This window comes from Pongo abelii, chromosome 11 (assembly GCF_028885655.2).
Source record: "Pongo abelii isolate AG06213 chromosome 11, NHGRI_mPonAbe1-v2.0_pri, whole genome shotgun sequence".
In the NCBI taxonomy this organism is placed as follows: domain Eukaryota; kingdom Metazoa; phylum Chordata; class Mammalia; order Primates; family Hominidae; genus Pongo; species Pongo abelii.
In genome coordinates this window covers 113,761,344-113,833,432 of record NC_071996.2, presented here as the reverse complement: position 1 = coordinate 113,833,432, position 72,089 = coordinate 113,761,344, and the positions used below count along the sequence as shown (strand labels likewise).

General features: G+C 38.5%; 1 protein-coding gene across 3 annotated transcripts; it reads left to right on the top strand.

Moving 5' to 3' along the window:
- The first annotated feature begins 14,551 nt into the window (after positions 1-14,551).
- Positions 14,552-62,410, top strand: LANCL1 (LanC like glutathione S-transferase 1). Of its 3 annotated transcripts, none has more exons than XM_024242899.3 (10): positions 14,552-14,607; positions 14,918-15,014; positions 19,237-19,354; positions 38,269-38,476; positions 52,227-52,362; positions 52,925-53,071; positions 55,781-55,963; positions 57,291-57,467; positions 58,220-58,292; positions 59,113-62,410. In XM_024242899.3, the coding sequence occupies exons 2-10, from the start codon at positions 14,934-14,936 to the stop codon at positions 59,187-59,189; spliced, it is 1,200 nt and encodes a 399-aa protein (XP_024098667.2). In that variant the 5' UTR covers positions 14,552-14,607; positions 14,918-14,933; the 3' UTR covers positions 59,190-62,410.
- Positions 62,411-72,089: the final 9,679 nt, after the last annotated feature.

Below are 72,089 nucleotides of genomic sequence, written 5' to 3'. Positions count from 1 at the left end.
TCCTAGTCTGGAACATCATAGTCCTCAAGGGGATTTTCCAACTTTGCCCCTAGAACATTCTATATTTTATAGATGAGAGATCCTAGGGACCACAGAGTTTTAAGGGTCTTCTCTGAGACAAGAGGCTTCTGAAGCAGAAACAGAACTAGACTCCCAACCTAGGATTCTGTAGATAATATTATCTTACACACAAAAAGCATAAACTGAGATTTTCAAGAATTACAATAACAGACCAGCAGTTTCATTGTGTACATGTGTATCATTGGGCTCATATTTTAGATCCCAGTTTGATGGTACAAAAAATGAATTGATTCATTTCCCAAGAAATCCACCTTTTGTTACTTATAGTCCTGGCTCACCAATGAATTAAGACAGCCTCTCTTTTATTTCCACTTTGGATATATCCTATTACCATTAACTAGACCAATAAATGTCCTTCACTGTCCCCCCACAAACTTCCACAAGTATTTTGGACTCCTCTCTTTATAGGTGCAATGCACTTTACAACGAGAAGAGGAGCTCAAGGATAAATTCAGATGTTGTTAATATGGATCATTTTAAAAATTTTGGTTCTGCAGCCAAATCACTTGGTACATATTTATGGATTTATTAAGTAATATTCATGTACTAGATGCAAGATTATTTCAGACAACCTAGGAAGGTCACATAAGCCTACATAGAAAAACCTCCCATGGCTATGCAGAAGAGGAAAAAAGGGATTGTGCACAATTATAGTCTCTATTAGAGACAATTTGTAGGTCAGAGGTAAGCCTATAAGCATATATATCTCCCCATAATTTTCCAGAATATTACTACTAGCAATAGGCTCTAGCTCTACAAGAACGTTTTTCTAAATGGTATTCCTGAGTGGTTACAGAGAAAGCTGAGAGTAGTTGAATCACTCTCCAACTGAAGCAAGGCTATGTATAAAGTGAAATATGTTTACTTCTTTCTTCATCCTTCCTTCCTTCTTCCTTCCATCCTTTCTTCCTTTCTTCCTGCCTGCCTGCTTTCCTTCCTTCCTTTTTTTTTTTTTTTTTTTTTTTTTTTTTGAGACAGAGTCTCGCTCTGTCGCCCAGGCTGGAGTGCAGTGGCAGGATCTCGGCTCACTGCAAGCTCCGCCTCCCGGGTTCACGCCATTCTCCTGCCTCAGCCTCCCAAGTAGCTGGGACTACAGGCGCCCACCACGACGCCCGGCTAATTTTTTGTATTTTCAGCAGAGATGGGGTTTCACCATGTTAGCCAGGATGGTCTTGATCTCCTGACCTCATGATCTGCCCGCCTTGGCCTCCCCCTTCCTTCCTTTTTTATTTTATTCTTATAATAGTATGGAAGAAAGCAAGTATGATTGAAGTCCCACAGCTCGTTTGTAGCTCTGTCTCCCCATTTTATCATTTTTTTGGTTTAAACCAAATTTTCTTCTTTTAATGCTCCTTAAATAGTATTTATTTACTTGTTCCTGTGACCTCCAAATTAGAAGTGTCAGAGTGCTAGCAGGTGTATGTGCCAGGGAAGAAAACTTTCCTTCATACTTACATATAAAACTAGACCAGCTCTGTTTCTGGGTCACTCTATTAGAGTAAGGTCAATGTGCAAGGAAGAAAATATTCATTCCTGGGATGTGCCAGTGAATGAACCAGCACCAGCATGCATCCACCTATGTGACACCCAACAGAAGATTTGCTCTGTCCTCTGAAATGCTCTGTAGCCAGAAATTCAAAGCAAGGTCAGCAGCAGTTAAATACCTCACCCACCAAGTCAGACTGACCCTAGGTACAAAGAGTATCCATTAGGAGATAGGAAAGAAGATCCTTTTCTCTTTAAATTCTGCAATATATATTCTTCAGTACTGAAAGGTAAATTAAACTCGAGATTTCCTTTTTCAGGGCTGTTTGCACTGATCCAGGCCTTAAAGATAAGCTTTCCCATCATCTATAAGTTTGCAGTGCAGGTAGACCAAATAGTTTTTCAAATGTTAAAATAAGCAATTTTCTTGCTAAGCTCTCCAACGAATAAATTTTCATAATTCTTAATAATCTATTGTACCTCTAATTTCCAAGATTTGTATAAAAGTAAGAATTAAAAGAATATTCATGAGTTTGAATCTGAAGCCCACTAAGACTTCTAGTTTTGCTAGAAAAATCTCAGTAAACTTACTTAGGATTTTTTTTTTTACTTTTTTTACTGTATAATATAAAAAATTAACCTCTTTAGCATTTTTCTGGCTATGAAATACAATTATAAATCAAAAAGTAGAAGGAATGAAGGAATGAGGAAGAGGTGATAGGCATAACTGTAAACATAGTTTTTTAACCCACAATTCCCAAAGAAAAACATTACTTTCCCAAGAGAGATCTTTCAGTTATTGTCCAAAAGATAGGTGGAATTTGGACAGTCACTGATAAATCCATTGTTTATTTCTGCTCACGATGTGCGCTCTTAATCTCTGAAGGCAATGGTACCTATATACACAAAACAATCACTATCACAGCAGGTGCAGCAAAAGTAGATAGAGGAAACAGGCAGCATGTTAATAAGGAGACAGTTGGAAAACTACAATCTGTCAAACCTGGAAAAGAAATGTGGTCATGAACAAATTCAGGCAGAGTTTTCACTGTATGGGTCTGAATGATAATCACGGGCCCAGTCATATGTTGTCACACTTCCTCGCTTTTCAAATGAAAACTATGACTTTGGAGATGTTGTAATAGAACTTTGCATTGACAACTGACTCTTCTTCCCTCTAAACCAGAGGAGGTGAGTTCTTTCCACCACCACAAAAGGGAATATTATACACATGATCTAACAAAAAGTATGATTCGGTTCTGATTTTTTCTCTTCTTTTTTTTTCTTCTAACCTTGAAGAATATATGATTTCTGCAGTTTAAAAAAAAAAAAAAAAAAAAAAAAGGATAATGCAAGCGAGCCAAAGAAAAAGGTGGTAGAGCAAATCAGTTTTTTAATAAAGAAAGGAAAAGGCCATTTCAATGCAGATTCAATTAGTCTCAAATCCAGAGGTTTCTCACAGGTCCCCAGCACAGACCTGTAAGTTGTACTGAGAGAGGTTTAGATGCCCTTTTTTTAAAAGAACTAGGACACATCCCCATGGTCCATGACACAGGCAAGAAAACTGATTTAGTGGCCTAATTCCATTCTCAAAATTTGAAACTCTAGTATTGTGTTGGTGCCTTCTGGGCATTTTCCTGACATTTCACTGATGCTAAACTGTTCTCCATTTGGCTTTTTACAAATTGATATGTACGGCTGGGAGCACAAACATGTGCAAAGGTAAATTTACTATCCGAACACTTGAATGAGAAAAGCCAAACTGTGGGGAAAAGAATTCTAAAAAATAAGAAATCAGATTTAGCTTTAAAAAAAAAAAAAAAGCATCACAATGTTCTAAACAACTCCTAAAATAAACTTAAACATAAGGACATCAAGTCATCGGAAGAATACCAATGTCAAGTCGTGGCTTGGAGGAAGATCTGTGTAATTTCCACCAAAGTCCTCACCCTTCATTCCTTAATATGCACAACTGATGCTTTTCTATCTTATGTAAAGTGTTTTGCAAATGCAAGCTTATACAAGCCCACTGTGTGTTCCAACGCACAAGACAGCCGCCTAAGCCACTTCTTTTACAAATTATGGAGCTGCCACAAACCTCAGGTGGCTCATATTGAATCTGTTGTATATCAAGATCCATCTATCATTTGTACTAGCGAGATGTAAGACAACAGAGAGCAAGTCCTCCAACTGAATATCTAAATGACTGAGGTCAGAGGGCAGAGAGAAGTGACAGTAAGCCAACAGGGAAGAAGCGGGGTGGGGTGAGCACTCCAGCTGAAGCCACGTGAAAAGACAAAAGAGTGACATGTTGTTCAATAGGTCCTTCTGAAAAAGTTAAGAATAGCTTATTTAAGGAAATGAGAATGTAGATTAAGAATATTCTTGAGTTATACTTCATTTCCAAAAAATGTAACTAGGAATAAACAAAGACATGCTTCAATGTATATTTTTCTGTGTGTAGACAGCACAATTCATTTACAGAGTAAGAATTCAAAGCAAGCAAAAAATAAATAAATAAAAGCCATGGGTCCTGTTTTTAGGCTTGGTTCCTGGAAACAAACTCAAGGTAGGAATTGGCATGTAAGAGGTTATGGTGGAGTGCCCTCTGGAATAAGAGCTGGGAAAAGCCAGAGTGTGAGGAAGGCATATTGAGCAAAGGAGAAGTTGACCTACAATGCATTTGAAAAGAGTTGGCCGGGCGCAGTGGCTCACGCCTGTAATCCTGGCACTTTGGGAGGGCAAGGCGGGCAGATCACCTGAGGTCAAGAGTTCAAGACCAGCCTGACCAACATGGAGAAACCCCGTCTCTACTGGAAATACAAAATTAGCTGGGTGTGGTGGCGCATGCCTGTAATCCCAGCTACTCAGGAGGCTGAGGCAGGAGAATCGCTTGAACCCAGGAGGTGGAGGTTGCAGTAAGCCGAGATCGCACCATTGCACTCCAGCCTGGACAACAGGAGTGAAACTCCATCTCAAAAAAAGAAAAGAGGCTTCAGCCCATCCTATGGGCAGCTCTGGATATAAAATGTAAGATGATAGATAATATAAGGACATAAGATGGTCCTAGATTGAAGCAAGGGTGTTGGGCACGTGTACTTCTGTGAGTGACCAGTCATTAGATGCTCTTCAAAGACATTTAAGAGAACGAAAAGACAAGCTGAAGCCAAGGAGAAAACATCGACAAATGTTTTTACATATATCTCATAAATGACTTATATATAAAGATCTCTCAAAGCTATTATGAATAATATTAAGTAAACAAACATCCCAATTTAAAAGTTGGGAATGGAGGGAGGGACTAAGGACTTGAACAAACACATTACCATATATATATATATATACAGGGTGTGTGTGTGTGTGTGTGTGTGTGTGTGTGTGTGTGTGTGTGTATATATATTTGGCTGGCAAATAAGCATTAAAAAATGTAAGAGCATTAGTAATTAGGGACATGAAAGTTAAAATTACAATGCGATACTACTACAAATCCACCAGAATGCTAAAATTAGAAGGACAGAATATACCAAATATTGACAAGTAAGTATGTGGAGGAACTAGTAATCTCATAAACTGCTAGTGGGAATGTGAAATGGTAAAATCATTTTGGGAAACAAATTATTAGTTTCTTAAAGTACATTTAAAATACTGTCCAGCCATTACACTCCTAGATATCTACACAAGAGAAATGAAAGACTATATCCATACAAAGTATGAACATGTTACTTGTAGCTTTATTTGTAATAGCCAATGGCTGGATACAACTCAACCATTCATCAACAGATGAATGGATAAATACACCTTGATAAGCAAATTCATACAATGGAATAAAACTGACAAATAGAAAGAAATTGACTATTAATACCTGCAATATAGATAAATCTAAAAATAATTATACTGAGTGAAAAAAGTCAGAATTACTTACTATAAAATTCTATTTATTCAAAATTCTAGAAAATGCAGAAATTCTTTATTGACAGACAGCAGATCAGTGATCGTCCATGTGATGGTCCATGGCTAGGAAACAGAGATTGTCAGTGAAAAACAGGAAGGAGGAATTATAAATGGTATGAGGGAATTTGGGGGTGATAAATAATGATCATTATCTCAATTTTGGTGATGATTTATGGGTATATACCTAAGTCAAAACTTATCAAATGGTATACTTTAGATACTGTTTACTTATGTCCATTATGTCTCATAAGATCTATTTTTATTTATTTATTCATTTTTTTTTTTTTTTGAGATGCAGTCTCGCTCTGTCTTCCAGGCTGGAGTGCCGTGGCAACATCTCAGCTCACTGCAAGCTCTGCCTCCCGGGTTCACGTCATTCTCCTGCCTCAGCCTCCCAAGTAGTTGGGACTACAGGCGCCCGCCACCATGCCTGGCTAATTTTTGTTTGTATTTTTAGTAGAGACAGGGTTTCACCATGTTAGCCAGGATGGTCTCGATCTCCTGACCTCGTGATCTGCCCATCTCGGCCTCCCAAAGTGCTGGGATTACAGGCGTGAGCCACCATGCCTGGCCAAGATCTATTTTTAAAAACTGTTACTGAAACACTAGGGGTTCTAGATTCTGCTGCATGCCACGCAGAAAACCAATCACTGAGACAATCAGTATTGCCAGGGAAGAAGGCTTCGATCAGGTGCCAAGGAGATGGGAAATCAGTCTGAAGTCTATCTCCTACACCTACTAAAATTAGGGGGGTTTATAGCAGGAAAGAAATGTAATCATATATGAGAATACAGAATTTAGGGAGGGGTAAGGAAGAGCAGTTCATCAACAGAAAGCAGGTAGTCAGTTAGGTAGTCATGATAGGTGAGTGTTCTGGCATCTCATCATCCAGATGTGGTGATCTGGTAAGTTACAGTCCCTTGATACTATCTGGGAGGACTGATGGATGGTTTCCTGAGAAAGGAACTCAGATAAGACAAATGTAAATGTCTCGTTTTAAAACCAGGAGGGTCAATTTCCATGTTTATTCAAAAGAAATCATAAACATCTGTTCTATGGGACAATTGGCCAGTTTCAAAATCATTCCATGGCTCTCTATTGTTTTTAGGATAAAGTGTAAGCTCCTTGTCATGTCTTATAAGAAGTTCCAAGACCACTGTCTCTCTGCAACCTCTTTTCTTTCTGGGCCTTGACCCCTCTCTGTGCTCCAGCTGGGCTCCTGGCATTTATGTGAAAGTGCTGTGACTTTGCCTGACTCATCTTTGCACAGGTTGACCCTTCCATCTTGGATGTTCCCCTGGATCATCTTCACTTGGCTTATTGCTATGCTTCCTTCCAAACTCAACTCAGATGTCACCTTCCATGAAACCTCCCTGACTGCCTCAGGTCAGGTAAGCTGACTCTCCCACCATGAGTTCTCATGGTTTCCTCAGTATCTTAAAGCATAACATTTATGCACATTGTAGCCATTTGTTTGCATATTCAGTTTCTTATTTGTGAGATATTTTAGTTCAGAAGCGACTCCTCAAACCTAGAACATAATACGCGCTCCATAGACACTTTGCAACACCTATCTGAAGAATAAGTAAATGGATCAATGAATGAGCAAAAGAACCAACAAATAAATCAGAAAATATAATTCAGAGACATTTTAGAGGCCCAATCCTGACATATCCAGGTAAGGCCAACCTTGTGAATAAACAAGATACATGGAAACAGATACAATGTGATTTTTGCAGACAGATGTATAAGGTTTGTCTGGCAACATATATAGCTATGCCAGTTTATTTGAACTGTGTTCTTAAATATTCAGAGTGAGGGAAATACAGACTTGGTGCAGAGAGAGTAAATTAGGAATTTATAATGGAGAGTGGGAGTTACGAGAGGACCCATACAGTCAAGGCAGCATATGAGAGCCCTGATGTCCAACAGGGAGAAAAGGGGAAGGAAATGCTGGTGGCTGGAGCTACCTGGGCAGAAGGAGGAGGACAGTAGATGGTTAAGCATGTTGGCTCTCAAGTCAGAAGGTCTGGGGTCACCACTCACGTGATAGTGACCTTGGAACAGTGAGGTAACTATGTAAGTCCCTGTTTCCTCACATGTAAGAGGGATGAGCAGTAGTATTACTCATGAGACTACTTTCCAAAGATGAAAAGAAACAGTTTGAGTAAAGTACCTATCCTACAGTAAAGTCTTGTAAACAGTAGATGCTGTTATTAGGAAGGGGATGTGGATTAACCTCCCCTTCTTGGCCTTTATGTGTTCCTACCAACACCACTAATTGCTCTGGAAGGTTTATGAGTCTTTACACACAGAGCGATGGCATGCCTCCTGGTACCTTCAGTGTTACTTTGCCTACCCCTGGCTTAAAGGTATAAATCTTTATTAAAGAACTTAGGCCCCAAGATAAAAGGGTATAAAATTGAATTATTCCACCTGAAGAAGATCAAATTAAACTTTTATAACTTAAAAAGACTTATCTTGACTAGTTGTTCTTTATTCTGCCCAAAATATGTTTCAGTTTCTGGTTGATCAATATTTAGTCTAGATCTAAGAAAAAAACTCCTGGAAACATGAGGGCATTAAGAACCCTAATTGACTGCCAAAAGAAGTTATGAATGCTCTTTCTCTGAAAGTATCTAGGTGAAATAACCACCTATAAGTACACATTGGGTTAGGCTGCAGTGAAAAGATACTTCTTTTTTTCTTTTTAAACATTAGGAAATACTTTAGGAACTATGATGTAACAAATGTAAATTGATGGGCATGATAACTCACAGAATTTCAGTCTGTTAACCTTTAGAACCATGGCTTTTGTATTCAGAATTGTGCACTCTCTCTCTCTCTCTCTCTCACCAGCATATGTCAAACTCTAGTCTATAGTCTGCAAAAGAATCACATTAAGATTAAGATTCAGGCCGGGAGCAGTGGCTCACATCTGTAATTCCAGTACTTTGGGAAACTGAGGCGGGCGGATCACTTGGCCAGGCAGATCAGCCTGGGGAACATGGTGAAACCCTGTGTCTACTAAAAATACAAAAAATTAGCCAGGTGTGGTGGCACGCATCTGTAATCCCAGCTACTCAGGGGGCTGTGGTGGGAGAATTGCTGGAACCTGAGAGTGAGCTGAGTGAGCCGAGATCGCACCATTGCACTGCAGCCTGGGAGACAGAGCGAGACTCCATCTCAAAAGAAAAAAAAAAGGATTCAACGTAGTCTGCAAGAGTTTCATATGAAGATTTTTAAAATGCAGATTCAACCCAAACCTCCTGAGGTCTGGGAATCTCTGTTTTAAACAAGCTCCTGATACAATATATGAGAATTACTGCTTCCGAACTTGGAGTTACCCAGGGAAAAAAATTTTATATAACTCCTTGAATGCCAAGTCCTGTCCCTCAGGAGGCAGGAAACTAGTCCTGAGAATTTCATCCTCCATTTCTCAGCCAGTTCCAAAAACAGTCCTGGGCGCAGGCTTTGAGGCTCAGCCCAGGTGTTATGATGATGTATAAGAAGCCAGTTAAAGAAGCCAGCTCCTCTCTGCAGCTGCAGCCCTGGCTGTTGCCATAGCCACTGGCTGACCAGTAGCATGGTCAGTTCAAGATGATCCCACAAGGCAATCACAGGATGAACCAGCTGGATTCTTGAAGTGTCCTTCTAGGTCTGTAAATTCCACTGCTAAATTCCTATTGCCCTGAAGTAGCAGCTTCTCCACTTCTTATGAACTACATTCTACTTACAGTTACTCACCTATACACCTGCACTCAAGGCAAATAGAAAGGAAAAATGAAGCACAAATAACGTGGCTTCTAGGCAAGTTGGAAAATGTTAAGGTTTCTCTTTCAAATGACTGAAGAGCACCTGCTGTGTGGCAATTCCAAATCTTAAAAGAAGGACTGCAAAGGCCTGAGTATCTCTCTGTCGGCTACTCTCCCCTGCCAGGGTGTACAACTATCAGATATGCCAAAAGAACACATCAGAATGGGACAATGCAGAGCTTTGGTAATATATCATCTTTCCATGGCTGAGTTTTGTGTGGTTGGATGGGATGGAAGCAAAAATAATCCACTTGATTAACAATTCATCGTCCTGAGAAGACCCCTCCAGTAGGGGATACTTTCCATCCTTCCCATCATTATGAAATTCAATCATATAGAGAAATGGGGACCTGCATAAATTTAACAATGCAATATAGACACATATTTTCAACAACAAAAGGGGAAGTCTCCTTTTCTTTTTGCTCGTTAAAGACACTAACACTGCTTGATAAAGAGCCCATCACAAGTGTTAGGTGGAGAAAGGAAAAAGCTTAAATGTTTGTACATCTTTTACCAACTTTCTGTACTCACAATCTTTTTTAATCTCCCAAGGAAACCCCAGCACACCTGTGTTCCATATAATAGCAGCTCTCACCCAGCAGGTACATTGAGAGAAAGGAATCTGTCAGCACACTAGTAAAATCCTGACAAGGCAGGGAGGAAAGGCTGCCAGTACCATAAGAAATACTGTCTCCAGGAAATTAAAAGTGTTCCATAGTGCGCTTGGTGTACATCTGTTTATGTTCTTGTTTCCTCCACTGGCAATTGCTCCTGTCAATCCATGAATTCTGTACTATGAACGAAACAGAAAATTGCTTCAATAGTACACAGTCCCAGCTGGGTGTTAAACCAGCAGTGTGGTGATATTAGACTCAAGCTTAGATACTCTTGCTTTACACTTCTTTGAGCTGAAAAGAAAATAAGCTAATCTCAACAACAAAAAAAGAGACAAGTGGTACTTAGGAGAAAAGTGAAAAAAGTAAAAACCAGTTGTTTGATTTTGTGTGTGTGTGTCTGTCTGTGTGGGTATATGTGTGTTTGATAGCAGGTGGGGAGTTTCTAGAAAAAATATAGGACATGGAGTCTCAAGATCTATCTTTTACCCCAAAGACCCACCAGCTAACAAGGATCAAGGGAATAGGTAGGAAGAAACAGAGAAGGCATGGTTGCTAGGAGGTTAGAGGCAAAAGGAACACCGCAGACACTAAAGCATGCTGCGCCTTTGCTGGCAGACAGGTGCTATCAGTTACTAAAACTGCCATTATGTATTGGAGGACATTAACTATCCACCAAAGTCAGTCTTCCCCTTCTTTCATTGTAGCTGAACACATAGCTGTTCAGCAGAGAACTTCATTTCACAGCCTCCCGGGCAGCTAGAGGTGGCCAAGCGACTAAATCCTCACCAGTGGAACACGAGGGAAGTGACAAATCCCACTTCCTGGTCTGTGCACTCCTCTGGGTGTGCCTGACCTTCTCACAAGCTGCAATACCGACACACCTATGACCAGCATGGACTTGCTGAGAGCATCACACACTGAGGGAGATGGGAACAGAGATGGAAGGAATCTGTGATCCTGAATGGCCACATGGAGCAAATCTAATCTGAACTAAGAAAAATACATTTCTATGTATTTTAGAGATTATGTTTTGAGGCCTTTTTGTAACTAACATAGTTTTCACCCTAATACACATTATAACATTTTGAAATTAAAGTCTGAGAATGGAACTAAAATGCCCTCAAATTATAGTTGTTTTCTCTGTTATCAATCGTCCCAGATTTCCAGAAGTATTCAGTTTTAGAGGCAATAATACAATGATTATTTCCTGAAAGTTCACACAAGACAGCTACATTGATTAAAAGAAGGAACATTACATTTTTTAAAAAAATCATCCTAAATTTATCAAAAGTAGAATGATCCATAAAAAATTATAACTGTCAAATTTGTGTTAGCCACAAATGTGTTCAGCCACCATAGCCACAGGTGAAAGCATAGGTACTACTTGGGGCTAAAATTGTTGCCCCCCAAATTCATACGTTGAAGTCCTAACTCTCACTATCTCAGTATGTGGCTGCTGGAGAAGGGTCTTTGAAGAAAAGTAAGGTTAGCCAAGTCAGGCAGATCACTTGAGGTCAGGAGTTCGAGACCAGCCTGGCCAACATGGTGAAACCCCACCTCTACTGAAAATACAAAAATTAGCTGGGCGTGGTGGTGCGTGCCTGTAATCTCAGCTACTCTGGAGGCTGAGGCAGGAGAATCGCTCGAACCAGAGAGTCAGAGGTTGCAGTAAGCCAAGATTGTGCCACTGCACTCCAGCCTGGCAACAGAGCGAGATTCCGTCCCAAAAAAAAAAAAAAAAAAAAGAACGATAAGGTTCAATGAAGTCATAATCCACCATGATGGTGTTGTAAGAAGAGGAAATTAGGACACAGACAACACAGACTGAGGCACAACCATGTGAAGATAGGAGAAGACAGCATCTACAAGCCAACAAGACAGGCCTCAGATGGAATCAGTCCTGCCAACATCTTAATCCCAGACTTCTATCCTTCAGAACTGTGGGAAAATACATTTCTGTTGTTTCAGGCCACTTGCTATGGTTCTTTGTGTGGCAGCCTGAGTAGATAAATACAAACAATAAATGTTAAATACTTTTCTTTTGTATCAGAACCAAGGAGGGATTCTCTGGGTTGGTTCTCTGACAAAAAGGAAGGAAGAGAAGGAAAGCAGGGAGGGAGGGAGGGAGGGAAGGGAGGGGGGAAGGGGGGAGGGAGGGAGGGAAATATTTCCAGCAATTAAAATCTTCGGGTTTTTTTTTTTTTTTTTTTTTTTTGAGACAGAGTCTTGCTCTGTCGCCCAGGCTAGAGTGCAGTGGCGTGATCTCGGCTCACTGCAAGCTCTGCCTCCTGGGTTCACGCCATTCTTCTGCCTCAGCCTCCCGAGTAGCTGGGACTACAGGCACCCGCCCCACCACGCCCGGCTAATTTTTTGTATTTTTAGTATAGATGGGGTTTCACCGAGTTAGCCAGGATGGTCTCGATCTCCTGACCTCGTGATCCACCCACCTCGGCCTCCCAAAGTGCTGGGATTACAGGCGTGAGCCACCACACCCGGCCAAAATCTTTGGGTGTTTACAAGTCACATGCTTTGACTATATTTAAATTCTAAATAATTCTACTTCCCTTCCCAAAGTAAGTTTAGACGCATGCCTCACATCATCTTCAGAAGTAAACTCCAGATAAAGACTTAAATATAAGAGGTAAAAAGCTAATAAAATAAAATGTGGGAAGACATTGCAGTCTATGAGCAGACAAAGACATTTTGAATATGAAGCTAAATCCTCAAATCACAGTGTCACAATTAGATAGGTTTAACTTCATCAAAATGAAAGATTGTGATTCAATAAAGGATATCCTAGAAAATGTGAACAAACTAAAGAAAGTATCTACAATAACTAAAGTGAAAGGAGATTAATATATAGAATATACCCCACATACACGGGAAAAAAAGAAACAAAACTCTTTCAAATCAACAGGAAAACAATGCAATCACTAATAGAAAAATAAATAAAGGAATAGGTAAAGCCCAATTGTCTAACAGGTATATGAAGGAAAGTTCAACACCATTAGCCACAGAAAAACTAAAAGATTAAACATCAGTGAGATTCTACATTATTCATTAGAATGGCAAACATTAGAACACTAGATAATACCAAGTGTTGGAGAGGAGATGGAAATGACAGAAACAATTGATATGTTGGAGTGAATACTCTTGGAATGAACAATAGATACTGTTGGAGGGAATATAAACTAGCCCAGCGGTTTTGGAAAGCAATCTAACAACATTGGGGAAATTAAGTACAGAATCTCATATGATCCAGCAATTGACTGCTGGGTGTATGTCTCAGGGATGCTCACACAGATTCATAAAAGCACATGTTCCAAGAATATTATTTGTAGTATGGAAGTTAGAAACAATGTCCATCATTAGGGGAAAGGATTAGTAAAATAAGATAGAGGCGTACTATGAAAATATACAATTACCATCCTGCCTTGCTTTAACAACAGTAATATTTAATTGCTTAAAGACTGTGAGTGGAATAAATGGATAGCCTTTAACCTTTAAAGAAAATACAATTGATAAAATGTCTCTCCTTTTCCTTTTCTCTCTTGTGAGTTGCTCCTTCAAACACCCATCTTTTAAAACATGAGAGATATTCAGTTTAAGATTCACCATGGGCCTCGGCTAAATCTTCATGAATTTGTTGAGGTTAAGAAAGGAACTAAATTTCCTAAGAAAGCAACTATTTTAAAAGAGCAAACCTGGGTGTGGGGAGGGATTAGGAGTAGAGTTTGGGATGGCAGCCTCAGAAGGACAAACTTAGTCCAAGGTGGGAGGGAGTTGGGGTGGAGATTGAGCTTCTCCAGTTGGAGGTCTGGAGCTAGGACTCTTCATTGAAACCGAAGAGAAGGAAAAGGAGAGAGCGAGGCTGACTTTTTAACTGAACTCCAAAATTCTCTGAGCAATAGAATGGGCCTAATATGTACCAGGTGGGATTTAATTTTAAATGAAAGAAAAATGTTTCAGATAGCAGGGACTGTTAAAACATTGAAATTGAATGTTGTGGATCTCCTGCTTTGTTGGTTTTCAGTATTTTTTAGAGCTTTGTTATCCAGTATTATAGTCCAATTTAGGCTAAGGAGCAGAATAAATTTCATAAGAGCTGTAATTTGTGTTTTCATGTGCTTTCCCCAAAGTATTATCAATTGCTATTTGGTAGCCTGTCCTTTGGGCATATTTTTGTTGTTGTTGTTAATGATGGTGGTGCTTTTTTTGTTTGTTTGTTTTAAGAAATGAAAGGAAAAGATTGGCAAGTCCCTGGAGAGACATTATCCCCCCACCCCCCGCCAAATTTTATCTATTGCGAACAGCAGAAATACCAGCATGTTCAGATCTAAAAGCAGCCTTTTTCTTCTCCAGATTAAAAAAAATCTGCTTCTTATGACTCTGGACTTAAATTTGACTTTTTAAAAATAAGAAAAACTAAAGAAGCATAGGAAATATTGGTCACATCTCCGCGTGATTCTAGGTCCTCACTTCTGCTACACAGTAATTAAAATACCCTGCGTTACCCTTTAGAAATTACACTCCTGTCTCTTTAACAAACTGTAAGAGAGAAGGGGGCGGGTCTCGGGAGCGGCGAAGGCTCTGATTGGTCCTCCTGTCAGGAACTGGGCGGTAAAAGAACCCCTTCTGTTATTGTCCGGGGCTGCGGGGTGAGAGGCCAGGTCCGAGAAGGGCTTCAGGACGCGGGAAGCGCCCTTGCTTCAAGTCGCGGGCGTGGGAACGGGGTTGCAAAACGGGTCCCCTTCATCCGGGTGGGTTAAGGGCCCTGACAGCTTTTTCGCGAAGGCGCCATGCCCTAGCAGTTGGGCCGCAGTGGGCCCGAGGTCCACTCGGACCGCCGAGACCGCTCGATGGCCCAGGAGCTGGAGGAAGGGGGATACCTGGGCGCCGGCCGCCGCCCTCGCAACTCGGCCGAGGCCCCTATCTCAACCTAGTTTCTCTTTTTCCCCTGTTCTGCAGGCTCGCTTCCGGCGTCATGGCTCAAAGGGCCTTCCCGAATCCTTATGCTGATTTTAACAAATCCCTGGCCGAAGGCTACTTTGATGCTGCCGGGAGGGTGAGTTTGGGATATGTCTGCCTGCATCCCTGCCTCTCCCCACGGTGTTCGGAAAGGAGCTCATTTTTGCCTGAAAGAGTTGAGCATCCCCCTTTAAAAAAAATACGATTCGACGATAAATATGTAAATTATTTAAAAATACATGTTAATATATACAAATTGAGCTCTAACATAATGTTGAATACGTCATTGTTAACATTAATTGAAATAAACTCAATTATTGATAGTATAAATTTTAAAAATTGGCAAATATGTAGTTTACTATGTAATTGGTATTTTTTTAATGTATTTTGGTTTGCTTCTTAAAGAGAGGTGAAGAATCCTAACGGTATTCACATGTGCCGTGTTACTCCTTTGTGATTATACACAAGTGCATACACAAGTGCGGTCAGGGTAATGATGAGAGCAAACGGTGGTGTATGGCAAGGACATCTTTAAACTGTTAGTGCTTAGATAATTTGGGGACATAGGAAACCTGAAGTTCTTTGTACCGGTGTCACTCCACAGGGCGTATCCACAGCTGGAAAACAAAAAAAAGAAACTTGTAAATTAAACTAGTTAGCATGTCACAAATCACTGTGCAAAAGAGAACCTGGATGTAAAATACTAGGGGCCTGTGTTTTCTCTTGCCTCTTTGGGTGAACATAATTGTTAAGAGGGAATACAGATATTTTTAAGAATACCTAGTTTTGGCTGGGTGCAGTGGCTCATACCATTAATCCCGACACTTTGGGAAATCAAGGCAGGAGGATTGCTTAAGGCCACGAGTTTGAGACCAGCCTGTGCAACATAGCAGGACCTTATCTCTACTAAAATTTTTTAAAAAATTAGCCAGGTGTGGTGGAAAGCTTGTAGTCCCAGCTACTTAGGCTGAGGCGGGAGAATTGCTGGAGCCTAGGAGATTCGAGGCTGTAGTGAGCTATGATTACACCACTGCACTCCAGCCTGGGTGACAGAGACCCTGTCTCTAAAAAATAAAAAAATAAAATTTAGTTTTGAAAATAAGTTGGAAACAAGGCACACACTTTAAAAATTTTACTAGTTTATTTCTTTGAAACTTGTTAGCCATACAAAAGGCATTTTATGTGATATAATGGCCTTACAGATTTCATCCCTGTCAAATTAATCTGTGGATCTGATGGTGGTTTTTTCCTTAAAACACTTGTCACATTATAGATTAACTTGGGTCAGTAATGCAGGTAAGAGGAATCAAAGAGATGAAGAAGAGGTGTAGGGTAGAAGGCTACCAAAATATATATGGAGTTTGAGTCAATCTAATTATTTTAAGACTAGTATTAAGCTGCCCAAACAAAGCTTTTTATAATTATCTTCAGGTCAGATGGATTCCCTTTGGCCATTTGGGCCTGCATTTTGTCTAGCTGTGCAGATTCTCAAGCTAAAGTATATGTCTTGTCTTGCGGGAGGAGGACTTGCTGCTTCATGCAGACTTGGCAAAGAGAACACTTGAGGATTGTCCTAGTGACAGAAACCTTCAATAAAATGTAGCTATTTAGACTGCCTATAAAGTAAATGCTTTTTATGAATTTAACTCTTTATTTATTTATTTTTATTTTTATTTTTTTAGACAGAGACTCACCCTGAGCCCAGGCTGGAGTGCACAGGCACAGTCTTGGCTCACTGCAACTTCTGCCTCCCAGGCCGAAGTGATTCTCATGCCCCAGCCTCCCGAGTAGCTGGGATTACAGGTGCACACCACCGCACATGGCTAATTTTTTTTTTTTGTATTTTTAGTAGAGGCAGGGTTTCACCATGTTGGCCAGGCTGGTGTCGAACTCCTGACCTCAAGTGATCCACCCAGCTCAGCCTCCCAAAGTGCTAGGATTACAGGTGTGAGCCACCATGCCTGGCCGAATTTAACCCTTTATTTCTAAGGGGAAAAATTCACGAATTTAAACCCTGACCCAAGAGTAATAATGTAATTTATTGCCTAACGTAGTTTTTGGACAGGTCCTAGAAAGGAAGTAGCATAGCAGTTCTAAAATTGTGTAATGTTGAACACAGAGGATCAAACCCTGGAGATCTGTCCTCCTTAATTTCTTAACACAAGATTTCAATAAGGAACTGGTCTGTTTTCTGGCATCTGTCAGAAAAAAATGGAAAAGAATAAAGGACTTTTAGAGACTTCAGATTATTGCTAGAATTTGAATAATTTGGTGGTCTACCACAAGCAATCGGTATTCTCACAGAGGTCACCTTTATGAAATGCAGAATGTGCCAAACAGAAAGTAACTTCCCTTCATGAGGCTGAGACATTCTCATTATTCTTGATCTCTTGAAGGCCAGGCAAGATGATAAATTATATATGATCTATATACAGTAGATGACGTGTTCTCAATATAGATGCACTCTTCTATCTAGCTGAGATTTATAAGCCTTTTGTATTAACATTGAGGTGTATTTTATCCTACTAAATGTGTTTTCAAGTCTGGTTGAAATCTTAACCTCTTTGCAGAAATCGTTAAATAATGGGAGTGTATCTGTCAAACAATGTCGTTTCTTCTAAAAAGTGTGAAATAAGGGATCATAGTGGTGCTTTAGATTAAATAATCCAGATGTGGTTGAAAGTCTGATTTGCCTTATCAAGGATGCTCCTCCGAAGTGAATCTTAATGTATCCTTAAACTATTGTTGTTGTTAATTCTGATACTGCCTTCTTGCTGTTTTCAGTGTTAAGATTTTATCTCATTTTAAAAAATGAGATTCTGATGTGAGTGGTTAGGTTTATTTCTACAATCCTTACATGGTAAAATAAAATGTTTATACCCTTGTAACTTTCCCCCACATTGTTCTGAAATTTTAATTACTTTGTGAAATTCAAGTCTTAGAATCACAGCAAGTTCTTAAAATTATTGAGGGAGACAATAAAGTGAGTTTTTTTGGGTGTTTGTTGTTGTTGTTGTTGTTTTTTGAGATGGAGTTTCGCTCTTGTTGCCCAGGCTGGAGTGCAGTGGCACGATCTCGGCTCACCACAACCTCCGCCTCCCGGGTTCAAGGGATTCTCCTGCCTCAGGCTCCCGAATAGCTGGGATTACAGGCGTGCACCACCATGCCTGACTAATTTTGTATTTTTAGTAGAGATGGGGGTTTCTCCGTGTTGGTCAGACTGGTCTTGAACTCCTAACCTCAGGTTATCTGCCCACCTCGGCCTCCCACAGTGCTAGGATTACAAGCATTAGCCACTGTGCCCGGCCTACAGTGACTTTTTAAGACACTGATTCAGTGTGTGCAGAAGTTTAAAATTATTTTTCATTTGCCTTTAAGAAGAATAACGTAATGATTGTGTGAGCCTCACTGCACAGCATCTGTGGACCTTCATATGGTGGTCCTAACCCCACAGCCCCAGCCTTACTGTATTTTCAATCCATATCTAAACTATTACTTGCCTTAGACCCTTGATCTGCTAAAGAATTAGTAAAAATGTCAACATTTACATCCCTGAATGAGAAAGACTTGTGATACACTATCTCATTTAATCCCCAAAGTACCTTTTGAAATTGGCATGGCAGGTATTATTATCCTGACTTTATGGAGGTAATTGAAACATAAAGAAGTTATGAGTTCAACAAGATCAGCTAATAGCGGGTAAGGATATAGACAGGCTCATTCATTGAGAAACATTTGTGAAGCCTGTATTCTCTGCCAGACACTGTGGTGGACGTGGGTTTATGATGCTAAGTTTGATATTCTTTCTGTTCTGCTTGAGGCTCTTGATATACATGAATTTGTTTTGCTTTTCTTTGGCTACTTCATTTTTTTAAAATCATTTTTTTTAAATAAGAGCAATTAGATGTTTCTTTAGGGAATTTACCTTGCTGCAGCTTGAATACTAAAAATCCAGTAATTTGAAAGCAGCAAACATCTGATTTGTGCTTAATTTAATAAAAAGACTTTATTATAATATTGGTTTAAATAATAGGCGATTACTATTAGATGGAAAATTACTGTGAGCCAGTTTATCATTGGTAGTCTGTTTTAGTATTTAACTAAAAATTTTATGTAAAACATAAGTTACAACGGTATTTTATAAATTTTGTTAATGTGATATTGTTGTTGTTTAAGAATAGAAAATAAATTGTTTAGTCTCCCAGGTAGAAAAATATGTCCTAAGTGGAAAAGAAATACCTTCCTGTCTTTGATAGCTTATAGTCCAGCAAGCTGGGTGACCCACATTAATTTGATATTTGTTTTCCTTTAATATCTAGCTGACTCCTGAGTTCTCACAACGCTTGACCGATAAGATTCGGGAGCTTCTTCAGCAAATGGAGAGAGGCCTGAAATCAGCAGACCCTCGGGATGGCACCGGTTACACTGGCTGGGCAGGTATGAAGTGCTGACTGTGAGCTGGCATAAGCATTGTGCTTAAGAGCCAGAGCATTTTTCCAAGAGCTGTCTGTCTGAATGGTGCACCCTTAAATGCTTCCTGCATCTGCATATGAGTAATTGCTTCTGGGAGAGTGCTGTGCCCTCAACCCAACCATGGTATCTTCTGGGTTTTTAATAGTGCCCTGAATTTAGGGCATGGTAAGCATATTCATGTAATTCATGCCCGACATTTGGATGGCTGCTATACTTGTGAGGAGAAAAATTGATTTTCAATATTACATAGTTAATTTGCAGATGTAATTTCAGTGGGAAGAATTGGGAAGGGTTCCAAAATACAGTGCCTGAAGCAGAGGTAATGAGGATTGATCTCAGGAATAAAACATGTCCAAAAGCATGTTTTAAAAAGTTAACCCATAACAGGAGTCCATACAGAAACACAGGGTAAAGTATTACTTCCATGAACTAATCCTCCTGTATGGTCATTGCTGGTTGGTTTGCAATTGCTGCATTGCCAATCTCAATCATTGAGAGGTTGGAGGAGGTTTAGGAAGAAACAGTGCATTGATTTCAAAAAAAGGTGAGAGAGAAAAATCAAAGAGGCCGAGTACAGTGGCTCACACTTGTAATCCCAGCACTTTGGGAGGCCGAGGCGGGTGGATCACAAGGTCAAGAGATCAAGACCATCCTGGCCAACACTGTGCAACCCCATCTCTACTAAAAATACAAAAATTAGCTGGGCATGGTGGCTCGTACCTGTAGTCCCAGCTACTCAGGAGGCTGAGGCAGGAGAATTGCTTGAACCCAGGACGCAGAGGTTGCAGTGAGCCAAGATTGGCACACTCCAGCCTGGGCAACAAAGCAAGACTCTGTCTCAAAAAAAAAAAAAAAAAATCAAAGAAGAAAAGTTGAAGAACTGCAATTAATTTACCAAATGTAGAGAAACAAAAAGACAGCTGTGTAATCTGGAAGAAAGCATAGCGTAGAGACTCAGTGTTTCCCATTCCCTTTAAAGAGTGGGCAAGGATGAATAAGCTTGCAATCCAGGGAATTTTAATTTGATTTTAAGGAGGGGAATTTGTCATAAAAATGGCCTCATAGCAGAGATTCTGATTCAGTAGATCTTGAGCAGAACCCAGGAATTTGCCTTTTATAACCGTCAATGGTCCTGATGCAGATGGTGATCTACGGACTGCAGTTTGAAAGCTTTCTGAGAGAAATTTATTAACAATAGCAATCTCTTAGTCTTCCTCTTTAGTACAAGTTGAGCATCCCAAATCTGAAAATCTGAAATCCAAAATGCTCCAAAATTTGAAGCTTTTTAAGCTCTGATGTGACACTCAAAGGGAATGTTCATTGAGCATTTAGGATTACTGATGTTCAGATTTGGGATACTCAACTGGTAAATATAAGCCAAATATTTCAGTATTTGAAATCCAAAACACTTGTCCCAAGGATTTCAGGTAAGGGGTACTCAACCAATAATGACACATGATTCTATTTTTTTTTAACAAGGGTAGGGAAGACAGATTAAACCAGTAAAATTAAAATCTCAGGGACTTCTAAAGTCAATGTTTTGTAAAAATAAGACTGGACTAGATAATGTTGGATCATTTTATTGTTTTATGATTTTTATGGATTGTAGAAGCTTAACACAAAGTTAAAATGAGAATGAAATGAAAGGATTTTGTTTCAAGAAGGAAAGTATAACAGCTTCCATTTATTATCTGCTGTGTTCCGGGTGTGATGTGTTTGATAGATAATGTCATCAGTGAATGTTGAACATTACTATTTATTTAAAATTATCGTGGTTTGAACAAAACAGGACAAGCACAGCACACAGTTGTCTTTTGAGTTTTCCTCTTGATTGCCACATTGTACTAATATATAAGGCTCAAACTTACAGATCTTTTTCTAATATATATGGAGTTTCTATTATTTTGTGATTCCTGGCAAAAGAAAAAAAAAACTGAAACAGATCACTAGTTAATTCTAGCACTGATTACAGAAGAATGACTTAAACTTTTAAATTGGCCATTCAGATGTACTCATATTATTATTGTGAGTTACTTTGCTTTAGGAGGGAAAAAAAGGGGATTGATTTCAAGTTTGAATTAAGTTTGACAATGTTGGGAAGAGTCATTAGTCAGGCCCTTATATTGCTAGGGCTAGTTGAGAAACCAAAAGTTAAAAACTTTGGAAATAGCAGAGAAATTTCACTCCAAAGTAAAATGCAAGTTTAATTTTTTTGGCTGTACAGGGTTTCTGGCTTCATCTTTGAATGCCAGTATCCTTCAACCTTTTATCCTCAAGTATCTATGATACTCATTGCTGGCTCCTGAAAGCAGCCTATATGGCAAGCATCTGAGGCAAATTGGCATACTAAGCAGTTTAGGATGTCCTTAGTGGCTGGTTGTTTTAGGATGTAACGTAAAATCTTCTAGATAAATTTGCTAATGGTTTTCAAGGCAAGGTTCCTAATGTCTCCTAATCGAACAGTGTTAAAAAGCCATTATTCCCACGTAAAATAGACTGCCTCCTCCAGTGTTTTGATAAGTAATATGCTACCTTGTGCCAGTGTTCAGACAGTCTAAATAACATAAAGCTCTGAGTTGTATAAGAAACTAAAACTGATTCAACCCCATAAAATCACGGTGTTAATACCTTCTCCTCCCATTATGTTATAACTTTCCAAGTATCACTTATTCATAACTGCAATTTTATTATCAAGAAATGCATTCACAAACACAATAAAAATATTTGGTGTTGTATGTCAAAGCAATGTTTATATAATTATGTGTAGATTTTTATGTTACTTTGTGCCCCATGTTATCTTTCAAAAAGATGACACTCTTTAGGAAACACACATTATATTTCTTTAACTTTGTTCAGCATGAGAAAACTGCATGATTATTACAATTAGTTAGAACTTTAACATCTTATTTTGTTAAACGTCATTCTCCAGTATACGTATGGGCTGATAGCTAACACTGGTTAGATAGGATCAGGATTTGGGACAGGATTAGGTTCAGTTATCTATACCCCAAAAAAGAAAACAGAAGTATAGTGGTTTAAATAACTGCATTTTTGTCTCGTAAAAGAAGGCCAGAAAGAGTTGGTCAGTCCAGGCCTGATAGTGTAGCTTCAGGATGTTAATAGAACCCCAGCTCCTTTCTTTCTGCTCCATCATTCCTCAGCCTCTAGCTTCTACCTCTTGCTTAAGATGGCTGCTGAAGATCCAGTCATTACATCAGCTTTTCAGGCTGCTGGAGGGAAGAAGAGGCAAAGAAGAATGCATTAATGCATGCTCTCCCTTTAAAAAGCCTTCCTGGAAGTCCCACTCAACATTTCAGTTGTGCTTACTTTGCATTGGCCAGAACATAGTCACATAGTCACTCTTGTTAGCAAAGAAGGGTAGTAAATGCAGTCTTCTAGCTCGGGTTCTGTTAATAGAGGAAGAGGAGAGTGAATTTTGGGATAAGACCTAGTAATCTCTGCTATAACTTCTATATAACAAGAAAAATGATTTTTTTCTTGACTCCTATGTTTTGCACAAGGCATTTGGACAGTGAGCCTCAATTTTTATGTCTGCTAAAGGATCTCTTCTGTTCACTTTTTGGGGGATTTTTGTGGGGGATAAATTTACCAGTGTCTATAAAATATTTTGAAATTTTCCAAGCGATATTTTGTCTGTTCTTTGTTTCCAAGGAGATTGATTTGGATTTTGATTCACAACACCTTTAAGTTTTTTTTGTTTTTTTCATTCAGTAAGTCTTTGCGTAAAGCCTGCCACAGAAAGGAAGTATTATAGGAATGCCAAATCATAATTTTCCTAGAGCTAAGTGTAACTTAAATCTAGAAGGGACTAGCGATTGATTCTAAACTTAATACTGTAAAACATTACTATTTTTGTAGCTTTATTAAACAGTTACTTGCCATTCTTTTCTGCTTTCTCCCAAACTCTTATTTTCTGTTGCAAAATCATAAAGTTTCTAATTTGTACCGTGCATCAATTCATACTAAACTCCGTAATTGTATGTCTTTGTTTCTACTTCATGACTCTAAAGAAAGCTACAAAATTGGGCTGCCCAATTTCATACCTCATTCATGGTGTGTCTAGATTTGTCTCAGTTGCTCAGTTGATCTTGAAAATGAAAGGGTTCTAGTGAAGAGATGACACATTCGTGCGTTTAATGTTAGATGTGTGAAGCTGACCCTTAACAATGTGCAGTTTAAGGGCACATGCCCACTGACACTCTCAAAAGTTTATGTATAACTTTTGTCTCCCCCAAAACTTAACTACTAATAGCTTGCTGTTGAGGAAGCCTTACTGATAACATAAAGAGTTGATTAACACATATTTTGTGTGTTACATTTAATATGTACTATATTTTTACAATAAGGTATAAAAAAATGTTAAAATCATAAGGAAGGGAAAATATATTTACTGTTCATTGAGTGGAAGTGGATCATTATAAAGGTCTTCATCCTCGTTTTCACATTAAGTAGGCTAAGGAAGAGGAGGAAAAGAAAGAATTGGTCTTGCTCTCATGGGTGGCAGAGGCAGAAGAAGTGAAGGGAGGTGGAAGGGAAGGCAGGAAAGACAGGAACACTCTGTAACTTTGCAGAAATACATCGTAATTTCTGTCGGACGTTTTTGCTTTTTCATTTCTCTAAAAATATCTGTACGTTGGCAGTTCTTCCACCATTTGCTTTAGTGTCAGTGCCCATACCATATACGAATCCGTGTCAGAAATGAAGTAAAAAGCAATATTGAATAATCAAAACCCTTTTGCCAGACTGTCTAACGTCAATTTGTTTTCTGGTGCTGCTGCTTCTATATCTTCCTCATCCTCTAGCACTGGTTCATAAGAACTCATCTTCATCAAGTTGCTTTCTATTAATTCCTCTGGTGTGGCATCTATTAGCTCTTGAATTTCTCCAAGATTCATATCTTGAAATCCTTCGTCCCCATCCCCCCACTTTTTTTTTTTTTTTTTGCCATATCCACTTCTCTCTCATGTCTCCTTGATTGGTGCCTGTGAAGTCATGCACACTATCTGAACCCAGTTTTCTCCAGCAAGAATTTATTGTTTCAGCCTTGATGGTTTTTGTGGCTCTACTGTATCAACGATGGCATCTCAGTGGTGTAATTAATTCTTCTAGACTTTCATGATGTTCTTTCTCTCTGGTTTGTTCCGTGAAAGGGTCACATATGCAAAGTGACCCCCAAATGCTGAAGTAGCTGAAAAATCAAAGAAGGAGGCAGAAAGTCCAATTTGTCAGTAAAGGCTGTTTTATTGGAGAACTTAGAGACACAAGCATGGTCTTGGTCAGCCACAAGGCAGGAAGATCTCAACACTGCTACTCCAGAGACCCAGGGCTTACATACCATAGGGAAAGGCAACCCTCAAAAACAGGCAAGACTACTATGTGTATCACAGCCTATAATTTGTGCATTAGCACCAAGGTTACTTTGTTCTTATACTAGGGGCAGTAAATAAAGTAAAAACCAGGAGGCATTCACGGGGCCGGGGCTAATCAGAAGTCAGCGTAGAGGATTAGCCTACAAGATGGAGTCACTTTTATCTCCACAGGGTACTCCATAGCATTGACAGTCCGTTCCATAAAGTACTATTTATAATGAGCCTGAGAGGTCCTTATGACCCCCTGATGTAGAGGCTGAATTAGAGACCTGTTTGCGGCAAGTAGACCACTTTGATGCCTTCAGTGTTGAACTCTTGGGTTCTGGGTAGCTAGGGGCATTGTGCACTATTGAAAAAACTTTAAAAGGCAGTCTCAACTGGGGAAAAGATATTTCTCTATATCAAAGAGAAAGCATTGGTGGAACCAAACCATTAAAAAAGGTTCTTGTTGTTCAAGCTTTCCTGTACCACCAAAAGATTGGCAGCTGGTGCTCATCTTTTCTCTTCAAGACCCAGGGATTGGCAGCTTTGTAAGTAAGGGTAGTCCTGATCATAAACCCTACTGCATTTGCATAAAACAGTAGAGTTAGTCTATTCCTTCTTGCCTTAAATCCTGGTGGTCATTTCTGTTCCTTACTAATGCATGTCCTTTGTGGCTTTTTCCCCCCAGAATAGGGTTCAAAACCTGTTCAGGCAGATATCCTTTCTCCTCAATTTTTCTTCATCGTAGCTGGGAACTTGTCTGCCGCCTCTTGGTTGGCAGAAGCTGCTGCTTCTGTTATCTTGACATTTTTTTTTAAGCCAAACCTCTTCCTATAATTATCAAACCAACCCTTGCTGGCATTAAATTATACAGCTTTAGATCGTTTTGCTTCTAGTTGCCGTATATTGACTTCACATTTTCTTGAATCATTTTAGAGTCCTGCACCAACATAAAGGCTACATTTTCAATATGTACTGCAGTTTCACTAAAAACGCAAGGTTTTTGTGCCTGCTGCTGTAACTGCAGTGATGGCTTCATGAATTTCCTTTTCATTCTTTCCAGTGGTCCTTATGCTGGATTCGTTTATCTTAAAATGGCAGGCAACTGCAGCTGCAGACCTCAATCTGTGGTTACATTATATCAAGCAGTTCAGGTGTTTCGTGTAATGTCACGACTTTTTCCTGCTTCGTGGAAGCACTTTCAGCATCACTACTGGCACTTTGTATGTGTCCCATGGTGTTATTCAAGGTTTACAATATTGCACTAAAAACAATTAAAAATATGCAAGAATCTCAGAAGAGATTACTCTTTACTGTGATATGTAATTTACTGGAGAGACAGAGATAATGATCTCAAGCAGAGATAATTCACATCACATGTTATTTTAAGTGGAGCAACACTTGATTTCACATCAGCAACAGGAGGTGGCTAAGAAGTTATTGCTGTACTACAGTATGCACTAGAGTTAATTTACAAAGTTATTTAATATTTCATCTTTACATTTGTTTACATTTCTCTAGACTGCAGGTGGCGCTATGTACAATCTGTATGCATAAGTTTTGATAAATTTTAGCTTTTTATAATAGATTTGTGTATATTTTATCCTAGTGATAGACTAGTAACTACATATATTTTGTGCATTCATGACACACCTTTTTCTTAATTTTTTCGATATTTCTGGTCTACACAGTTCATCTGCAAGTTTTTTCAAATTGTCGACAAATGCCCAAAAAAGTTTCCACTATATATATATATTTTTTTTAAATCTGTGTACAAGTGGACCCATGCAGTTCAAACCCATGTTGTTTAAGAGCCCACTGCACTTGGAACTGAAAAACTGACTCCTTTTTTTCCCCATCTATCTTTTCAACAAAAATTAAAACCAATAGAAGGTACTTATTGGAATTCTGCTAAAGTACTTCTGAGTGTTAGACATGCTTAGTAAAATGATTGTTACAATTAGTTAGGACTTTACAATTTTATTTTGTTGTTTCATTCCCCAGTAGTATGTAGATGGTCTGATAATTAACGCTAGTTCAGATAAGATTAGGATTTAGGATAGGATTATTCCAAATAATTCATATATACAAAATGCTTTGTTGGTAAGGTGATATGTACAGGTTTAAATAGAAATGTAAAAGAAGCAAATAATTGCTTAAGAAAGTACACTTACTTTACAAACTGTTTTACAACTGAAATTATCTTGGCTTTTATTTTAAAATTGAAGCAGAGGGTATGAAATAGTGAAGAGATTGGTTAACATGAACTTTTAATAGAACTCAAACTCATTTCCACTGAAGCCTACATATTTACACCTGTGAGTTGTCATAGTGCAATTGTACAAGCTGTATCCCTGACTTTTACCTTTTTTATTCGCAGAGATAAAAATGCCCTGACCTGGGAAAGAAAGGAGGGAAGAATTTTAAAAACCCGGTAGCTGTCTCATATTGTCAAAAGAGGCAGTTATTACCATAAATCCCTCTGGTCTTTCTCATGCTTATTCAGGAATAAGATGTTATGATTAATCAATTTTTCAGACAGTAATTTGGACTTAACAAATTACTTCTATAATGTTCAAAAAAAGAATAATAAAATAGATTGACTGAATGTTGGTTCCCAAGGGAATAAAGATCATCAGTATGCAGTTTTATGATCATTTGACTGTTGGAGAACAGGAGTAAGATTAGAACACTCTTCCTGTTGATAAAATGTTACTGCAGTTAACATCTGAATGACAAGACAGGGTGCAGGCACGTACACCAATAACTACTGTTGTGTGCCAGGCACCATTTTAAGTGTGTTGCGTTAATTCACTAATCTAAACCTCAAAAAAACTTTATATAGCTAGGCCTGGTGGTGGGCGCTTGTAATCCCAGCTACTCAGGAGGCTGAAGCAGGAGAATCACTTGAATCCGGGAGGCGGAGGTTGCAGTGAGCCAAAATCGTGCCACTGTACTGCAGCCTGAGCAACAAAGGGAGACTGTCTCCAAAAAAAAAAAAAAAAAAAAAAAAACCTTTATGGCCAGAATACCATTCATATCCCCATTTCACCAATGAGAAAAACAAAGCAAAGCAAGGCTGAGTACTTCATTCAAGGTTATACAGCTAGTGACAATGTTAGGGTTCAACCCAAACAAGCCTGGCTCTTGAGTCCTGCTGTTTACCCTATGAGCGTGTGTGTATGTGTGTGTTTGTGTGTGTTTACTCTCAGCCTCTACATATGAGTTTATTCTGTACACTTTATAAGTGAAGAAGGCTTATTCATAAGCTATAAGATGGAGTAGTTTGAACAATGACATGATACTCATTCCATACAAACTTCATAGAAATGGCTAATGACTAGTCAGATTTAAGTGTTTTATTAAAAGAAATAAGAGTCAGAGTAAGCCCTGATAAAGCATGAAAGGAATTTGGAAAGTAAGAAGGAAACAAGGCTTGTTAGGCAACAGTAATTACTATTTAAAAAGTTATTTAGAATTGGACATAAACCCTGAGAAGACTTACGGGCATTTGCAGCTAGAAAAATGAAAAAATCTCCAGTGTTTTTCTATAGAAGGTGTTTTTCCCCTTCCTAATCTTGCATTAATATATTCAGCATGGTTTCAGGATAGAAAATTAATTGGGCCGAGACAGAAGCTTTTCCTCATAATTGCTTGTTTTTGAAAAGGCTTAAAGATCTTCTCAAGTGAATTATCATCCATAGTCTGAAATCAATTGGTAGCTCTTGCAGCTGTTAATAAGTGATATTTTGAATGAACAGCCTCAGTTCTTTTCACCACAATTCTCCTTTGTAAAATTTAGTACATGGGAGCGTAATGCATCATGATATTGATGTACGACATATGCCTGCAATAAGCATTGAGTTGTTCATTTTTAGCCTTAATCTTTTCCCAGTAGACTTACAGGAATTACGTGCTCATGGCTTGTGTAGCAGGGGACACATTTTAGTTATTTAGGAACCCCATTAAGAGTTGTTATGTATGACTCTACACATAGCAGCAGACAGTACAGAAAAATAGCAAGCCTGGAGGCCCCTTAAGATCCAATCCACTGGTCAGCTACTGAGTGGTTCTCAGTGGTGTCCAGAGATCGCTGGGGTCTCACCAGAGAACATAATGCTACCTGCCATGGAGCTGGTCTGGGTTTTGATCAGGTAGACTGTAGGTGCTAGGGGGGAGAACATTCTAAAGTGCTTTATAAAATGGAAACCACCAAACACTGGTAAGGAATTGTTATTATAAAGGATTAAATGAGCAGATAAAGTGTTCTTGTGTTAGAAATAAACATTTAATCAAAAAGATTCCTTCCCTTGCAGATAACGTAGTAGAAAAGTTAAGTAAACCCAAGGGATGGCTGATCTCACTACTGTCTTTAAGAGACAATAAGGGAAAATGCTAGCCCTTATTTCATTTTTTTTCCCCGCTCTTAACTATGATGATTCTTAGGGGAAATGATGATCAGCTCACACTTAAAAAAAAAAAAAAAAAATACATACAGGACTCTAGGGACTTTAGTTCTGAAAGACATGACCCAATCTTCTGTAACCGACTCACAAAGTTAATGAGGCTAAAATTGGCATGTATTTCCTCTTTTCAAATATTAGATAACATTTTAAACAAGAGGATATGTAGCATAATCCCTAGAGTAATATTAACTTGCACTCTAAATGCAAGTCATTATAGTGTTTCCAGATGCTGTTCCTCTGATCTACCAAATGTATAGCCTTTGAGCTGCAGATTTCGCATGTGGGTGTTAGTTACTGCTGACACCAGACTTACTTGAAAGGAGTCACTCTGGCCAGGTGTCTTCTCTTTGCAATTTGATCTCTTTGTAAGTAGCTCTTCATCAGAGCCAGCATTTCAGTGTTTAATTTGAGCCCTGGCCAAGTGTCCTTCACCTTCATTAGATGCACCTATCCCACCCAGCCAGAGGGGTTAGGACAAGTAGAAAGAGCTATGGACATGGATTTACGCTGGATTCATTAGAGCACTTCACAATGGCCACTAGATAGATGAATGCAATTGTAGAGTTTAGACACCACCATTGGGCTTGAGTGAACCAGAGTAGGATGAGAGTGTGACGCAGATCAGAAAAAAGTAGGAAGGAAAGAAGACATATCTAAACAATCTGACTTTTACAGCCAACACCAAGAAGGCTATGTTTGTCATTTTCATTCCAGTAACGTCAACACTTAGCACAGTGCCCAATTCATAGTTGGTGGGCTGCAGGGCACTGGGGGAAGGAAAAGGGAACAATGTTTCCCTGTTTTTTTGTTTTGTTTTCTTCATCTTTTTTTCTATTGGATAGTCAGCTCTGAAATAAAGAAGAAAAGAAAAGACACATCTTCAGAGTACTTATTTGCCGTCTTTATTCTCTGTTTTACTCATTTGTTTGGGGCAATATTATTAAATTAAAGGTGTGGAGTCATGACTAGTTTCCTCCCCAGATCACCTGTAAAAGCACTGGAGTATTTGAAAGCCACGGCCCACGATGCTCAGCTTTAGTCAGACAGCGGTGCAGATGTCCTAGTCAGTGGATTGTTTACAGTTCAGGCATGGGGAGAGTGCTGTGCACAGTAACAACAGTGCTCTAAAGACAAGTGTGATTTTGTTGAAGAAATGGAAATGCACACGGTCAACATTCAGCACAAAATTGAGAAACAATTACAAAGGAACATATTAGAAATTATCAACCTGATATAGAAAGACAGTTGGTCATACTTGCAGTCAGAGAATACTTTCACTTCTTATTTTTTCATAAATCTGAAAAGAAGAAAACGTAATAATTGATGAGCCGTTAAAGTTTCAAGTAGGGAAAAATATATTTGAACTTAGATTGGAACACCCAAGTGCCCCTCCTTTGGGAAGTTCCTGTCTGCATATCATTCTAAACTAATGAGTATTAGTTAAGCACCTCCAGTGAGCCTTGTAGATCTAAAATCTGAACATGATTTTCCCTACCAGAGTACATGAAGGGAGTCTTTAAATGCCCTTGACCTGCACGAAAATGCCTCGCAGAGCTAAAGTACCGTGGCACAAAGCTTTTTACATCACTGTAAGCTGGTTGTAAAACAAATGAAAAATGTTGAGGAATAATCTGTAGAATGCAAAATCGCAGAAAAGTATTTTGAGAGATTCATGTATCTGTGGAGATTTTTATCTCCATATGCATATGAGACACAGCAAGGTTTTGATTGGCCAAAATGAATAGGACTAATGATCCCTCAGAAATTCAAAGGCTTAGTATTAATTACTTCTCAACAGCTGGCTGTATTTATAGTTCTACTTGGCATAAGTTGCTGAGTAAGGAAATTGCAGATTTAGAAGTGTCCCTAAATAATTTACCCTCCCATCCCAGGGTAGTAGCTACAGGAAAAAAAAAAAAAAAAATCTAGTTCACAGCTTTCATGCTGAAGCCAGGACTGATTCCTATCACAACAGAATTTTATTTGGTCCTCACAGCATGTTTTTGTTTGTTTGCTTTCTGTTTTGTTTTGTTTTTTAATAGTTATCAACACTTCAAGACCAAGAAATTCTTAGGGTAAACTGACAGGCAGTGCCAGACTTCCTGAACTACTTGTACGGAATGACATCTATTCCTGGTCTTCAGAGCAGTACTCTCCTTGGAATGTTCTGCAGTAATGGAAATGTTATTATTTCCATCACGACAGCCACTAGCCACATGTGGCTATTGAACATTCTAAATGTGGCTAGCGTGACTAAGGTTGAATTTTAAATTGTGTTTACTTTTAATTAACTTATATTTCTGTAGACATTTATGGTTAGAGGGTATCATACTGGACACTGCACTTCTAGATGAACCAGACAGGTTGCAGGAGTAGTAATTCAAAGTACTACACATCTGGATGTGTAGATTTTCTTCTATGTTTTCTTCTAGTTGTTTTACAGTTTCTGGTCTTAAGTCTAAGTCTTTAGTCCATTTTGAGTTGACTTGTATATAGTGTGAAATGACGTTCAAATTTCATTCTTCTGCATGTGGATATACAGAATATTCATACTTATGAATATGACATTCAGTAACACCATTTATTAAATATAAAATAACTCTAAACTCTAGATCAGTTTAGAGCAGATTTTTACAATTAAATTCAATCAAAATTTAAATCTCATTCAAGTTTCTTCTGGTCTAGAAGAGAAGATGAAGGGAAGGAAGCATGTCTCCACTCTATTTTTTGCTTAGCAGACAGCACAAAAGGAAATGTAATGTGATATTCAAATTTAAGCCCAAGAATACACTTAGCTAAAATTGGCTTTTGTCAATTTTAAAGTAGATGCATATTCTTTGATAAAAAGATGAAAGAAAATATTAAAAAGATTTTGTCGCCATTGCTTTTGGTATTTTAAATATGAAGTCCTTGCCCTTGCCCATGCCTATGTCCTGAATGGTATTGCCTAGGTTTTCTTCTAGGGTTTTTATGCTTTAAGTCTAACATTTAAGTCTTTAATCCATCTTGAATTGATTTTTGTATAAGGTGTAAGGAAGGGATCCAGTTTCAGCTTTCTACATATGGCTAGCCAGTTTTCCCAGCACCATTTATTAAATAGGGAATCCTTTCCCCATTGCTTGTTTTTCTCAGGTTTGTCAAAGATCAGATAGTTGTAGATATGTGGCGTTATTTCTGAGGGCTCTGTTCTGTTCCATTGATCTATATCTCTGTTTTGGTACCAGTACCATGCTGTTTTGGTTATTGTAGCCTTGTAGTATAGTTTGAAGTCAGGTAGTGTGATGCCTCTAGCTTTGTTCTTTTGGCTTAGGATTGACTTGGCGATGTGGGCTCTTTTTTGGTTCCATTTGAACTTTAAAGTAGTTTTTTCCAATTCTGTGAAGAAAGTGATTGGTAGCCTGATGGGGATGGCATTGAATCTGTAAATTACCTTGGGCAGTATGGCCATTTTCACGATATTGATTCTTCCTAACCATGAGCATGGAATGTTCTTCCATTTGTTTGTATCCTCTTTTATTTCCTTGAGCAGTGGTTTGTAGTTCTCCTTGAAGAGGTCCTTCACATCCCTTGTAAGTTGGATTCCTAGGTATTTTATTCTCTTTGAAGCAATTGTGAATGGGAATTCACTCATGATTTGGCTCTCTGTTTGTCTGTTATTGGTGTATAAGAATGCTTGTGATTTTTGTACATTGATTTTATATCCTGAGACTTTGCTGAAGTTGCTTATCAGCTTAAGGAGATTTTGGGCTGAGACAATGGGGTTTTCTAGATATACAATCATGTCATCTGCAAACAGGGACAATTTGACTTCCTCTTTTCCTAATTGAACACCCTTTATTTCCTTCTGCTGCCTAATTCCCCTGGCCAGAACTTCCAACACCATGTTGAATAGGAGTGGTGAGAGAGGGCATCCCTGTCTTGTGCCAGTTTTCAAAGGGAATGCTTCCAGTTTTTGCCCATTCAGTATGATATTGGCTGTGGGTTTGTCATAGATAGCTCTTATTATTTTGAGATACGTCCCATCGATACCTAATTTATTGAGAGTTTTTAGCATGAAGGGTTGTTGAATTTTGTCAAAGGCCTTTTCTGCATCTATTGAGATAATCATGTGGTTTTTGTCTTTGGTTCTGTTTATATGCTGGATTACATTTATTGATTTGCGTATATTGAACCAGCCTTGCATCCCAGGGATGAAGCCCACTTGATCATGGTGGATAAGCTTTTTGATGTGCTGCTGGATTCTGTTTGCCAGTATTTTATTGAGGATTTTTGCATCAATGTTCATCAAGGATATTGGTCTAAAATTCTCTTTTTTGGTTGTGTCTCTGCCCGGCTTTGGTATCAGAATGATGCTGGCCTCATAAAATGATTTAGGGAGCCAAAATTGACAAATGGGATCTAATTAAACTAAAGAACTTCTGCACAGCAAAAGAAACTACCATCAGAGTGAACAGGCAACCTACAAAATGGGAGAAAATTTTCGCAACCTACTCATCTGACAAAGCGCTAATATCCAGAATCTACAAAGAACTCAAACAAATTTACAAGAAAAAACAACCCCATCAAAAAGTGGGTGAAGGACATGAACAGACACTTCTCAAAAGAAGACATTTATGCAGCCAAAAAACACATGAAAAAATGCTCACCATCACTGGCCATCAGAGAAATGCAAATCAAAACTACAATGAGATACCATCTCACACCAGTTAGAATGGCAATCATTAAAAAGTCAGAAAACAACAGGTGCTGGAGAGGATGTGGAGAAATAGGAACACTTTTACACTGTTGGTGGGACTGTAAACTAGTTCAACCATTGTGGAAGTCAGTGTGGCGATTCCTCAGGGATCTAGAACTAGAAATACCATTTGACCCAGCCATCCCGTTACTGGGTATATACCCAAAGGACTATAAATCATGCTGCTAAAAAGACACATGCACACGTATGTTTATTGTGGCATTATTCACAATAGCAAAGACTTGGAACCAACCCAAATGTCCAACAATGATAGACTGGATTAAGAAAATGTGGCACATATCCACCATGGAATACTATGCAGCCATGAAAAATGATGAGTTCATGTCCTTTGTAGGGACATGGATGAAATTGGAAATCATCATTCTCAGTAAACTATCGCAAGAACAAAAAACCAAACACTGCATATTCTCACTCATAGGTGGGAATTGAACAATGAGAACACATGGACACACGAAGGGGAACATCACACTCTGGGGACTGTTGTGGGGTGGGGGGAGGGGGGAGGGATAGCACTGGGAGATATACCTAATGCTTGATGATGAGTTAGTGGGTGCAGCGCACCAGCATGGCACATGTATACATATGTAACTTACCTGCACATTGTGCACATGTACCCTAAAACTTTAGTAACAATAAATAAATAATTAAATTAAAAAAAAGAGTCAAAAAAAAAAAGAAAATATTAAAAAGATGAAACTGCCTACATCATTCTTTGTCAAAACTCGAACAATTTTGGCTGTTATGTTAGAAGTCAGTAGAAATGTTTTTTTTCTCATTAAGTGTCCTTCAGAGAATAGAATCATATTTGGGGATGAATTTATTAATGGATACAACTGTACTCTTTCCTCCCAAACCTGATTCTCCAACAGAGGGGTTTGCTACCTCAGTGGATGGCACTATTGCCATTTAGCTGTTGAAGTTAGTCATCGGGAGGCATTTTGACATCTCCTTCTCCACCATCCCCCACCGGGTTCTGCTGATTTTACTTTCTAGACAGGTATCTTTGCAGTTCATTCTGACAACATCTGTATTGCACCACCCACCCTGTGTCTCGCTTCTACTCCTGAAGCATCCTCCTGACTGCTCCTCCTGCATCCACTGTTTCATACACTCCCTTGCAAACCTTACAGTGCAGTTATGGTGAACTTTTAACAAAACAAATCTAAGTATATTCTTCCCATGCTTAAAGTGGGTGCATTTCAAATGAAACTCCAAATCCTAACTGGCCTGCTAGACCATGTGTAATCTAGCTTCTGCCTGCCTCTCTAGCTTTGAGAAGAGCTGTCTTCTTTAGGATTAGGCCTACCAGGACATGGCAATACATCTAAAATAACAGTGGCTTTAACAGAACCAAAGTTTATTTTTCTCTTGTGTAAGTAGGCAATCCATGGACTGGTGTGGCAGCTTCTCAGTCCGCCAGGATCTAGGTGGCTTTGATCTTTGAAACTTTACCACCCTCAGCACAGAGCTTCCAACTCATGGTCCTTAGACCATGACTGCTCTAGCCGCACCATCACATCTGCATTCCAGCCAGGAAGAAAGTAGAAAAGGAAATAAATCGCCAGTGCCTTCCCTTCAAGAATATTTTCCAAAGTTGCCTCCACTACTCCCACTGCATCCTGTTTTTCAGAACTTCGCCACATAGCCATACCCAGCTGTGAAGAAAATTGTTCTTAGCAGCCTGTGCCCAGCTAAAATCCAGGGCATTATTGTTGAGAGAAAGGCAAGATACATTTAGAAAACCACTTAGTCTCCATCACAAGAGCTAACTCCTCGTTTTCTAGAGTAGAATATGAGTCAGAAATATCTGACATAGAAAAATTGACAGAGAGCATATAAGCATATTATTAGAAATAGGCAGATACTAGAGAAAATGGCTGAAACTGTTGAAAATGGTTGCCTCTGGAAGGCAGGAACACAGTGAACCAGAGGACTGGTGTTTTGCATATTAAATCTTTCAGTACTGTATAATTTTTTCCATGAAGAACATATATATTTTGATAAACATTGCATTTGAAGGCATTTCTTAAGGCGTTAACTGAAGCCAGGCCCACGAGTATGTATTAGGACTGGGTGAATTTTCCCTGCAAAGCCCCTGAAGTTGTGTTTTTATTTCCTACTTTGCCAGCCATCCCTGAGTCTTTGGTATTGATTCAAAGGTGGTGGTATATGCATGGTTATTGTCAACGGTTGAGGATCATAAAGATCAGGTTTAAGACATTTGGCCACAAAGCAGTCCTCCCTTTTTTCTGTCATTAGGACACATTCTATTATATTCTATTATATAAAATATTGATGAGGTATTAAATGTCTGTGACATAATACATTTTGTCTTATTTTCCTGACCTGGGCTGATTTATAATAAGCATGTGCAGGAAACTTTTTCTAATTGGCAGCAACACTCACCACTTAAAGTCCTTTTCCTCCATGGATGTTCTGTGACAGGGAATGTAGACACAGTAAACTATCATCTCCAGAAGATTGCTTATCAAAATCCACAGACCCAGAGGCCCACATGAGAGGTAGGGGAGAACTGGAACGTGAGGTTTGGAATCCCAGAAACTAGAAAGATAATTCTCTGCCTATCAAAAAGAAAGTTTTAATCCAAATGTACTCTTGTGAGACTTGAGAAATGATTACCTGTTTTTCATGAGAAATACACCAAATCTTACAATTGCAAGCCTTAGTAGGTTTTGTTTGTTAGATAGTTAAGCCAAGAGGAATTGTTGCTAATGAGAGACAAAGATCTGAAAGAAAAACAATCACTGGGCTTGTGTTTAATCACTTTTTATTTTCTCACGTCTCCATCATGTCATTATCTGGCTTTGGTGCTTACATGACTTAATTAGGAGAGTTCAGGCAGCAATGGGAATAGGAGGGCAAAATGAAAGGGTAACAGTTTAAATGGATCACCTGCAGATGCGTGATATGGATGGAGATGAAGCCTATTAAGGACCTAATTTTAGAAGAAGCTCTTGACATCAATCATTTGTGAAAAGGAGATTTTTTTTTTTCTTACCTACACACAAGGTTTTGTACACTTGTCTACAAACCTTAAGCATTGGTGCATCTGATCATCAGCTTGTGGGATTACTAACACCAAGCCACTTTGAAAGAGGAGTCAAGGTTATTAACTTTGGCAAGAAATGAAAATTTGGCCTTAATATACATGTGAAATTGAATTGTCTGTAGCACAAAGCTTTGGAGATTACCCATGCAAAATCAGAAAACTATCTAAATTTAAAATTGTCCTCAGTACAGGGAAAGTAATTTTGCAGACAGCATTTTTACTGCATTGAAATCCGTGAAGATTGGCTCTATTAATTTAAATTTAAACAGAGGTTATGTGTCTTCTAAAAATGGCAAATGAGATGGAAAATGTACTTCAAGGGAAAAAATGGGTTTCTGGAAATGCTGCAGGCAGGCAGGCAGGCTTCCTACTCCACATCTTTGAGTCTGCCTTGAGACCAGTTGGCTTCAGAGGGAAGGCTTTTTCCACTGTGACAGGCATTTGAAATAAGGACATGCAGACAATGCCTCTATTACATATTTCAGGCTTCAAGAGTAGGGTAAGAAACTGATCGAGTAAAGCCCAAGGCAAAAGTCATTGGTGGCTTTTACATTACATTTACCAAAGTAGGTGGGTCCTCGACAGAAAAAAATCGAGGGGTTGAATGTTTTTTCTCAGCTATCAAATAACTTTCTTATAATCCCTGCCTGGAAGGATACTGGGGCAGGATATTTGGTTACATTAACTACCTTTTCACAAAAAAAAACCAAAAACCACACACACACACACACAAAACAAACTTTTATGTAAAGAGAAATTGAAGTTTTCATTCCCTGGTCTTTGAATTTCTTTAGTTCACAACAAACCATTTCTTATTAAATCATTATTGGTAAATCAATTACATTTATTTGGAACCCTAGTTTAATGACACATCATTTCGACATCAGGAAGAATACATTAACACAATAACCAGAGTACAACAAAGACTAATAATAGGCTGTGTGTCTCTTTATTGGCCAGAGTCTTAGAGACCTTATTATTTAATAGAGTTGCCATAATGAGGAAACTGAGGACAAGTAAGTGGTTGGCTTATGCTGGTTCGTAGAGTTGCATACTAATAGAGCTGAGCCTAGAATTAAAGTCACCCAAACTTCCAGATCATTAATATATTTGCTACAGGTTGTCAAAAATCGCTGCTGAGTAGACACCATGCCAAAAATAATAAAATAACTACCTTTCATCATCTTTACATTGTTTTCTTTTTTTTTTTTCAGGTATTGCTGTGCTTTACTTACATCTTTATGATGTATTTGGGGACCCTGTCTACCTACAATTAGCACATGGCTATGTAAAGCAAAGTCTGAACTGCTTAACCAAGCGCTCCATCACCTTCCTTTGTGGGGATGCAGGCCCCCTGGCAGTGGCTGCTGTGCTATATCACAAGATGAACAATGAGAAGCAGGCAGAAGATTGCATCACACGGTAATCGTGTTTCTATTTGAGGATTATTTTCTAGACATCATTATGCATTAATTCTGCATGTGCTAACAAAAGAACATTCTAGCGAGTTTTCTTTTCTGTTAGCAGATAAATCTCACTGCTGTCATTTGATCAATTCTCATATTCCTGTGTTGTAGTTAAGGAACAACAATTATAATCCCTATTTTAGTGCAAGATAAAAGACACTGTCATGTTCCAGATTAAACATCAGTTCAATAATGTAAACGTGATCAAAAGCCTTAACATATGATTACTAATCCAAAGTGCTATCCAAGATCTGTAATTCAAGGAAATGCAGTTCAGTTCCTACAGGTGGGCTGGGAGAGTCCTTCTAAAGGACCACAGACTGATTCAAAACGGCCTTTCTTAGAGGCAATGACATGCACATCCTGATTTTCATTTTGGTATAGATTATGGTGGTCCACTAGAAGCTGGTGAATTATGAAGAATTATTAAATGTTTGTACTAATGGACTTTAATTGTTGCCTTACCAGAGTTTATTAAGCACTCTTTCGGAGTTCTAAGAACGCTGGCTGCTGTGCGACTCTGTATGCATCGCTCTTAGACTCCCACTGCACGTGCTAACACTCCAGCAATGTTTTAACCAGTGACTGTCCCTGAGTTGACCATGGTGTTTGATTCCCACTATTCTTTCTTATAGATTACTGTTAGGATGGCATTACCATCACCAATTTAGTTTGTCTAGGATCCGTTGGCTAATCTTATACTGTTTGCTGCTGTATATTTCAACAACAGGCTTTTTGGACTTTTTAAGATATCCTAGTGCTGTATTCAAAAAAGAAATGATTTATACCCCTATTGTTTAGGCGTGTGTGTGTGTGTGTGTGTATGCATATCTCCCTTCTCTCCCAATTTTTTCCCATACAGTGATATTTTCTTATTGTAACTAACTTTTTCACTGGAAATTGTAACAAAAAGAAGGGGTGGGAGTCTTTTGCTGCACCCAAAATGATTTGGGAATCATTAATATTGGATCATTTTCTGAATTGACATATACCTCAAAACACCTTTTTTTAAATACATGCCTATGCTACATTTCTTAGGGGCTAGACATTACATAGTATAACTTTAAAAACACATTACTTAGTGTGTCTAGAGGAAAAAAACTGAACATTCCACTCCAGAGCTGAGAAGCTTTTAATATAAAACCTGTCACCAAGCTTGACCAAAATGAAAGATGAAACAAAACAGTGATTTCCCCCAAAGTTTAATTAAAGTGTGTTCCTTCCATAGTAGCTGACTTGCATAAGACTTGCCAATACAAAAACTGTTCCATACTCACCTAAATTTGAAACACAGAGGCTACCTTTTAATTTTTTTTAAATAGCTGATGTTTAAAGCCATCAGCCAACAACTGCTTTAGAGGTCCACAAGATACTCTCATTCAGTGAATCACTGTTACGTACCATCAGATAAATTGTAGTGCTCCCAATATTCTATATATAATGCCAGCCTTTCCAAAATATGTGCAGCTGCATTTTAATAGTTTGCTATGTGAGAAATGCTAATGTGTTCACTGAGACCAAGATTCATAGATTCAAGTGAGAAATATTAATGTGTTCAATGAGACCAAGATTCATAGATTCAAACAGATGGGAATTTGTATCAAAGTACTAATTAAACAAAATTAAATATGTGTCTTTACCGGCTGCTTAGAGTCTTCTGTAGCTTGTATACCTGGGGACAACACAGCAACTCTAGTGAGCAGCACTTGCCAATGTTGAGTCACCTATATAACCCTCTTCTTCATGAAATCTTGAGGGCCTATTCTAACACACTCTTTGGGAAATGGTACAATATCAATATTAGTGTATTAAAATTAAAATACTCATAACAGTATGCTAAGATTTTTGTTGTTTTTGGTATATTGGTACTAAAGGTGTTTTTGTCATTTACCTTTTTAAATTTTAACATTTTGACAGTATTTATAGCCAGTAGGCTTGTTAAGGTTAAAAATACAGTATGTGAATATAATAGGAAAATACACTATTTGTGGCTATAGATTTGATTTTTTCAGATTTTTTATTTTATACAAAACAGAAAAAGAATGACTTGGAATGTTTTGTAAGTTGTGGAGTTTGCTTTATCTTTTCAAAGGAAAAATCTAGAAATTTGACTTAATTTCAAGAAATCCAAAATTATTTAATATCAGTTATTTAGTAAACCTCCTTTAACTTTTTACTAAACCTTTTTTTCTCATTTTACAGACCTTTTGAGATCCCACACTCACATTCTCTGTGTACTGCCTTTGTTGTGCTTCATTGCCAACATCATGTTCTTAGCTAGCTTGCTTTTTCTACATTTTCTTAATGTAATGTTCTTTCAAAAGCATAATTTTTAAGTTTTAGAGACCAAACAGTCCTTTGAGATCATCAAAAGACTAATCCTTAAAGAAATTGAAATCCAAGGAAATCAGTGTTTCCCTATAGTACATATTCTTAACTTTGGGCCTCTGAGAATCTTAGGGTTTCTGGAAGTGTATAAAACCCCCAAATTATATTGAGCAAGGAGAGAGCATTTGTGCTTTTCTTAAAGGGATCTGTAACTCCCCAAAAGGAGGGTGTGTGTGTATGTTCATGTTCAAATTGTCTTACAAATGGCTTGGGGGTAGAGGGGAGGACAATACATTGCACTAATTTGCTCTACTGCCTTATATATATCAGATCTGTTTTCATCCCACCCACTTCTACACATCAGTGCCACAACATGAATAGAGTGTGTTGCCTGTTCCCAATTAGATGGCTAACCTGACGTTTATAGTGCTTTGGGGCCAGTACTTAGAATGATGAAGCGCTCTGGCTTTCTGGTTCAGAATGTATAACCTCCCTTCTTGTAGTGTGACGAGTCAGTAATGGACATCTTTTTTTTTTTTTTTTTAATAAGCAGAAAAGGGATTTAAAAATATTTATTGTGGTAAAACATAAAATTTTCAATTTAACCATTTTTAAATGTACAATTCATTGGCATTAATTATATTCACAGTGTTGTACAACCATCAGCACTATTTATTTTCAAAAAATGTTTTATTACTCCAACAGAAACTCTGTGCCCATTAAAAAGTAATTCCCCATGCCCCCATACCGTCATCCCCTGGTAATCTATATTCTACTTTTTCTATGAATTTGCTTATTTTAGATATTTTATATAAGTGGAATTATACATTTGTTCTTTTGTGTCTGGCTTACTTCATTTAGCATAGTGTCTTCAAGGTTTATCTACGTTATAGAATGTATCAAAACTTCATTCCTTTCAATGACTGAATAATATTCCATTGTATGTATATACCACATTTCTTTTTTATCTCAGAAAAGGAATTTTTAAAAGGCTATTTAGTAGGTTCTGGAGAAGGAAGCCTGGAGCCTATACAGCCAGTGTGGGGCTGTGAGTGCTATGGGGGCTTTGGAATTCCAGCTGCACTCCCTACTGTGTGATCTTGGGTAAATTACTCTAAACCTTAGTCTCTCATCTGTAAAATAGGGATAAGGAATGTTGTGCAGATTATTTATTTGGATAATTGATGGAAATCACTTAGCATAAATTATGGCACCTAAACTGAAAAAGTGCTTATAAATGTTACCTATTATTATGGCTTGTAAAAATCATTGCTTATGCTTCTACTTTCTTTTTTTGTTATTATACTTTAAGTTCCGCAGTACATGTGTGGAATATGCAGGTTTGTTACACAGGTATACACGTGCCATGGTGGTTTGCTGCACCAATCAACCTGTCATCTACATTAAGTATTTCTCCTAATGCTATCCCTCCCCTAGTCCCCCACCCCCTGACAGGCCCCGGGGTGTGATGTTCCCCTCCCTGTGTCCATGTGTTCTCATTGTTCAGCTCCCACTTAATGAGTGAGAACATGTGGTGCTTGGTTTTCTGTTCTTGTGTTAGTTTGCTGAGAATGATGGTTTTTAGCTTCATCCATGTCCCTGCAAAGGACATGAACTCATCCTTTTTTATGGCTGCATAGTATTCCATGTTGTATATGTGCTACATTTTCTTTATCCAGTCTATCTTTGACGGACATTTGGGTTGGTTCCATGTCTTTGCTATTGTGAACAGTGTTGCAATAAACATACATGTGCATTTGTCTTTCTAGTAGAATAAGTTATAATCCTTTGGGTATATACCCAGTAATGGAATTTCTGGTCAAATGGTATTTCTGGTTCTAGATCCTTGAGGAATCGCCACACTGTCTTCCACAATGGTTGAACTAATTTACACTCCCACCGACAGTGTAAAAGCATTACTATTTCTCCACATTCTGTCCAGCATCTGTTGTTTCCTGACTTTTTAATGATCGCCATTCTAACTGGCATGAGATGGTATCGCATTGTGGTTTTGATTTGCGTTTCTCTAATGACCAGTGATGATGAGCTTTTTTCATATGTTTGTTGGCCACATAAATGTCTTCTTTTGAGAAGTATCTGTTCATATCCTTTGCCCACTTTTTGATGGAGTTATGTTTTTTTTCTTGTAAATTTGTAGATTCTGGATATTAGCCCTTTGTCAGATGGATGGATTGCAAAAATTTTCTCCCATTCTGTAGGTTGCATGTTCACTCTGATGATAGTTTCTTCTGATATGCAGAAGCTCTTTAGTTTAATTAAATCCCATTTGTCAATTTTGGCTTTTGTTGCCATTGCTTTTGGTGTTTTAGTCATGAAGTCTTTGCACATGCCTATGTCCTGAATGGTATTGCCTAGGTTGTCTTCTAGTGTTTTTATGGTTTTAGGCCTTACATTTAAGTCTTTAATCCATCTTGAGTTAATTGTTCTATAAAGTATAAGGAAGAGGTCCAGTTTCAGTTTTCTGCATATGGCTGGCCAGTTATCCCAGCACCATTTATTAAGTAGGGAATCCTTTCCCCATTGCTTATTTTTGTCAGGTTTGTCAAAGATCAGATGGCTGTACATGTGTGATGTTATTTCTGAGGCCTCTGTTCTGTTCTATTGGTCTATATATCTGTTTTGGTACCAGTACCATGCTGTTTTGGTTACTGTAGTCTTGTAGTATAGTTTGAAGTCAGGTAGCATGATGCATCCAGCCTTGTTCTTTTTGCTTAGGATTCTTTTGGCTATGCAGGCTCTTTTTTGGTTCCATATGAAATTTAAAGTAGTTTTTTCTAATTCTGTGAAGCAAGTCAGTGGTAGCTTAATGGGGATAGCATTGAATCTATAAATTACTTTGGGCAGTATGGTCATTTTCACAATATTGATTCTTCCTATGCATGAGCATGGAATCTTTTTCCATTTGTTTGTGTCCTCTCTTATTTCCTTGAGCAGTGGTTTGTAGTCCTCCTTGAAGAGGTCCTTCACATCCATTGTAAGTTGTATTCCCAGGTATTTTATTCTCTTTGTAGCAATTGTGAATGGGAGTTCACCCATGATTTGGCTCTTTGTCTATTATTAGTATATAGGAATGCTTGTGATTTTTGCACATTGATTTTGTATCCTGAGACTTTGCTTATCAGCTTAAGGTGATCTTGGGCTGAGATGAAGAGGTTTTCTAAATATACAGTCATGTCATCTGCAAACAGAGACAATTTGACTTCCTCTGTTCCTATTTGAGTACCCTTTATTTCTTTCTCTTGCCTGATTTCCCTGGCCAGAACTTCCAATACTATGTTGAATAGGAGTGGTAAAAGAGGGCATCCTTGTTTTGTGCTGGTTTTCAAAGGTAATGCTTCCAGTTTTTGCCCATTCAGTATGATATTGGCTGTGGGCTTGTCATAAATAGCTCTTACTATTTTGAGATACATTCCATCAATACCTAGTTTATTGAGAGTTTTTAGCATGAAGGGCTGTTGAATTTTGTGGAAGGCCTTTTCTGCATCTATTGAGATAATCATGTGGTTTTTGTCTTTGGTTCTGTTTATGTGATGGATTACATTTATTGATTTGCGTATGTTGAACCAGCCTTGCATCCTAGGGATGAAGCTGACTTGATCATGGTGGATAAGCTTTTTGATGTGCTGCTGGATTCGGTTTGCCAGTATTTTACTGAGGATTTTCATATTGATGTTCTTCAGGGATATTGGCCTAAAATTTTCTTTTTTTGTTGTGTCTCTGCCAGGTTTTGGTATCAGAATGATGCTGGCCTCATAAAATGAGTTAGGGAGGAGTCCCTTTTTTTCTATTGTTTGGAATAGTTTCAGAAGGAATGGTACCAGCTCCTCCTTGTACCTCTGGTAGAATTCGGCTGTGAATCTGTCTGGTCCTGGGCTTTTTTTGGTTGGTAGGCTATTAATTACTGCCTCAATTTCAGAACTTGTTATTTGTCTATTCAGGGATTCAACTTCTTCCTGGTTTAGTCTTGGGAGGGTTTATGTGTCAAGGAATTTATCCATTTCTTCTAGATTTTCTAGTTTATCTGCATAGAGATGTTTATAGTATTCTCTGGTGGTAGTTTGTATTCCTGTGGGATCAGTGATGATATCCCCATTTATCATTTTTTATTGTGCCTATTTGATTCTTCTCTCTTTTCTTCTTTATTCGTCTGGCTAGTGGTCTATCTATTTTATTGATCTTTTCAAAAAACCAGCTCCGGGATTCATTGATTTTTTATGAAGGGTTTTTCATGTCTTTATCTCCTTCAGTTCTGCTCTCATCTTACTTATTTCTTGTCTTCTGCTAGCTTTTGAATTTGTTTGCTCTTGCTTCTCTAGTTCTTTTAATTGTGATGTTAGGTTGTTGATTTTAGATCTTTCCTGCTTTCTCTTGTGAGCATTTAGTGCTATAAATTTCCCTCTAAACACTGCTTTAGCTGTATCCCAGAGATTCTGGTACATTGTGTCTTTGTTTTCATTGGTTTCAAGGAACTTATTTATTTCTGCCTTAATTTCGTTACTTACCCAGCAGTCATTCAGGAGCAGGTTGTTCAGTTTCCGTGTAGTTGTGCAGTTTTGAGTGAGTTTCTTGATCCTGAGTTCTAATTTGATTGCACTATGGCCTGAGAGACTGTTATGATTTCCATTCTTTTCCATTTGCTGAGGAGTGTTTTACTTCCAATTATAAGGTCAAGTTTAGAATAAGTGTGATGTGGTGCTGAGAAGAATGTACGTTCTGTTGATTTGGGGTGGAGAGTTTTATAGATGTCTGTTAGGTCCGCTTGGTCCAGAGCTGATTTTCGGTCCTGAATATCCTTGTTAATTTTCTGCTCGTTGATCTGTCTAATATTGACAGTGGGGTGTTAAAGTCTCCCACTATTATTGTGTGGGAGTCTAAGTCTCTTTGTAGGTCTCTAAGAACTTGCTTTATGAATCTGGGTGCTCCTGTATTGGGTGCATATACATTTAGGATATTCAGCTCTTCTTGTTGCATTGATCCCTTTACCATTATGTAATGGCCTTTTTTGTCTCTTTTGATCTTTGTTGGTTTAAAGTCTGTTTTATCAGAGACGAGGATTGCAACCCCTGCTTTTTTTTGCTTTCCGTTTGCTTGGTCAATATGCCTCCATCCCTTTATTTTGAGCCTATGTGTGTCTTTGCACATGAGATGGGTCTCCTGAATACAGCATACCTATGGGTCTTGACTCTTTATCCAATTTGCCAGTCTGTGTATTTTAATTGGGGCATTTAGCTCATTTACATTTAAGGTTAATATTGTTATGTGTGAATTTGATCCTGTCATTATGATGCTAGCTGGTTATGTTGCCCCCTAGTTGATGCAGTTTCTTCATAGTGTCAATGGTCTTTACAATTTGGTATGTTTTTGCAGTAGCTGGTACCAGTTGTTCCTTTCCACGTTGAGTGCTTCCTTCAGGCCTGGTGGTGACAAAATCTCTCAGCATTTGCTTGTCTGTAAAGGATTTTATTTCTCCTTTGCTTATGAAGCTTAGTTTGGCTGGATGTAAAATTCTAGGTTGAAAATTCTTTTAAGAATGTTGAATATTGGCCCCCACTGTCTTCTGGCTTGTGGGGCTCTGCATAGAGATCCACTGTTAGTCTGATGGGCTTCCCTTTGTGGGTAACCCGACCTTTCTCGCTGGCTCCCCTTAACACTTTTTCCTTCATTTCAACCTTAGTGAATCTGACAATTATGTGTCTTGGGGTTGCTCTTCTCAAGGAGTATCTTTGTGGTGCTTTCTATTTCCTGAATGTGAATGTTGGCCTGTCTTGCTAGGTTGGGGAAGTTCTCCTGGATAATATCCTGAAGAGTGTTTCCAACTTGGTTCCATTCTCCCCGTCACTTTCAGGTACACCAAATGTAGGTCTGATCTTTTCACATAGTCCATTATTTCTTGGAGGCTTTTGTTCCTTTTTATTCTTTTTTCTCTAACCTTGTCTTCATGCTTTATTTCATCAAAATGATCTTCAATCTCTGATATCCTTTCTTCTGCTTGATCAATTCGGCCATTGATACTTCTGTATGCTTCACAAACTCTTGTGCTGTGTTTTTCAGCTCCATCAGGTCATTTATGTTCTTCTTGAAACTGGTTATTCTAGTTAGCAATTCCTCTAACCTTTTTTCAAGGGTCTTAGCTTCCGTGCATTTGGTTAGAACATGCTCCTTTAGCTCAGGGAAGTTTGTTATTACCTACCTTCTGAAGCCTACTTCCGTCAATTTGTCAAATTCATTCTCCACCCAGTTTTGTTCCCTTGCTGGCAAGGAGTTGTGATCCTTTGGAGGAGAAGCAGCATTCTGGTTTTTGGAATTTTCAGCCTTTTTGCACTGGTTTCTTCCCATCTTCATGGATTTATCTACCTTTGGTCTTTGACGTTGGTGACCTTCAGATGGGGTTTCTGAGTGGATGTCCTTTTTGTTGATATTGATGTTATTCCTTTCTGTTTGTTAGTTTTCCTTCTAACAGACCCCTCTGCTGCAGGTCTGCTGGAGTTTGCTGGAGGTCCACTCCAGACCCTGTTTGCCAGGGTATCAGCAGTGGAACCTCCAGAACAGCAAAGATTGGTGCCTGTTTCTTCCTTTGGAAGCTTTATCCCAGAGGGGCACCCACCAGATGCCAGCCGGAGCTCTCTTGTATGAGGTGTCTGTCGACCCCTGCTGGGAGGTATCTTCCAGTCAGGAGGCAGGGGGGGCAGGGACTCACTTGAGGAGACAGTCTGTCCCTCAGCAGAGCTCAAGCACTGTGCTGGGAGATCCACTGCTCTCTTCAGAGCCAGCAGGCAGGAATGTTTAAGTCTGCTGAAGTTGTGCCCACAGCCACCCCTTCCCCCAGGTGCTCTGTCCTAGTGAGATAGGGGTTTTATCTATAAGCCCCTGACTGGGGCTGCTGCCTTTTTTTCAGAGATGCCCTGCCCAGACACTGGACATCTGTTTTTAAAGTTACAAACCTTTTGATAATACAAGGCCAGAAACTCTCCCCAGTAACACCCTGAGGAAGTACTGTGAGGAGAGGAACAGAACTATCCTGTTTGTGTGTCTTTATTCTTCCTTCAGTGACATTTCAGTGACTTGCTTATCTCTTCTAAAGATGGGTTGCATTAATATCAATGTATCAAAACAAATAAATGAAGCTGCAACAAAGTGCTTGTTAGTTTGAGAGTTTCTGAAAACACATAAAATAACCATTATGATTTATCAGTGATATCATTTCTTTATCTTGAGAATATAGCATGTACAACTTGCAGTTAAGTCCTAGTAATCATCGAACCCAATTAATGAATTTTAGTGATTTGAATTCAAATCCAGAAAAAAAGGGATATACTTCCTTTATTACCCTAAACTGTATTGTTTTAATAAGATGCTCTGAGCAATACTGTATTTTAGATAAATATTTGAAAGGTATTTGCTACCTACTTTGAATGTTCCAAATGCAAATGTGTTTGGCTGCAAAGTAAATGGAATGCTAATTATATATCGCCACCTAGTGGTAATGTCCTAACATTGGCAAAAAAGGAATGGAGTTAATGCCGTGGTTCAAATATTTTATTTCAGTTGGAATATCATTGGAATCAATGCAGTAATTCGGTGTAATACTTCCATAGAGCAGTGTGTGTTTAAAAAAAATTACAGTAATTTTTTTGCATAGTTCTTTCAATCTTTGCAAAAGTAAATCAAAAGTACTTTATATTGAAATTCTATATAATTTGACACATTTATATTAAAAATAGGTTCATATCAAATTTGAGACATTCATTGTTTACTGTAACAGTTGAGTTTGTATCTAATAAACAGATTTTGTTTTCTTATGGCCCCAACGTTACTGAGCTCCCAGTTCTGGCATGAGAAAAAAAAATTATTAATAAATGTTTTTATTAAAAATTTAAAATTCTTATTAAAAAATTAAAAATTACTTTTAAAAATTAAGGGAGTGTGTGTGTGTAGATATATATGGTATCGAAGTAGAAAACAAAATGGCCCATAATTCTATCCATAAGCCCTGTTGTTTTAAAAAGTTCAAAGTATACAAGAAAATGTATTAGAAGAAAAAGGAAAGAAACCTCTAGCCAAGTTTCTTGGTTATCTGTTTCTCAGTATATCTCTTCCTAAGATAACCACTATTTCACTATGAATTGTTGCCTATATTTGTAGAAGAAAAAAATGGATGAGCCAGCATTTGCATATTTAACTAATTTGAGTTGCCTCAATTTGATGAGGAAATAATATGAAAAAGTTTAAACTTTTTCACTAACTGCAACTAGCCATGCTTTTTCAACCCCCCCTTTCCTGCAGTTCCCTTAAAGACTCCTTCATAAGTTTCTCTCAGTCTTTCTTTCATGACTGTCAGCCACTTTCACTCACTAAAATCATCTCATTCTGCTTATTTAAAACCTATCTTCATTTTAAATGTTTTCTCCCCCCTCACCACAAGCGTGTGGAAGTAGTGGAGAGGGAGATGGGAGAGGAAGATTGTTCTATTTCATATCTGCCCTCCCTGCTGAGCTAGGATGTTTTCACTCATTGTATCTATAGCCTGGTGGTAACAACTGTTAGGTTTTTGTTTGCTTGGGATTTTGTTTGATTTTGTTGTAAATATTGGTGGTCTCCAGAGATTGGCAGTAGAGGCTGTAAACCCCCTCAGCTATACCCCTACCTTCTGAATATGTTCAAATGAAAGCACAAGTGGGTACCCAATTCTGCCAACTGTGCAAACACTTTAGGAAGAAGATACTCTTTAGAAGATACTATTTAGACATACATACGTACATACATACATACATACAGTCTCCTACCCTGTTTTTGTAGCTCAGAGAAAGTCACATTGCCCTCAAGCCCTTCTTAGACTTTATTCATCAAAGAGTGGGAAAGCCCGTACCATCTCCCAAACCTCCAGCCCATCTTTACCACTCACTCCACCAATGAAAAACCATTTTCTATCATTCCTTAATAATAACAAATTCTCTCGTGTAGATTTTGATAAAGTTCCTATATGAAAAAGAGGCACTTCAGTGCTGAGTACCTCTGAATGTTGACTTCTGCTTAGAGTACTTCAAATACATCACTTTGGGGCGGGGGTTGGAGGGACCTGATGTTTGTTACTTCAAATGCTAATTAACCATCCCTGGTGTATAGACTGAAGTTAGATGACAGACATGCACAGGCACGGCACACTGCTTCTGCTTAACTACTTTAAAATTAAATTTCCATATAGATAAGATAATTTCTAAACCGGAAGGGACTATTTATTTCACAGATGAAAAATTTTAAGAACAAAGATTTAGTGTCGAAAGCTACCTGATAACATTTGTTAGGGCTAATGTCATCTCATTACTACTTTCTTCCAGAGTTTCATTGGCTCTTTGTGCTAATATCATTTTGTTAAGTTTCACCAAAAATTAAAATGTTTTAACTTAAATGGGATCATATCAAATTTATAGGCTAATTTAGGGATGATTGAGATGCACTTCAAAATTTCATGTGACAAAAAATCTAAAATAGCAAGGACATTTTTCTTCCCTATCATATTTGCTGCGCACTCCCCTCCCCCCAAAAAGGTAACATTCTCAGAGGTCAAACTACCAAAGATGGTTACTTTCCTAAACTGACTTCCCTCTGTGATCTTCTCCCCTACTTGCTGGTTCCTGAGGCTTCCCCTTTTGGTCTCTGATGAAAAGTCTGGGGCTTTGATGACCCTGCTGTGCCACATCTATGACTATGCATGCATCTGGGGCCAGGTGATGTGGAGGACAGAGAAGTAAAGCAATGGGGGCTTATAACCCCCTCCTAAGACTGCAGTTCCTCCAATCTGTGGGGAAATTTCCCTCCCTCAGAGTTTAGGCTCCCAGGGCTCCCCTTGTCTTCGCACCTGCTCCCAGCATGAGATTGCTTGTAGCTTGGGGCACAAGAGAACTGAGAAAAGGAAAATAAAGGAAAATGGAGGGTTAACCCATTCTCTCTGATATTAGGAGTTCTCTCTGTTCAGACAGCACTAGAGGGCTTCTTCTGCGTCTCTGTAAGCCTACTTGTGCCTACTTTTGGGTTTTGGGCTGTGCTGAGTTCAGACCAGGGGAATACCAGAGAGAAAAAATGGTAAACTCACCACTGGTTTGGTGCTACTTCAGATTCCTGTCCTCTTCTCCTTTTTGCGTGTTACTGTTTGCTTTTCAGAGACCTCAGATAGTTGCTGTATCCTGTTCAGGTTTTAGAGCCACATTTTGAGGGAGACACAAGGTGCAGAGCATGCTTGCTCCATCTTACCTGAAACCAGAACTGAAAGTAACTTTTTCTGAGAAGCTGAACTGAGTCTGTCCGTAGGGATTGAATGAACTATAATACATTCATTCAGTGGAGTTCTATGCAAGTATTACAAAGAATGTGACTACTCTGTGTGCTGTTATGGAACCACTGTCAAGATGTATTGTTAAATAGCAAGCTGTAGAATATTTATACATATGTATATTTATGCTTATGTGTACATAAAATCTAGGAATACACACAAAAAAATGGTAACCATGGTGATTTCTGAGGAGAACTAGAAGGCTGGGAGACTGAGGAGATGGAGACCTGACTGACACCTCTGTGCTATTAATATTTGCATGTATTGGCCAGTTGCAGTGGCTCATGCCTGTAATCCCAGCACTTTGGGAGGCTGAGACAGGCGGATCACCTGAGGTCGGGAATTGGAGACCAGCCTGACCAACATGGAGAAACCCCGTCTCTACTAAAAATACAAAATTAGCCAGGTGTGGTGGTGTGTACCTATAATCCCAGCCCCTCGGGAGGCTGAGGCAGGAGAATCGCTTAAACCTGGGAGGTGGAGGTTGCGGTGAGCCAAGATCACACCATTGCACTCCAGCCTGGGCAAGAAGAGCAAAACTGTCTCAAAAAAAAAAAAAAAAAAAATTTACATGTATTATTGACTGTGGTAGATGAGACTTACTTCAGGTAGGCCTGTTGACACATTAAGAAATAAACCAAGGAAGGAGATGATGGGCCATTTGAGTGTTGACTTAGTCCTTTCTCTAGGCTAAATGCCCTAAGAGCCAGCAGTTCTTGGCTTCTCTGACTCCAACTGCTAAAATACTCACCTTAGGGCCTGCCTCCATGAGGAACTAGGGAGATTTCAGATAGCCTCAGCCATATGTTTGTGTTCTTTCATTTTATGAATGTATTTGTCAGTTCCATTGTTAAGTGAAGAAATTTAATGGAGGGCTAATCTGTGAACTGTGACTGTTCTATAGGTAGATATTATATACGTATAAATACATATTTTGTGTGCATGTATATTTTTTCAATGTACCATTTTTAAGTATACACCAATACCTGGTTCCTTTCAAATTATTTTGGGCATGTATTTTTATTTTTAGGCTAATTCACCTAAATAAGATTGATCCTCATGCTCCAAATGAAATGCTCTATGGGCGAATAGGCTACATCTATGCTCTTCTTTTTGTCAATAAGAACTTTGGAGTGGAAAAGATTCCTCAAAGCCATATTCAGCAGGTACCATGTTTTTGTGTTTTTAGGAGTCTTTTTAGGATCCCATTTACTTACTATCTGCCTAAACTATTGTTTGTGTCTCTGTAGTTAGCACGTTCCATATAAAGGAAGGTGTATCTGGACCTCTAAAGGTTGGGCACAGTCCAAGAACCAATAGCTTTCTACGGAGTGCTGTTGGAAACATTTCTGACTCAGAGTCAGAAGGCCAGTCTGCTCCATTTCAGAATTTAGAGGCCCTCTCCAAAGAGGATTAGAGCCAAATTTCACCTCCCAGATGGAGGATCTCCTTTGGTGGTGCCTAGAGGAGTTTATGCTTTTTTTTGACAGGTGAACTCTTGTAAACTGTAATGCAAAGAGCTCAAGATCCTCTGTGCCCTCTCCCGTCTAGGCTAAATATAGTCCCACACACTTCTCTGATGGAGAATTAAACTGTGCCTTTCCCTGGCTATAAGCTGGTGTCTAATTTGTCATGTTCCCCAGTACCTCTTAGCAAAAAAGTCTTTACCTCCTCCAGGAAGGTTTTTGTTCAGTTAACTTCTTATTTTGGTTGGTTTTCTCCCTGTAGATTTGTGAAACAATTTTAACCTCTGGAGAAAACCTAGCTAGGAAGAGAAACTTCACGGCAAAGTCTCCACTGATGTATGAATGGTACCAGGAATATTATGTGGGGGCTGCTCATGGCCTGGCTGGAATTTATTACTACCTGATGCAGGTAAGGAGTGATTATGGTGAAACTTTAAAATGTCCTTCCTGACCCATGTACTGTCATGGGTGAGAAAACAGATATTCTAGTTCTAGTTTGTCATTCTGTCAACCGCTGCATTACAGTACTTTCCTTGTAATTACTTGTCCTAGACAAACAAAAGTAATGTTTACGAAGGTGCCTTTAAAAGTGTATAAACATTAAAGGCCCTGCGTTTTAAGATGATGTTTGATTTGCAAGTGACCCTACTTGCCCACTTAGTGCCACTTGTGCAGACTAAAGTATTTTGACTTTTAATTCTGTATGAAGTGCCTCTGCTCTGCTCTTTCAGCCAGTGCTTTGAATTAAAAATATTATTCCACATTAAAAGGCACAACTGATTCCAACAAATTCCAGGAATAAGAACAAAATCAATAGAAAACAAATGAGCGCTTGTTGCCTAATGCTCACTTAGAGAGCAAAGCTGAGGAGACTTTTACTTACCTGAAAAATAGCTGAATATGCTCTGCCCTACAGTTCTTAGGATCTAATACTATTGGGGCACATCAACCAAAGTCAAATAGACTAAAGACCGATAGAATTTACTGCAGCAAACATAACTTGGGAGAGATCAGAAGAGGACTTCTCAGGAGAGCATCATTTTGGGAGACTTATGAAGCACTCCTTAAGGAGAAATTGGCACTTCTGAATAAGAATTCATGGCAAAGAAAATTGATTTTTAATGGCAGCAGAGGTACCCCTGTCACCTTCCCAAGGCACACTGTGGCATAAAGAAAAGTGTTTCATTAACGTGTTCAGCAGGAGTGCTTGGATATACATACTACCAGCTCTTTGAGTAGCTGGCTCTTATAATACAAGATCAGTGTTGGACCTGCCCGCTACCTATAAATAAACAAGGACAACAGAACTGAAAAACTCAAGATTATTATTACTTTTGAATGCAGAGTCACACATTGAGTGTTAGTGGCAATCAGAGACTAACTGGCGTATTTATTCTACACTGTTCAATTAGAGGTTATATAATTAGGATGTTGACATTTAGACTTAAATTTCTTTATTTTTCTGGTGCATGTCTTCCTGTCTATTCCCAGTAGTAAATGTAGATCCCTAAAAGTTTTCAGGAAAGAAGAGTCTTCTGAAGTTTCAAGGTTAGTTAGAATCAGACATATTAGAGGCCCTCTCCAAAGAGGATTAGACAGCCTTATCGAAATTTCATTGAAATAAATAATCAGGAGACATAGTTAGTTAGTGACTAGACAGCCTCATCAAACTTTCATTGAAACAATCAGGAGACATACTCTGCCTCCTTGCGTTAGCTGCAGTAAGAAATCTGAAAACCCAAGTATTGATTTTTCCATTTGCAGGTTATCATCTCTTTGAAATGATTTAATTTTTAATCCTGAAAGTCTATTCTAGTAGGTATGCCTTCATCAACATAAAATAAAACATCATTATTTTTAGGCCATGTTGGGTGATTCCTGCAAGTTTGAGGAGAGTCCACTCGTTCTACTGTAACACTCTGAGCTTAAATGCTATTCTTTGTATAAAATGAAATCTGTCTTCTAAATAACTCAGTGCACTTTCAGAATCTTGTGGAAGTCATATTGTCAGCATTACTTTGACCCCACCATGACCGCCTCCTGCCTGTGCTTCACACCACTGCCCACCCCTCACCACCACATGCCCCACACCTTGCCTAGCAAAACAGCGCTTTGAATCTGTTAAAGACATTAGCAGTCATTGAATTAAGAACAGGACCAAAAGGAGAAACTAAAACGTGTATCAAAAATGGTGGCTCATATGCTGTATGTCAGTATGTCCTATGGATCTGTACGTTGTTATGTCAAAATAATGTGGCATTTAGATCAGTCCTAAATCCTCTGCAAAAAGACTGGATCTAGAGGCATGCTGTAGTTTGGAATCTAGACTCCAGGTCTCTTAACTTGTTAGTATTCTTTTTCTATTGAAAATACCACCTATCTCTTCTCTAAATGTAATAACGAGTCATGCTTGGTTTGTCTAGTGCATCTCTTTGTGACTTTTAAAGCTTGCTTTATATATTGAAACCATGGGAAACGTCTCTTACACTCACATTCATAGGCATTGACTTTAATTACTTATACGTATGTAGATAACAATTAATATTGAAAAACAATATATACAAAATGCCGAGCACAGTGGCTCATGCCTGTTATCCCAGCACTTTGGGAGGCCGAGGTGGGCAGATCATCTGAGGTCAGGAGTTCAAAACCAGCCTGGCCAACATGGTGAAACCCCGTCTTTACTAAAAATACAAAAATTGTCCAGGCGTGGTGACAGGCGTCTGTAATCCCAAGTACTTGGGAGGCTGAGACAGGAGAATCACTTGAACCCGGGAGGTGGAGGTTGCAGGGAGCCAAGATCGCACCATTGCACTTCAGCCTGGGTGACAAGAGTGAAACTCCATCTCAAAAAAAAAAAAAAAAAAAAAATATATACAAAAGGCCCTAAGAGTTAACTGATAGCAATTTTACTTTGTCCCATTGTTTAAAATTTTTTAATGAAATCACAAAAGATTAAAATAAAGGCATCCAATAGGTGGAAAAATTGGATGAAATCCAAACTTCTTAATGACCTTCCATTTCCTCTTAGCCATGCTTTTTTTCTGGTTTAAATATACTGAGACCTAGGAAGGTTTATTTGCTTCAGCAGAACTAATAATTTCCTTCTCATTTTTAGCCCAGCCTTCAAGTGAGCCAAGGGAAGTTACATAGTTTGGTCAAGCCCAGTGTAGACTACGTCTGCCAGCTGAAATTCCCTTCTGGCAATTACCCTCCATGTATAGGTGATAATCGAGATCTGCTTGTCCATTGGTGCCATGGTGCCCCTGGGGTAATCTACATGCTCATCCAGGCCTATAAGGTACTGTGTGTATTTTTGAAATAAATTTTTTTAAATAACCAAAAATTTATAATTTAAAATTAGTTTTATCCTAATCTATAAAGGAACAATAAATAAATCTCTTGTGGGACCTAAGATCACTTTACTAAATGAATTATAATTCATTCTCACCATCTATCTGTACCATAGCAGCCATTGTTTCATATCCTACTTTTAACAACACTTAGGTTGCAATGAGATATTGTTTATGATCTAGCATATTATCTAGCAATTCCACTCCTAGGTGTGTACTCAAAAAGAACCAAAACCAAGAATTCAAACAGATACTGTACACCAGCATTCATAGCGGCATTATTTATAATTGCCACAGGTGAAAATAATCCAAGTATTCATCAACAGATGAATTGATAAAGAAAATGTCATATATACAATGGAACATATCACAGTGCAATGGATTATTATTCTGCTATTAAAAGAATGACTTTCTGATACATATTACAACATGGATGAACCTTGAAAACATGCTAAGTGAAATAAACAGATATAAAAGGACAAATATTGTATGATTCCATTGTAGTGCATAAATAACACTAATAAAAAGCATGCCCTCACAGAACTGCAATCAACGAAGGTTTTTAGTTGAGAAAAAAAAAGATATCTATGACCATTGGTGCCAAATCAACAAATTACAACTCTGCAGACTATTGCTGGGCACTGGCATCTCATAAATAAGCTTTTAGTGTATCATATTCTACATTTCAGAGAATTAGATATATTAATAATAGAAAAACTTTTTAAACTGCCTTATCCTACTTTTAAGAGCACTTAGGTTGCAATGAGATATTAAAAATATCTACTCAGAATATTTCCCAAGTCTTTGATGAAGATATAGGAGGCAGTAAAAGATTGTAAAGGTCTATCTCTATTTTTCTGACTGCATATTTAATTAAGAACAGTTGTTCTTCTCCAGTGTGTAAAGAAACTTCCTAATAGTGAAGAGGGCATCAGAGTTACAAAGAAGATAGCATGTGTTCTTTGGAAAGCCACTCATGATAAGAGCAAGTTGCAAGTTAAATAATGCTGCTTTCTCAGTAACCCCCACATAAACAAACACACATGCGCAGAAAACTTAGACTGTACATACCAAAGTCATGCATGGTTTTTTTTAAAGCCAAACTAGTCGATTTTGGTAATTGTCACTAGCAATATAACACATCCCTCTGTCACTAAATCCTTTACTCTTTCTTGCCAAGCCATCTCCCTCTTTCCTCCTTATCTATCAGGAAGGAATATCAATGGAACTTTCTTTTATATCCCGTATAATAAAATGTGTCCTTTGCCTCTGCAGGTATTCAGAGAGGAAAAGTATCTCTGTGATGCCTATCAGTGTGCTGATGTGATCTGGCAATATGGGTTGCTGAAGAAGGGATATGGGCTGTGCCACGGTTCTGCAGGGAATGCCTATGCCTTCCTGACACTCTACAACCTCGCGCAGGATATGAAGTACCTGTATAGGGCCTGTAAGGTAGGAGTCAGAACCACCAAACAGAAAGCAGCTCGGTGGCTCACACCTGTAATCCCAGCGCTTTGGGAGGCCGAGGCAGGCAGATTACCTGAGGTCAGGAGTTCGAGACCAGCCTGGCTAACGTGGTCTCTACTAAAATGACAAAAAATTAGCCAAGTGTGGTGACAGGCACCTATAATCCCAGCTACTTTGGAGGCTGAGGCACAAGAATCACTTGAACTCGGGAGGCGGAGGTTGCAGTGAGCCAAGATCACACCATTGTACTCCAGCCTGGGTGACAAGAGTGAAACTCCATCTCAAAAAAAAAAAAAAAAAAAAGCAGGTCTCCCAGGAGGTTGTAGAAAGGGTTCTAGTTCGTCTGATTTAATTCATTTATCCCTAAAACCATAGGTCTCGGATAACAAATACAGTTATTTAAGGAAAACCTTGAAAAGCCTTTCAATTAAATTAGCATTCCTTTAAAGGGACATAATTCTACCCAACAGCATTAATGGGGGAAAAAAATAAAGATGTAGGGTGATTTTGTGCCTTTCTTCTTGAATAACCTTGGAGATACGTGACTCAGACAGCTCATTAAATTCCTCCCATGCTGTGTACTCTTTCAAACCATCCTTTTCTCTGCATTAATCTCCTTTCTCTGAAGTGAAGATAGTGTTTGACTTTTCAGAGTAATTTGTATAGACAACCTCTTAACTTTTGGGGGGGTCTCTGGAAGAAATCACTATACTAATTTAACTTGGTGTCATTTTCAGTTTGCCGAATGGTGCTTAGAGTATGGAGAACATGGATGCAGAACACCAGACACCCCTTTCTCTCTCTTTGAAGGTATTTTGTACGCTTTATTTATTTGCCCTATAATATCAGCATCTACTTCTCTGCTTGGTAATTAATGTATTTAAGTTTTAGCAAAAAATTTTATAATTATTCTTAAACTACTTTTTTATTTCCTAATATGCTAAATCGATATTAAAAATCAATTAGCACATGTAGTACCACAGTCCCAATACTGGTAGTCATCAGGTGACTCCCTTTTATGAAGCCAGGCACATGTTGGGCATTTTGCAGATGCCGTCATAAATCATTCAGCAAAAACATACAGGCACTACTACCTTCATGTCATAGCCGAGGAGACTGAGGCTCAGGAGCTTACATTTGGTAAATGGCAGGGCTGTGACTTGAACTTGTCTGGTTCCATTCTTTCTCCAGTCTTCCACTGGGATATAAGGCTGAGCACCTCACTAGTGATCTCTTCTAATGTTGAACTGCAGTGTATGTAAACATAGATAGATTCACACTTCATTTAAATCATTGCCGTTCATATTGTAATGTTGTTAATGTTAAAAAATGGAGCCATCCTTCGTTTTTGCAGAGTTGTAATTGCTCTCGGGGGGTGTCGGTGAGGTGAGGAAAAAGCCATAGGATGCCGAAGGAGGAGGGCCAAGAGGACACCCCCACCCTCCAGTGTGGCCTTGATCCAGACCTTAGGGACGAGGCTGTCACTGGTGGGCACCCTTTGTTGATGTTTGTGTGTTTGAATAGACTGAAATGCTGTGACTTTTTTTGTCAATAAAGATATGGGGGAAAAAAAACATCCTATGAAATAGTCATTTGGTATAATAACTTTTGCCTCTTTCTCTTTCTTCAGGAATGGCTGGAACAATATATTTCCTGGCTGACCTGCTAGTCCCCACAAAAGCCAGGTTCCCTGCATTTGAACTCTGAAAGGAAAGCATGCCACCTGCAACTCACTGCATGACCCTTTCTGTATATTCAAACCCAAGCTAAGTGCTTCCGTTGCTTTCCAAGGAAACAAAGAGTCAAACTGTGGACTTGATTTTGTTAGCTTTTTTCAGAATTTGTCTTTCATTCAGTTCCTTTCCATTATCATTTACTTTTACTTAGAAGTATCCAAGGAAGTCTTTTAACTTTCATTTCTATTTCTTCCTAAAGGGAGAGTGAGTGATACGTACAGTGTTTTGAGGTTGTATACATATATTCCAGAACTTGGAGGAAATCTTATTTAAGTTTATGAATATAACCATCTGTTACTGTTCTAAAAATGTTTAAAAGAAACTCAATATAGATAAAGATAAATATGTGACTATTATTGGGTATTGCACTTCACTTCTCTTTAATATTTTTCCTCCAACTGGAGGGCAGACAATTTTATGACTTGCTTTTCTCTAGGTGGTTCATTTTGAAAGGGGACAGAAATATAACTAAATGCTTCCAGGAGAAAAATTCCAAGAGTTGCAATCTGGACTTGGGACCTAAATATCATTTTTTAAATTCCTGATGCCTATTTGGAGTAGAGGTAAACATACTTTCAGATTTGCCTGTTTTTGTCGGTAAGGCATACAGCCTTCAGAAGCCAACATTTTTAATCAAAAACTTATAAAACATGATGATCATTGTGAAATTTCTGAGTTGAAGGTTAGTTCAAGATAAGCTAACAATAACAGTCTGTGTTTTCTCTAAAATAATCTGAGTTTTTTGGAACTCTTTATTTAAATATGTTTGTTTTTCAGTATTCAAATAAGATCAGGGAGCCAATTTTCTCTGTATGAATATGCTTTGACCTAGGATTTCAGTCCACTCTGACTGACTTTCTAAACTTTAACTTGGGTTTTTACAGTGACTATGCATTAGTGCTGACTCTTTGGTATAAGCCATAAAATATTTTCCTTCCTATCAATTTATCTGAACTTTGGTCTTTTCACTAAATTGTACAGTATTCTACTTCGTTTAAAAAGGGGGGATAAGAAAGGGAATACTATATAACCAATAACTTGAACAAAAACACTAAACTAAGCTTTTAATAGAAATGCTTTTTATTGAGGGGGTATTATCCAGAGTTCATGCTTAGAACAAATGCATCTTTGCGTATCCTAGGCTTAACAATTCATCAGTTTCTGAGACCACAGAATCAGGTTTTCTGTAGTAGATAAAGACTCTCTGGTGCTTCAAATTCTGTACAAGTGTTTTGACTCATCAGCTTCCACTCCTATTACTGCCTTTGCCTGGCTTGTTTTGTCTCTTTGCAACTGATTTTGCAAAAAAAATTGTAGCTTTAAAATAACAGGGTCTAAGTATTTTAAATGTGCCTATTTCAGAGCTCTCTCGGTCACAGAAACATGCTATTTTTATTGGAACTTCAAACCAAATCCCCACTGAGTGTGTACTGGTTCCTGCAGGTAGCAGTCTCCTATTATCTCCTGTTTAGCACCAAAAGAGCTAATATTATTGGAAACTGACCCTTTAAAGGCCACTGGCAGTAGGATTTAAAAAGCAGCCCACTGCTCAATTTCTAGAATCAACTTACTCCTTCTGTGACTTGTGTAAGTTGGCACTACCTTGTGCCTCTCAGATTGCTGAAGTGCTGCTGGTAAGCATGTGCATGCTCTGCCTTTCTTGTGAAAGTTTTCAATCAGCGATATCAGCACTTACAGTAAGAAGTAAAAGTAGTGCACAGCAAAGCTAATTTGCCTTTGCCTGGGGTGTTCAGCTTGAAAGAATAAAGCTCATTTGGTTTAGTTAAATGTCTTACTCTACTGTGCTTATGCTTTTAGCTGCATTACTAAGCAAGGGAAAAATAACACTTTCTCTGAGCCAGAGAAGACTTGATCACAGTTCTCCAAGCATCCTGATAGCAATGCTTAACCCCAGGAAGATTTCAAGGCAGGGAGAAGAACATTTCAAATAAGATTCTTGTTAACCCATTTATGCCTAGTGTTCCATTATTGGAACGCTAAACTTGTGGGAGTCATTTACATCCTACTGCTCATAGTCATTGCCAAGGTCTGATTTTTCACACAAAAAATTGCAACCCCCAGCATAAATGGGTTAGCTACTGTCATCTGTTAGCGAATTCATCCACACAAAAACAGTTCGTTTTTTTTTTAAGCTTTTCAAAACTTATTAAACTGGCACAATTTTATATATATGCTATTTGTTGTATTTAGGCTTAAGAGCAAAAAAGTTTTGATGGGATTTTAAATTCAGGCAAAGCCTACAACACTGAGACAATCCCCTGACAACATGGTAGTAACTAAAGAAACTTTTATACTAGGCTTCTTAGTTTTAAAAGGAAGTGGCATCATTGTTTCAGTTCTAGTTTGTATTTTTCTCTCAGATATTTTTCTTGTTTAAAAATCTTTCCCAGAAGTTGGTTCCTAGAAAACTCAATACCATCTATTATCTCTATACAGGGACTAGGTAATAAAACCTTCAAAGGTTGTCAAAGGTTGTCAAGCAGTGTTCATTTATCCTGTCACATGTTTCTGTTTCTGTAGTAATTTAGAAATTGCAAATAGTTAACTTTTCATCATGTAAAAAATGTTAACATTATCCTATTTCCATAGATACCATGGACTGTGGTGTGGCCTGAGTTGTCAGTCTTTAATCCTGAGTCATGTGGCTCTCTTTTCATCTTTGATGTCAGTTCCAATTATTTGGCATCAAAAACCTTCATGGTAGGTAGAGTTTTAGGAAAAAGTGGATCTAGGGTTACTTTATTAACATTTCCTAAATAACTGAATTGAGAGACATACTCTGCTGCTGTGTCCTCAGGTTAATTTTTGTCTGATCTTACAATGCCCTGCCTTTTACTAGCTACTTTAGAAATAGAAAATGTGAAGAGTGACTATTTACACATATACTCCTTTGGCTGCTAGAACTCATCTGTAGTCCTTTATTATTTACACTAAATTCCAATTTCATTTCTGCTTCCGCTAAATAAGAGCACCTCATTCCTGTGTTTTCTCTACTATTGAGCTGTAGACGAACTGTTTCTCTAATTTATGAAGCAAACTGTTTGGGATATTCAGGGAAACTACCCCAATGTTATGTTGTCATTTAATGGGAAAGGCTGGGATCATATGTATTTCTATGTTCTGTAAAGTATTTGACTTACTAGCTCTCAATAAAATTTTATTAGGACTATATATCATCATGTGCTTTTTGTTTGCTTTGGTTTAAACTTGAGAAATATTTTCCCTCAATGGCAAGTTATTGAGGGATCTGGCCAGCAGCCCGCAATGCAGCAGGGCTCTCTCTTGGTTCGCAGGCGGATTGGCAGGTCGAGAAATAATAGACACACACAAGATAGTGAAAGCCAGGTCCAGGGGGGTCACTGCCTTCTGGTCCTGCGGTGCCAACAATGTGCTGGATATACCAGCATTTATTAAGTTTAGTGAGGGCAGGGGTAGGTTAGTGAGGAATTTAGGGTCATTTGATTATGAGGTGAGATGGTCACATGGGGATGAAGTAATTCTTTAACATAACATCTGTATGCAGGAGTACAGTATACAGAGATAAGAATTTACAATATAGTGTGTGCATCAGTAATTTCTAACAGAGCCTTAAAACAGAAACACATTCTTTCCATAACCTATGATTAGCAAGATATTAATCAGCAGTAACAGTTGCAGCAAAAGCTGGTTACAAACAATCCATGGAAACAGGACGTGAAGCTAGACAACTGGTTAGACCAGAAATTCTCACAAGGGAGTATGCCTTAACCCTAAAGAGGCCTAGAAGAGCCGTGGCAAGATGAGGGCATTTATAGCCCTAGCTTATCCATATGGACAGGCGCCCCCTGGCGCCATGCGTCCATTTATAGGCTCTCCACAAGGGTCGCATTCCATTCCCAGAGCTATGAACATCTCCTTTTCTGGGATAGGAATCTTGGTGATGTGAAACCTCCCTGACTGCACGTCCATTCATAGGCTATCTGCAGAGCGAAGCACATCACGTGCTGTTGGCTCATTCTGGCGGTCCAACCTGGCATTGTCTTTACACAATCCTGCATGCAACTTTGTATTTACAATAATCAGGAGCATTTCATCTTTTATTCCATAGCAATAGTTTCAGGGGGTCTCCCTACAGCAAGTGAACTTTTTTTTCTCTATACACCTATTTCCTAGGTTTTGCTCCTTTTTCTTCATTGTTGGATAAAACAAGATTTGCACTACTGTCTGAAAATAGAGATTTATAAGAGGAAAATATTTTTAAATCTGATCATTATAGAATTAGGAGGAATCTACTAGGCTTCAAGAACAACAGTGTATTAACCATCTCATACTATAAGAATCTGCTGTGGGGTTGATAACTAAAGGCCTAATTCTAGAAATTTATTTTCCTGATGATCAATTCTGCTTTGAATAGAAAAGGGGGGGATTAAATGAGGCATAATTATAAAATATATATGCAGCGATTAGAAAAATTTTGCTGAGTCACTTGGGATGACTTTGTGCCACTACTTTTTATGACACAGCTAGTTAGTGTGACTTACCACACAGAGATTTGATAAATTATAAAATACTTGTTTTCATCTCTAAATTACAGTTTGTGTGCTGGTACATATGATTAAAATGTCCTTCATACCCAAAGTCTATTTATTGAATGACTGATAATACTGAGGATAAATGCAGAGTTACATTTATTTCTCTCATTTGAATGAAGTAAAGGTATGTATGGTAATATCAAGACTCTAGATGTAGGCAGTGAGGCATAGAGAGGACACTACCTTGCAAAAGCCACACAGAAATTGCAAAATGATGCTTAGAAAGGTCCTGCTAACTCTACGAGGTTAGTTTCCATTGGTAAGGCCAGCTCTAGTTTACCGCTCCCTGGCTTATCCTCCTACTACAAGAAAAATAATGACAGGCACAATAAGTTGCACCACAGTTGTAACCTCATGAATGAAGAAAACTTCAAGATATTTGTTTTTTGTGACTTACCCATAGTATATTTTTTCCTAATTTTGCATTGGAAAAGATCTTAGCCTTTCTCCTCCTCTTCACACTCTCTGAATAGAAAAGAATAATAATTTTTATGTCATTCTTTTTTTCCAAGATAGTTCCCACTGTGGATTCAAAGTTATTAAAATTCTCATGTCTTCTCTATTCTATTAAGCATCATTTAAACTGAAAACCTACAAGTCAGTTCCCTGAAAATTTGCTTTCTCATTGTTTCTCATCCAAATTTGCTCTCTTCCTTCTAAAGCTATAGGTCAATTAACAAAACAAGAGAACTCAGGCTTGTTTTTTTCTTTTTTTTGTAACAATGACAAACATATTGGCTTTATTGGTCTCATGATGTAAACTGTCTAAGCACTGTTTTCCAGAAGCCCTGTGCTAGTGCATCCTCAGGGACTTATTTGGCAATTTTGTGAGTAATAGGAGAAGGCAGCAAAGACTAAGCCAAGAGCTGAAATAATGAGGATTGAGAAATGGATCTTAGCAGGGCTGCTGCTCATAGTCGACCAGTTTAATTTCACATTTCTACATTATGTTAACTTTTCAACCACATGAAAATTACAACATGGTAACATTAAGTCTGCAACTAATGTTCTAATACTCAACAAGTAAGTGTTAGACAAAGCATTTGTGAGGCACTTAGTCATGTAGGGAAACACGAGACTTTATAAGTCAGTTTATAAAATAGTGTCCCAATTGCCTAATTTCTGTTTGATGGAGCTAGGATATTAAGAAAGACATTTATAAACCAGAAAATACTGATGTGGCTCACTGTGAAAGATGATATTGTTTTCTCAGGATTCAGCATTCAGAAATGAACATGCCCTCTCTTGCTGATACAATCTGAACTGCTGGCACTTTCCATTTTTATGATGCAGATATGCCATTTTATTAATCATACCATGACCAATGCCTTAAAATCATTTATCCCCAAAATTCATTAAACATGCTATCTTTATGTGCAAAGTACTGGCTAAGGGATCTGTTTGCATAAGGTAGACATCTCTACTCTGGCAACTCAGTCTGGTGAAGACAGGTGACTGGATAAGCAATTGCAAGGAAATGTATTATAATAATCCTATCACCCCTCCAACTACTCTTCCCATTATTCCATAACTTCATGTATATTGGGTCTCTCATATGGCCTGCGGTTTCTATCTGTGGAGATATTGGAGTTTAGAACTCTAATAGGAAGAAGACAATTTAAAAGCCAATCGGCCAGCCCAGAAGCACTCAGAATTCTTTCATTTGGACAACCTTGATGATGGGCAAGGTGGAGGGAAATTTGAAGACAGAGTCCTTTGCCCCCTGTTGCAGGAAGTCAGGGACCTTGAATGGAGGGACCGGCTGAAGCCATGGCAGAAGAAAATAAATTGTGAACATTTCATGGACATTTATTAGTTCTTTAAAGTAATACTTTTATAATTTCTTGCATCTGTCTTTACTGCAATCTCTGAACATAAATTGTGAAGATTTAATGGACACTTACCACTTCCTTAATCAATACTCTTGATTTCTTACACCTGTCTTTACTTTAATCTCTTAATCTTGTCATCTTCATAAGCTGAGGATGTAGGTCGCCTTAGGACCCTGTGATGATTGCGTTAACTGCAAAAATTGTTTGTAGAGCATGTGTGTTTGAACAATATGAAATCTGGGCACCTTGACAAAAGAACGATAACAGCAATGTTCAGAGAACAAGGGAGATAACCTTAAAATCTGGCTGCCTGTGAGCCAGGTGGAACACAGCCATATTTCTCTTCTTTCAAAAGCAAATAGGAGATAGATCGCTGAATTCTTTTTCTCAGCAAGGAACATCCTTGAGAAAGAGAATGAGTCCTTAAGGGGAGGTCTCTGAAATGGCCACTTTGGGGACGGCTGTCTTTTACAGTCATAGCTAAGGGATGAAATAAGCCTCGATCCTCTGTAGCATTCCTAGGCTTATTAGGACGAGGAAATTCCGCCTAATAAATTTTAGTCAGACTGGTTGTCTGCTCTCAAACCCTGTCTCCTGATAAGATGTTATCAATGACAATGTGTGCCTGAAACTTCATTAGCAATTTTAATTTTGCCTTGCTCCTGTGGTCTTGTGATCTTGCCCTGCCTCCATTTGCCTTGTGATATTTTATTACTTTGTGAAGCATGTGATCTCTGTGACCTACACCTTATTGGTACACTCCTTCCTTCTTTGAAAATCACTAATAAAATCTTGCTGGTTTTATGGCTCAGGAGGCATCACGGAACCTGCCAACATGTGATGTCTTCTCCCCCAGACACCCAGCTTTAAAATTTCTCTCTTTTATACTCTGTCCCTTCATTTCTCAGAACAGCCAACACTTAAGGAAAATAGAAAAGAACCTACATGAAATATCAGGGGTGAATTTCACCCGATATCTGGTGCCCAACGTGGTCTTCTTTTCCTAAGTGCATGTAGAGTAATGGGAGATACCCCATACTTTCAATATAAACCTGCAGGAAAACCATGCCCTAAAAATTTTGAGAGCCCATCTAAAACTTTAATTTGGGAAGATTGTGTTAACTCACATGCAGTAATATTAAAAAATGACTCATATGGTTTAGTAATAGACTGGGCACCAAAGGGCTATTTAAAAAACAATTTCTCCTCTGGCAGAAGGGAATGCCTGGAGGCTACTTATTTTATTTCTTATTGGGAGAATGAGAATCATCATTCTACTTTGCATAGGAGGTTCAGCTCATTCTTTCCCTTAAAATGGGAAGATAAAGGCATTACCCCCACAAGGCCTTATATGATACTCCCCATTCTGAGTCCAGAACACCCAGAAGTTTAGAAATTGGCTATTGTCATGTTTAGACTACGAGTATGGGAAGGGGACACTATTCTGTCTGTTGTCCCCACTACCATCCCTCTCTCTCAGTATCAACGTAGATCCAGATATTCTACTTCACTTACCTCCAACCTGACTGGTCGTATACAGAGTTGTGTTAAGCTTCCTTACATGCTGTTAGTGGGAAATACCAAAATTTGGATGAACAATCAAACTGTCCAATGCATTAATTGTCACTTATACACTTGGATTAACTCCCATTTTGACTCCAAGAAAATTGTAATGTTGGTTCAAGCTCAAGAAGGAATCTGGATTCTGGTAACTTTGCCCAGACCTTGGGAATCCTCCCCCTCAATACATTTAATTAATGAAGTGTTACAGTGAATTCTAAAAAGATCTAAGAGATTTGTTTTCACTTTAATTGCTGTTATCATGGGCCTAATTACAGTCACTGCAATGGCCACCACTGCGAGAATGGCGTTACATCAATTTATTCAAATGGCTCATTTTGTTAATGATTGGCAAGCCAATGCCACTCAAATGTGGAATTCTCAACAAGGCATTGATCAAAAATTGGCTAATCAAATTAATGATTTAAGACAGTCTGTTATTTGGCTTGGAGATCAGGTAGTGAGTCTCGAACATCACATGCAAATGCAGTGCGATTGGAATACTTCAGATTTCTGTATCACCCCGTATTCCTATAACGAGACTGATCATTCATGGGAAATGGTCAAAGGACACCTTCTGGGTAGGGAAGATAATTTATCTTTGGACATAACTAAATTAAAGAAGCAAATTTTTTAAGCCTCTCAAGCTCACTTACCCATTGTGCCTGGAGCTGAGGCGTTAGACCAGGTGGCAGAAAATCATTCTAGACTAAACCCCACAGCTTAGATTAAGTATATTAGGGGCTCCACTGTAGTAAATTTTGGAATTATGTTTCTCTGTTTAATTGGCTTGTCTTTAGTGTGCCAGACCAGTCAAAGAATCCCACGTCAAAATCGAGAGAACGAACAAGCCTTCATCGTCATGGCACATTTATATAAAAAGAAAGGGAGAGATGTTGCAGGAAGTCAGGGACCCCAAACGGAGGGACCAGCTGAAGCCATGGCAGAAGAACATAAATTGTGAAGATTTCATGGGCATTTATTAGTTCCCCAAATTAGTACTTTTATAATTTCTTATGCCTGTCTTTACTGCAATCTCTGAACATAAATTGTGAAGATTTAATGGACACATCACTTCCTTAATCAATACTCTTGTGATTTCCTATGCCTGTCTTTACTTTAATCTCTTAATCCTGTCATCTTCGTAAGCTAAGGATGTACGTTGCCTCAGGACCGTGTAATGATTGCGTTAACTGCACAAATTGTAGAGCATGTGTGTTTGAACAATATGAAATCTGGGTACCTTGACAAAAGAACAAGATAACAGCAATGTTCAGAGAACAAGGGAGATAACCTTAACTCTGGCTGCCTGTGAGCCAGGTGGAACAGAGCCATATTTCTCTTCCTTCAAAAGCAAATAGGAGAAATATTGCTGAATTCTTTTTCTCAGCAAGGAACATTTTTGAGAAAGAGAATGTGACCCTAAGGGGAGGCCTCTGAAATGGCCGCTTTGGGGATGGCTGTCTTTTACAATCATAGCTAAGGGATGAAATATGCCCTGGTCTCTTGTAGCGCTCCCAGGCTTATTAGGACAAGGAAATTCCGCCTAATAAATTTTAGTCAGACCGGTTGTCTGCTCTCCAACCCTGTCTCCTGATAAGATGTTATCAATGACAATGTGTGCCTGAAACTTCATTAGCAATTTTAATTTCACCCCAGTCCTGTGGTCCTGTGATCTCGCCCTGCCTCCATTTGCCTTGTGATATTCTATTACCTTGTGAAGCACGTGATCTCTATGACCCACACCCTATTTGTACACTCCCTCCCCTTTGGAAAATCACTAATAAAAACTTGCTGGTTTTACGGCTCAGGGGGCATCACAGAACCTGCTGACATGTGATGTCTCCCCGGACACCCAGCTTTAAAATTTCTTTCTTTTGTACTCTGTCCCTTTATTTCTCAGAATGGCTGACACTTAAGGAAACTAGAAAAGAACCTACGTGAAATATCAGGGGTGAATTTCACCCAATAGCCCCCCAGATTATTTTCAACTCAGCCAACTTCTCAAAAATTGACATTATTACTATTAATAATTTAGGTTAAATTCATTTTTCTTCAGGAATCCTCCATCAAGATGCAAATATTTTAGAATAGTTACTGATCCTGCTGTGTCATAAGCAGCTTATTAATTGGTTCATGACCTAGAGAGAAGTTAACTAGAACATGCTAGTAACAGCATCTAGCTAAGATTAAAAAGATAAAATGATATCTGCTCACAAAAGACTGTTTAGATGTGATGAGTAAAAACAAGTAATTTCAATGTGCTGTGGAACTACACCAGCACTACCGTGTTATGAGTAGCAAATGTATATACTAGACATGTCATTTTTCTTTATTTGCCATCATCTGCCATTCACCATGATTGATACGGAAGAATTTCATAAAGTGATAGGAGACGTCTAAAGTGACTTAGAGGTCATTTATCCAGGGATACTTCAGTGCTTAAGAACAAAGGTGACCCAGAAAGTATATGTGAGTTAATGAAACTGGTTGAAGAAATTTTGATGTCAGGGCTTCTCAACCATCAATGTGCATAAAAATTACATGGGGATCTTTTAAGTAATTTCTAAAATGCAGATCAGGAAGTGCCTGAGATTCTGCATTTCTAACAAATTACCAGATAATGCCCATGCTGGCCACAGAGCCTACTTTGAGTACCATGGAATTAAATTATCCATCATACATTTCAACTAAATAGAGAAAAAGTAAACTCAGGAGTTGGCTTATGAGTTGGAAGAAATTAAATGATGTTTGTGAAATCAAAGGACTATGCAGTAGCAGCAGGAGCATGAAAGAGCTGTAATGATTGGGGTCTGATTTCTGATATGACACAAATTCTTATAATGTCAAGGCAAAGGGGGTGGTCTTGAGGTGGCCAGTATTCTGTACTTGTGATTTCAGCAAGTAAAAGAAAATTAATTGGAATAAATATGTTTATAATTTGAATCAGATGTTTTTTCAGTCCAAAGACTCACATACTTCTGGTAATATTAGAATGATAGGAAAGATATCTATACTAAAGAATTCATTTGAGTCATCTAGAATCATCAAGGCTCCTATGGGAAAAATGAGGTCCCTCTGCTTCTCATTTAGAATTTATAAGGAGTCAAGATTAGCCAACCAACTTTTTAAAGATATTAAACACAAAAGCAGATCAATCACATTCTTTTAAACAAAATCTTAGCATGTTATGAGTAGTAGTTGTACACCAGAGGTGTCATTTTTCTTTATTTGCCATCATCTGCCATTCACCATTATTCATATATAAAAATTTCATAAAATGATGGTCTATAGTGCCTTAGAGGCCATTTATCCAGGAACACTTCAGTACGTAAGAAAAAAGCTGACCCAGGAAGTTTGGAAACTTAATTATAAATAGGAAAAACTCATTATTCCTCAAGTCCTAAATTGAAGCCTGATACAATAAGTGTGATTATTAATAACACTATCTTCCTGGTCACAAAAGCATATTCCCTGGGTGTTTTATTTTTAGAATTGATCCAAGTTTGGTTGATTCACATAATCAATGCATTTTCTACCACTTATAATAGTGAATGTCCAACATGTTTTATTTGATCTCTTACAAGTTCTTACCTACCCAGTTAAAAATTGAGTTGCTAGGAAGTAACATTAGCAAGATGGCAAAATAGGAAGTTCCAGCCCTTGTTTCTCCACAGAAACACTGATATAACAATATGCAAACCAAAATACCTTTAGGAGAATTCCAGAATCCAGGTAAGAAGTTGAAGTACCCTGGCGGGAACAAAACCAGAATATCCACACTGAATAGGTAAGAAGAGCAATTTCATTTTACCCACATCAGCACAGCTTAGCACCAGGAGAGAACAGCCCAGCTTGTGACTTCTCCTAAGGTGGAAAAAAGAGTGGTGCATGCATGAGTTCAGCATTCAGGGTTTTTGGAAGACTAACCTGGTGACTGATTTCTGTCTTACTCCACATATCATTTGGATGCTTGGGGTGAGACAGCAGTAGGATCACTGAGAACAAAAACAAGTGGAGGGAGGCTTGCTGCAGCCCGAAAGACTTAGTGTGATTGAGAGAAGGTATGCAAGTTGAGGCTTCTCTTTTGGGAGGGAGGGAAAATAGTGAAGCATGCATCCAATATTCTGACTCTTTGGAGGGCTGCCCCACGGGAATGGTTTCTGCCTGTCCTTGGACTACTGACTTAACCAGCATAGTTTGTATACCTGGGGGGGTCTCTCAGAACAAAGGAGAGTCATGGGTCAGCTTGCTGCAGTGGCATGACTCAACACAATCAGCAGCTGCACAACTTGTGGTGTCTTTCTCAAGAGGGAAAAAGAAGTGGACTGTGCATCACACATTCTAGAGGACTGAGGGATATCTGCCTCTCCTGATACAGGGTGCTGACAGGAAAACAGCATACTTTGGATTCCTGGTGGCCACTGAGAACAAGTGAGAGTGCAGCAGATTGCTACTGTAGGACCAGAGAATGTGTAGTCCTACATATAGACACCAGAGAGAGAGAGATTACAAGCTCAAAAAAAAAAGGCAAGCTTCTCTAATTGAGAAATTATATGCATAGAACCAGAGAAGTTGCATCTCTCCCAGAAAGGTACTGGAAGTTCCCAGAATGTCTAGTTTGGTGAAAGTCTTCCTTTGTATGAAGTCAGTGTGTAAACACAGGGAGAAGCAGCTGTCTCTTCAAATGCATGGATCCTATCACAAAGTTGAGTCACATTAAAAAAAAAAAAAACAAAGATATACAGTCCAAACTAAGAAACAAAATGAATCTCCAGAAAAATCTAATAAAATGAAGTGATACAAATGACCTGGCAAATAATTCAAAATAATTGTTGTAAAGAAGAAATAAAACATCAAGAAAACAATGCATGAAAAAATGAGAAT

Bases quoted from the DNA above. Each gene is read 5' to 3' on its own strand.
- LANCL1 (XM_024242899.3), top strand. From the start codon at position 14,934: ATGGCTCAAAGGGCCTTCCCGAATCCTTATGCTGATTTTAACAAATCC. The intron at 38,477-52,226 runs GTAATCGTGTTT...TTTTATTTTTAG, and splicing joins GCAGAAGATTGCATCACACG to GCTAATTCACCTAAATAAGA. The intron at 52,363-52,924 runs GTACCATGTTTT...TTCTCCCTGTAG, and splicing joins CTCAAAGCCATATTCAGCAG to ATTTGTGAAACAATTTTAAC.